This window comes from Diplotaxodon limnothrissa, linkage group LG16 (assembly GCF_057381915.1).
Source record: "Diplotaxodon limnothrissa isolate DT_005_m linkage group LG16, D_limnothrissa_male_GT1.1, whole genome shotgun sequence".
Classification (NCBI taxonomy): domain Eukaryota; kingdom Metazoa; phylum Chordata; class Actinopteri; order Cichliformes; family Cichlidae; genus Diplotaxodon; species Diplotaxodon limnothrissa.
In genome coordinates this window covers 9,373,524-9,445,612 of record NC_140611.1, presented here as the reverse complement: position 1 = coordinate 9,445,612, position 72,089 = coordinate 9,373,524, and the positions used below count along the sequence as shown (strand labels likewise).

The following is a 72,089-nucleotide window of genomic DNA, read 5'->3' as shown; positions in this document are numbered from 1 at the left end:
CAGCATCAAATGACAGCCCCTTCCCAGTTACCAGAGTTGACCTCCCTGTATAAATGTTAAAATCCACTGTGTAGCCTGTGTTGTCAGATAGCACAAAAAGTTTTATCCCCCACTTTGTTGGCTTGCTTTTTATGTATTGCTTCAGGGCAACTCTGGCTTTAGTGGAAACCATGCGCTCATCCACAGAGAGGTTTTGCTGTGGGTGGTATACAGCTTTGCAGGATACACGTAAACTGTCATACAGGGGACGTAGTCTGTGCAGGCAGTCATAATCTGTAGTTCCTTTTTTTCTGTCATTGAGAGTGTCTTCCGCAGGGTCACTCATATGAATATTCCAAGTGATGGTGAGGAACCGGTCTCTGGTCATGACCTCAGAGGAATATTGCACATGAAAAATCGAATTCACGCGCCAAAAATCTCTCATTTTAGGCAGCTTTAGAACCCCCATGTAGAGTGTTATGCCAATGTAATGGTACAGTTCAGCCTCTGTGAGATCAGTCCATGTGAATTTTTTGCCTGCAGCAATATTTTTAGCTGCATTTTTGTTTGTGTTGACACACAGTGTTCTTATAGCAGCATGGTCAAAGTATATCTTGAATAGTTCAGATTGTCATGGTCCTGGGTCGGTGACCCAGCGCTTTTAGTTTGTTATCATTTTCTAGATGATGATTGTTTAAGTTCTGTGTTATTTTCGATCTGCCTCTAAGTCTGCGTCTGTACCTGTCTGTCTATGGTGTCTCCCCATCTGTTTGTGAATCTGTCTGTTTAGTTCAATGTCTTGTCTGGTTCCATGTATCTGAGTTTCCTGTTTTATTGTGAAGGTCCGTGTCGTATGTGAGTGTGATCAGTTTACGTTTCCCCTGTCCCGTCAGCCCAGATTCCTCCCAGCTGTGTTGCCCTCCTGTCTCTCATCCCCTGATTACTGGTGTGTGTATTTAAGCCCTGTGTGTTCTCCTGCCTGTTGCCGGTTCATCTGTATTACTCAGTGTCAGTCTGTGTATCCACCGTGTCTTCTCCCTGCTGTTCATCGCCATCCTCCTCTGCTCGTTTTCATTCAGGTTTGTGCTCTGTAGTTTAGTTGTTTCCCAGTTTAGTTTAGTTCGAGCCCCGTTTGCTGTTTGTCCACATTCTTTTGTGTTCAATAAATCACCTTCACTCCTCTACGACTGCCTGCGCTTGGATCCTCATTTATTCCACACGGCTCGCCTCGGCACCCGTGACAGTACGAACCGGCCACTATGGACCCAGCAGCAGTCAACCCGCCCGAGGAGCTCCGGGAGGACATTATTTACTCGGTGGACAGATTAATTAACTTATGGCTCGAGCATGAGGGGAGAGAATTCCGCCAAGGCATAGCTGTTCGGCTACAGCGCTTAGTTTCTGGTCTCCCCTGGTTGCTCAGCTCACTTCACCCGCTCACACAGAATTTCGTTCTGAACGAGCTTCATCTTCTCCCCCCTGCTACCACCCACTCTGCAACTCATGCTTCACTCCCTGACCCGACGGAGAGTGTCCTGCCCGGCCCGTCGGTCCAGCCTTCAAATGGGAAACGGCACTCACGCCGTCGACGCCCCTCGCCACAGTCGGACCCCAGGATATCAGAGCGGCCGACTGTGGTGAGTAAAAAGGATAACGGCTCCAATCTGAACTGTAAGACTTTTTCTTCTGGGGTTGTTCGGGGTGTGTCAGTGGGAGCTAATTCACAAAGCTTACCTACCTTCGTGATAACTGATCTCTCCCAGGTTGGCATTTTTAAGACTTCAGCGAAAGCAAAGGGCTGTTGTTCTTCTGAACCTGTTAAACCCATGTCAGCTAACCCAGGGTCTGCTAAAACTGTGGCATATATCCCAGAGACAATTAACACCAGCTCTGATAATACCAGGACTGTTTATTCTTTTGAACTGCAACCGGATGCTCAGTTAGCCGCCCGGCCTCAAGCTCAGTTAGCCGCCCGGCCTCAAGCTCAGTTAGCCGCCCGGCCTCAAGCTCAGTTAGCCGCCCGGCCTCAAGCTCAGTTAGCCGCCCGGCCTCAAGCTCAGTCTCCAATTCCACCACCGCCGTCATCCCAACCATTGTTTCAGTCACCCTCAGTTCAGCCTCCTGTTCAGCAGCCACTAGCCCTGCACCCTGTGTCACTTGCTACTCCGGTACAACAAGCCCAGTCAAATCAATCTAAAAGGAACTGGGTTTCATCCGTTTGTTCTAAGCAGAGCGTCAAACCTAATGATAATGTCAACATTCCTCAAAGGCTGGCCAGTTCTGAGACTGAGATGCACTCCAGGGCCTCCCCAGAGGCTGGGTTTCAGCCCCCATCAGACTCTGGACCCCTGGAGTTTAAGAAGCCAGCTGAGGACTGCACCCGGCTGTCGCTGCCTGAGCAGGGTCAATGCTCTGCGCAGCTGCAGGCCGCTATGTGTTTGCCAGAGGCCCGTGTGCCTGCTGGTCCTTTTGCGTTCCTGCCAGAGGCCCGTGTGCCTGCTGGTTCTGTTGCGTTCCTGCCAGAGGTCTCCACACCTGCTGGTTCTGTTCTGTGTGTGCCAGGGGCTCCAGTGCCCACTGGTTCTGTGACTGTTTTTGCTGGGGGGCCGGAGGAGCCCGTCCAGCCTTCTGCCTCGTCAGCTGGGGGGCCCGAGGAGCCCGTCCAGCGTCCTGCCTCGTCAGCCGGGGGGCCCGAGGAGCCCGTCCGGCCTTCTGCCTCGTCAGCCGGAGGGCCCGAGGAGCCCGTCCAGCGCCCTGCCTCGTCAGCCGGAGGGCCCGAGGAGCCCGTCCAGCCATCAGCTGCAGTCTCATCACCAGCTGCAGTCTCATCACCGCCTGCAGTCTCATCACCGCCGTCTGGTCCGGCTCCAGCATCCTCGTCTTCATCCGCCTCGTCTGGTCCGGCTCCAGCATCCTCGTCTTCATCCGCCTCGTCTGGTCCGGCTCCAGCATCCTCGTCTTCATCCTCCTCATCTGGTCCGGCTCCAGCATCACCTGCAGTGGCCTCCTCTTCAGCCTCAGCTTCCGCCTCGCCTGGTCCAGCCTCAGCTTCCGCCTCGCCTGGTCCAGCCTCAGCTTCCGCCTCGCCTGGGGCTGCAGGGGCCACGCAGCCTTCAGGTCCCCTACTACCACCTCCACATCGTCGGTCATCTGCCAGGCCGCTTGTTGGGCATCTCCGCCACCGTGGACGCCCTCCTGGACGCCGCCACTGCCTTCCGCACGGCCGGCCTCCGGACTTGTTTCCACGCCGCCGTTGCCGCCCGCACGGTCGGCCCCCGGACTTGTTTCCACGCCGCCGTTGCCGTCCGCACGGTCGGCCCCCGGACTTGTTTCCACGCCGCCGTTGCCGTCCGCACGGTCGGCCCCCAGAACTGTTTCCACGCCGCCGTTGCCGTCCGCACGGTTGGCCCCCAGAACTGTTTCCACGCCACTGCCTACTGCGCGGCCGGCATCCGGACCTGCCCCGTTGCCATTCGCATGGTCGGCCTCCTGAACTTGACCATCTGGGCCTTTTTTGGACTCTGTCCCTCCGTCCTGGGCCCCCTCCGCCCGCCCTGGTCGGGTTGTTTTCTGTTTTGTTTTGGTCCGTTTTTTCGTTTCTGCTGGGCTGTCTGGTGCCAGCCCTTGAGGGGGGGGGGGGGGTACTGTCATGGTCCTGGGTCGGTGACCCAGCGCTTTTAGTTTGTTATCATTTTCTAGATGATGATTGTTTAAGTTCTGTGTTATTTTCGATCTGCCTCTAAGTCTGCGTCTGTACCTGTCTGTCTATGGTGTCTCCCCATCTGTTTGTGAATCTGTCTGTTTAGTTCAATGTCTTGTCTGGTTCCATGTATCTGAGTTTCCTGTTTTATTGTGAAGGTCCGTGTCGTATGTGAGTGTGATCAGTTTACGTTTCCCCTGTCCCGTCAGCCCAGATTCCTCCCAGCTGTGTTGCCCTCCTGTCTCTTATCCCCTGATTACTGGTGTGTGTATTTAAGCCCTGTGTGTTCTCCTGCCTGTTGCCGGTTCGTCTGTATTACTCAGTGTCAGTCTGTGTATCCACCGTGTCTTCTCCCTGCTGTTCATCGTCATCCTCCTCTGCTTGTTTTCATTCAGGTTTGTGCTCTGTAGTTTAGTTGTTTCCCAGTTTAGTTTAGTTCGAGCCCCGTTTGCTGTTTGTCCACATTCTTTTGTGTTCAATAAATCACCTTCACTCCTCTACGACTGCCTGCGCTTGGATCCTCATTTATTCCACACGGCTCGCCTCGGCAGCCGTGACACAGATGGCGATGGACGGTCCACACATTCTGAAAATGGCAGCTGCACACCTGGCTTTCTTTTTGGACAGAAATTCGGTAGAGAATGAGGCAAGCTGTCAGGGTCCTTTTCACTCATCCAGGCAGCTGCATCACCGGAAAGTGACCTGGAGCGCTTGCCTCTTTTTGCTGGAGGACAAGTCATCCGACTCCTTCCCCTCCCTCTGCTTCCCTCCAGAGTAGGGGCTGCTTCAGTTGAGCAGGAGACTTCAGTTCCCTCCTCTTCAACATTATCAACACTATACACAAAAGAAATTATACCATCTGTTCAATTTGTATAGCACGAGAGTTATATAATGGTGCGTAATTTGGGCAAAATTGTGTCGCGGTGCGAAATTCCTCTTTTGCACTGCAAACGTAATTTTTCCTACGTTTCTCTTCCATAAAAAACATTATTTTATTTCAAACAATATACATACTTGTCTTGGCAAGGGTCAATCCCTTCAACGAAGTCGGCCTCATCCTCTTCTGTTCAAACAAGCCTTTTGTTGATCTACATATTTTATTTTATTTTTTTTTACATTATTTACATTTGATCTTTTACATTGTATATAATGTCTATTGATTTTATTGTTTATTTTAATATTTTAATATTTGTGTACAGCGCTTTGTGATTGCCTGTCTGCGAAAAGCGCTTAATAAATAAAGTTTACTTACTTACTTACTTACTTACTGTCGGCAGAATCAGGATCCGACAAATGGCCAGAAGCTCCGTATTCAGGAGGGGCGGTAATCAGATCCAAAGCTTCGCGCAATGTGAAGTATTTGGTGTGTCTGGATTGTTGCTGCATAATAATGTAATGGGTGGATGTGTTTGAGTGTGTAAAAAGTGTGTTCTGTGTTTTGTACGAGTGTATGTTTCTAGAAAAAGCGACAATATACACGAGCGAGAGAAAAAACTAAATTTCCCAGGGAAAATGACGTCACTTCCTGTTGTTGTTGTACAGGTCCACGTGATAGGTCATGGTGACAACGTGACGAGACATAATCAAAGTAGGAAGTGATGTGAACAGCTGATCAGATCGATAAAGAGTCTGGTTGAGGATTATGGTTTTTTTTATTTGTTCGCTTTTTACATGATTTCTGCAAACATATTAGAGGAAGGAAACATCTCTCTGGGAAAATCTGCATGTGTAATATGTAAGTACAACTTCTCCAGTTTCATATGCAAAAAAATTTATTGCGCTAGCTTACGTGGTTGCAGTTCTACTGGGATTTAAAAATAGTTAGGCAAATCGGAGCGGGGCCGCTCTGCTCGGTTCTAAAGGGTTAACAATGGCTAACACTGAGCAGTGCTGATTTTCTAACACTGGAATATTTCTAACATTTTGAGTTATTTTCCAGTGTTAGAAAATCAGCACTGCTCAGTGTTAGCCATTGTTAATCTTCAAAACTGACTAGGTTACTTTTAAATATATAACACTGTCAAAAGTGTTAATTTAACACTCAACAGTGTTGTATTTAACACTCAGAGGTGTGGACCCATATAGACACTCTCTAGTGTTAATTTAACACTGGAGATTTTGCTGTGTAGCTGTATACTATGCTGGCCACTTGGTTATTGCGCTCCATGTATGCCCTGCCTGCCAGCCTCTTACACCCTGCTGTTATGTGCTGGATTGTTTCAGGGCATCTTTACACAGCCTGCACATGGGGTCTTGCCTGGTGTGATAGACCCAAGCCTCTATCAATCTTGTGCACAGAGCTTGTTCCTGTGATGCCATGATTCATGCCTCTTTGCTGTCTCTCATTCTAGCTTTGTCCAGCAACTGGTAGGATTTTTGGATGTCACCCACTTCCTCTATCTGCCGGTGGTACATACTGTAGAGGGGCCTATCCTTCCATGATGGTTCTTCTTCCTCCTCTTTCTTGGGTTTCTGCCACCTGAAGTATTCCCTGAGAAGGTGATTTGTCATGGCCATCTTTCTGATGTATTTGTGGATGTTTGTTGTCTCATCCTGGACTGTAGTACTGAAACTCACTAGTCTCTGCCTCCTTCCTTCCGCTTAGCATACAGCCTCAGGGTGCTGGACTTGGGGTGAAACCCTCCATGCATGGTAAGGAGCTTCCTCGTCTTGATGTTAGTGGCTTCTATCGTCTCCTTTGGCCAGCTTCTTATCTCAGCAGGGTATCTGATCACGGTGTAGGTGTTGATAGATCTTGTTCTTAACTGTCAGATGACTCCTCAGAACTTGCCTGACCCTCTGTAGATACTTGTTGGCTGCAGCTTTCCTAGCGGGCTCTTCATGGTTCGCATTTGCCTGTGGGATTTGGCAGTTACTTTTAGCTCTCCTCAATGTTTGCAATGTTGCCTTCTAATAGTGCGATTCCCTTGCTTCTGGCTACCTTCCCTCCCTTTGTTAGAATAGAATAGAATAGAATAGAATTCAACTTTATTGTCATTGCACATGCACAGGTACAGGGCAACGAAATGCAGTTTGCATCCATCCAGAAGTGCTTTAGTGATATAGATATATTACAATATATATTAGCAATAATATAGATATGTGAGTATATTACAGAAATGGGTCTATTATGGTATGTTATAATGTACACGGTATGAAGTATGTTGTGAATATTCTATAACTATAAGTATGTACAGGCTGTAGTGAGTACAAGCTATGTACAGGCTATGAACAGGATATAAATATGAAAAACTATACAGAATATGAAATAAATAACTTTACAGAATCTGAGATATACAGAAATGGGAACTATGCAAGTTGTAAAAAGTTGTAGGATTAAAGATTATCGAATGTACAGAATGATTATTTACACAGAGCTATACAGTAGTGCAGTTAAGATAAGTGAGTGTCATGGTCGGCTGGCAGATGACCGACGATGTGGAGGCGGTAGTAGGGGACCTGAAGGCTGCGTGGCCCCTGCAGCCCCAGGCGAAGCGGAGGCTGGACCAGACGAGGCGGAAGCGGAGGCTGGACCAGACGGGGATGATGAGGATGCGGAGGCTGGACCAGACGAGGATGATGAGGATGCGGAGGCTGGACCAGACGAGGATGATGAGGATGCAGAGGCTGGACCAGACGAGGATGATGAGGATGCAGAGGCTGGACCAGACGAGGATGATGAGGATGCAGAGGCTGGACCGGATGAAGCCAAAGCAGACGCTGGACCAGGCGACGAGGATGAAGCCAAAGCAGACGCTGAAACCGGACCAGGCGAGGCCGAAGACTCTGAGGCCGCAGCAGGCGAGGGTGATGAGACTGCAGCTGGTGATGAGACTGCAGCTGGTGATGAGACTGCAGCTGATGGCTGGACGGGCTCCTCGGGCCCCCCAGCTGACGAGGCAGAAGGCTGGACGGGCTCCTCGGGCCCCCCAGCAAAAACAGTCTCAGACCCAGTGGGCACTGGAGCCCCTGGCACACACAGAACAGAACCAGCAGGCACACGGGCCTCTGGCAGGAACGCAACAGAACCAGCAGGCACACGGGCCTCTGGCAGGGACAGAACAGGACCAGCAGGCACACGGGCCTCTGGCAGGGACAGAACAGGACCAGCAGGCACACGGGCCTCTGGCAGCGTTGATGCTGACTGGGGCTGAGCAACACATAGGTTAGGCTCAGGAGGCAACAGTTGGGTGCAGTCATCGGCTGACTCCTTAGCCCCCAGGGGTCCAGAGTCAACTGCGGGTTGAAACTCGGACTCTGGGGAGGCCCTGGAGGTAGTAAATGTCTCTAATCGGGCCAGCTTTCGAGGAACGAAAACAGTCCTGTTGAGCATGTTTTCCTGCTTAATACGAGTGAGAAAAGATGGCTGCTCAGCAGGAGACTGGGTTGAGAAAGACTGAAGTGACCGTTGTGGGGAGAATGAAACTAGTGAAGGAGCAGATGATTGAGCTGCGGGTAACGGAGTGGCTAACTGGGCAGCTGACTGAGCTGAGGGCAGCTGAACAGCTAGCTGGGCTGCTGAACGGGCTAACGGTTGAGGAGGTGTTTGTAGTGAGCGTGATGCAGGGGGTGGTATAGGCTCCCCTGAGCCTCTAGGGCTCGGTTTAACTAGCTGAACGAGTTCAGAAGAAACAGTTCTGCTTAGGCTTCTCTGCTCTAAGAGAACAGGGCAGAAACAGCCCGTTAAGTCCCCCTCCCCATTCTTGGGTTGCGAACCCACAGCGCCATTCATAGATTCAGCAGTAAATGTCAAAACTGAATTCAAACTGTCCGGGGTTAACTCTGTATCGACAGAAAAGTTCTTAGCAGGCTCCAACAGAGGGTGCACAATCAGAGTTTTGCCCATACATTCTGATTCTTCAGTGGAAAAAGCATCAACATAATGAGTCAGGGAGTCTTTTCTTTCTACTGGGCCGGGGTGAACGTCCATGGAACAAACCGCCTTCACCTCACTACTCTTAGCCGTGAGAAGAAAACAGTTCCCATTACTATTTGCAGGTGAAGCAATAGGGGTACAGTCAACATCACTCACCATTGCCTGCTGTTCTGACGAGTGATTGGGCTCCGGTTGTAGTGAGGAATGACGGCGGTGGCGCCGCTTCCTCCTGGCGGCAGGGGCTGAGGCGACAGGAGAAACTGGTGACGATGGAGAAAAGACGTCCTCGTCCTCGTCCTGCGACCACATCGCCGCCAAGCAGGAGGCAGGTGAATTAAGCCCTGAGCGGCAAGAAGTGGAGCTCTGTGGCCGCGGTGCGGAAACGCCTTTCCCCTGTTGCAATTGCTGCTGTACGGCGGCCGACTCCGCGGAGAGCTCCTTGTGTTGCGGCTGCTGCCGATGCGACGGCTTCGGCGAAGAATACTGGGCGCGGACAAAGGCTGCAAGCTCCCGAGCCTGTAGCACCTCCTGGGCTTCATGCAGCTGGTCTATGAAGCCCATAAATCCCTTTAGTGTGCGCAAATGAGGATTCCCCTCCAGGATCGCTTCTATAGCGTTAATCCCAACTGCCATAGTCTTAGCGTCCTTAGTGTGGGAGACCCGCTCGATCAGGCGGTGGATGCGGGAGAGGTCATGTTCCCGGGATGAATCCGCTGGGTCCAGGAAATGGTCGCATCGTTCTGTCATGGTCGGCTGTGTGGCAGGCAGGCAGGAGTGGTGGACCCAAAATGCAGGATTCTCAGGACACGAGGTTTAGACAGAAAATGCAGCTTTATTGCTGGAGCAGAACATCAAGATAAAATAAAACTCACAAAAGCAAACAAAACTCTAAACAGAGATGCAGGAGGACTGGAAATCCTAAACACGCAGCAAGTGAGGGTGAACAGACGTTAACGATGCGACACCGAGTAGGGGAAGACACAGACACTAAATACAAGAGGTGAACGGAGCAAAGAGGAAACAGCTGGGAGACACGGCTGACGTTGATTACACTGACGAGACAGGGAGAGCACAAAGCTGAACGCACTGACAAAGGACACAGACCTACAAAATAAGACAGGAAGCACACGCCAGACAGAGACAGACTCGTAAACAGGCATAATGACGTCATGGACAAACAGAGGGACATACGGGCAGAGAAGACCAAGCACAGGCAACCTAAACCAAACATAAGGGCAAGATAACAAAACCTAAACCAGACATAATCATCATCGTCATCAACATCATCATCAGATAACTAAAGAATCAGAATATAATTGTAATCAAAACAGTATCACCAGAGAATAACCAATCCATAATGCAAAAATAAACCAAAACATAAGAAACTCAAAATGCTGGGTCGACCCGACCCAGGACCGTGACAGTGAGGGTGTAGATAGTTTCTACAGAGGCTATATAAAGTGCTAGTGGTTGTGAGTGGTGGTTCAGTCCATGTTATTATTGTGTGTTTGAGGGTACAGTTGTCCATTGTGGGTGTGTGTATGTTCAGTCCATGAGTTTAACGTGGGTCAGATGTCAGGAAGCAGAGTTCAGGAGTCTGACAGCTGTGGAGAAGAAGCTGTTCCGGTACCTGGTGGTCTTAGTCCGGAGGCTCCTGTGGCGCCTCCCAGAGGGCAGGAGGGTGAAGAGTCCATGTGATGGGTGACTGGGGTCTTTGATGATTTTCCCAGCCCTTTTCAGACACCGCTTCCTGTAGATGTCTTTTATGGCAGGAAGTGGTGCTCCGGCGATGCGCTGGGCAGTTTTCACGACCCTCTGCAACGCCTTCCGGTCCGAGGCAGAGCAGTTCCCATACCAGACTGTTATACAGTTGGTCAGGATGCTCTCGATGGTGCAACGATAGAAGTTCACCAGGATTTTTTTTTTTTTTTTTTTTTTAACTTAAAAAAAAAAAAAAAAAAGTTCACCAGGATGTCTGAGGACAGGTGGTTCTTCCTCAGAGTCCTCAAGAAGAAGAGGCGCTGGTGAGCCTTCTTGACCAGCTTGGAGCAGTTGGTCGTCCAGGTGAGATCCTCGGAGATGTGGACTCCCAGGAACTTGAAGCTGCTCACACGCTCCACAGCCGTCCCCTTAATGTGGATGGTGGATGTGGGTCAGCATTCCTCCTGTAGTCCACGATGAGCTCCTTGGTCTTCTCGGTGTTAAGCAGCAGGTTGTTTCTGTCGCACCACTCAGCCAGACGATCCACCTCCTCCCTGTAGGCGGCCTCATCGTTGTCACTGATGAGGCCAATCACCGTGGTGTCATCTGCAAACTTAATGATGGTGTTGGAACCATCAGCAGGTCTGCAGTCGTGGGTGAAGAGGGAGTAGAGGAAAGGGCTCATCACACAGCCTTGTGGTACACCAGTGTTCATCGTGATTGTAGATGAGCATCGGTTATCCAGCCGGACATGTTGGGGGCGGTTGGTCAGGAAGTCCAGTAACCATTTGCAGATGAGGGAACTGATGCCCAGGTCTGTCAGTTTCCTGATGAGTTGTGAGGGGTGGATTGTATTGAATGCTGAACTGAAGTCTATAAACAGCATTCTGGCGTAGGTGTTGTTGTTGTCCAGGTGTGAGAGGAGAGAGTGCAGTGCGATGGAGACTGCATCCTCTGTGCTCCTGTTCTGGCGGTATGCGAATTGGTGGGGGTCCAGGGTGGGGGGGAGACAGGATTTGAAGTGTGCTAGGACCAGCTGCTCTAAGCACTTAGTGATGATGGGGGTGAGTGCTACTGGGCGGTAATCATTGAGGCAAGATGGGTTGGAGTTTTTGGGTATCGGGACGATGGAGGTGGATTTGAAGCAGGGCGGTACCACAGCGTGGGCCAAGGACAGATTGAATATGTCTGTGAGCACTCCTGCAAGCTCCCCAGAACACGCTCTGAGAACACGCCCGGGGATGCCATCAGGGCCTGCAGCCTTGTGGACATTGATCCTGCTCAGCACCGCTCCTACATCAGTGGGGGAGAGAGTCAGAGGTTGGTGGTCTGGCGTCATGTCTGCTTTGGTTGCGGTTGTGGGGTTCCCTCGCTCAAAACGAGCATAAAAGTTGTTGAGCTCGTTGAGGAAGGAGACATCAGAGGATGCGGGGGAGGGTTTGGTGGTCCTGTAGTCTGTGATGGTCTGGAGTCCTTGCCACATGCGTCGGGGGTTGGAGTTGGAGAAGTGTTCTTCTACCTTCTTTTTGTAATGGTGTTTGGCTTTTTTGATGCCCTTCTTTAGATTAGCCCTGGCTGTGCTGTAGGCGTGTGCATCTCCTGACCTAAAGGCGGTGTTGCGGGCCTTCAGGAGGAGATGAACATCCTGGTTCATCCAAGGCTTCTGGTTGGGGTACATGGTAATCCGTTTCTGGGTGGTGACACTGTCTGTGGTTTTGGAGATGTAATCCAGTACAGATGAGGCGTACTGGTCCAGGTCTGTGTGGGTGAACATATTCCAGTCTGTGTTTTTAAATCTGTCCTGGAGCACTGCGTCTGTCCCCTCTGGCCACACTTTAATTGTCCTCACAGCAGGTTTCACACGTTGGATGAGTGGTGAATACCTAGGTGTGAGGAACAGGGAGAGATGGTCCGATTGTCCAATGTGGGGGAGGGGTGTGGCTTTGTAGGCTCCAGCCAGGTTGGAATACACATGGTCTAAAGTCTTGTCTCCTCTGGTGTGGCAGGAGACATGTTGGTGGAATCTGGGGAGGACTGTCTTTAAGTTGGTGTGGTTGAAGTCGCCAGCAACAATAAAAGCAGCCTCGGGGTGTTTATTCTGGTGTTTGTTAATGGCTGCAGAAAGTTCTTTCATGGCCAACCTAGCATTAGCGTCGGGGGGTATATACACGGCAGTGAGTATGATCGAAGTGAGTTCTCTGGGGAGATAATAAGGTCTGCATTTGACCATTAAAAACTCCGCATTAGGTGAGCAGTGACTCTCAGTAGTAGTGGAGTTCATGCACCAAGCATTGTTAATATAAATGCACAAACCTCCACCTCTGGTCTTGCCGGAGTCATCTGCTAGCCTGTCGGCTCGGTGTGTGTGGCGTCCTGCTAACTCGATAGCATTGTCCGGGCAGCTGTTGTTCAACCATGTTTTGGTGAAAAACATGACATTTGAGTCCATAATCCGTCTGTTGTTAGTGATGGAGAGCCGTATCTCATCCATTTTGCTTGCCAGAGAACGGACATTAGCAAGAAAAATACTGGGTAAACCATCCGACTACACTTCTCTAGTCTGAACAACATTCCAATGTATATCCTGATGGTGTGGATTAGTGAATCAATGACTCTTGGAATACAAGGGGTGGCTGTGGTTCGGATGGTAGAGCAGATCAGCTACTGATTGGAAGGTTGGTGGTTCGATCCTTGGCTTCCCCAGTCTGCATGTCAAATATCCTTGGGCAAGATACTAACCCCAAGTTGCCCTCTGATGCGTTTATTGGGAGTGTGAATGTAGGTTAGTTTGCACTTGTGTTTAGAAGAGCTTGTACGAGTGGGTGTGAATGAGGCATGTTGTATACGGTGCTTTGAGTACTCCGAGGGAGTAGAAAAGTGCTATATAAGAATCAGTCCATTTACAGCTTGATGTCATCTTGTAGAGGAGATGGCTGATTATTGCTTGAAGTTGGCCTCAAGTGTTGTACGCCACATCCCCATTGAGTTTGAGTTCTTGATGAAGGCTCTTAGCATCCAGTTGATCTGCATATGGGCATCGAGTCATGGGCCTTCTTGTATTAATCCAAGCGGTGCACAGATTAACCAATCTGGCCTTGCAGTCTGGGGTGACTACACGGTCTACCAGGAGATAGTGTTTTGTGCTTCTGGTATTCTTGCCAATTCTTTTCTGTGCCCCGCGCATGTGCCTGTTCATCTTTGCGGATATGATGCTTGATATTAAGTGGTTATTACTTCGGTAATTGCATAGAAAGTGCTACCATAATTTGAATTTGAAAAAAAAAGAATTTTTTTCTCCCTTTCATTGACATTGATATGTCAGTGACAATACTAAAGAGGGCGTTCTGCATCACTGAGAGACTGGTAGAATTTGATTTATTTTAATAAACTGTTTTTGAGCATTTACAACCAACAATAGTAAATAATAATCTCTAACCAAAAAAAAGGAAAATGTGAAATGCAGGCAAATAAGCTGTTTAGACATCAAATTTTACCAGCAACAGTTTAAGAAAATGTTTATCTTTAGTTTATGACCATCACTTATGTCATCGCTAGAATAGCAGGCATTAACATTTATATAAATGCCATGGCATAATTATCCATTATCTAACTTGCATTACAATTGCCGATGAAATCTCATACATTTGATAATAGGGCAGCAATACCAGTGTTATTTAACATGACAAAACAATATCTTGAGGTTTTTAAAAATTTCATTCATTTTGAGTCCATATATAATTGGATTTAAAAGAGGATGGAATAAAATTGACTGAAAAGTCAGTATTAAGCGAAGAGTTTTTGATAGATCAGATTCCAGTCGAACTATAATTACATCAAAAACAATAAAACAGGAAAAGTTGATTAACACCAGCAAGTGGGGTAAACATGTCTTTACAGCTTTTTTCCTCACTTCTCTGCAACTTTGGTAAGATACTCTAACAATCCTGATGTATGTAAAAAGTATGAAAAGCAAAGGTAGAAGGGCAATATTTATCAACATGACCACACCATATACAGATATTGCCACTGAGGTCACACACTGAAGCTTGTATCCTGAATTGTTACAAAAAATTCCTGTCAGAGTAAAGCTACAGAGTTTTACTTCAGAATACAACACAACTGACACTGCTGTCTCAAAAGCAGGTATAAGCCAAGCTAAAACTAGAGAGACATATATAGTTATTCTATTCATTATAACTGGATATTGCAGGGGTTTGCATATAGACACATACCTGTCATATGCCATTGCTGCCAACAGTAAAAACTCTGACCCAGCTGAGGTGTAATATAAAAATCCTTGGAAAAGACAAAGCGTATACGATATAATCTGTTTTTCAGACAAAACATCAGATAAAAGCTTCGGATAGATAATCATGCTGTAAAGAACAGAGTTGATTAACAAAGCTGCAATAAAAATGTACATTGGCTCGTGAAGGTTTTTGCAAGTCCAAATAAGGCACACTATAGTCGAATTAAAGCAGAGTATCAGAATATAAAGTGTGAATATAACCACAAAATAGAGATACCTGTATTTGTGCAATTCTGCAAACCCACCAAGAGTTAACAATGTTACATTTAATTCAACATCCATTGAATGACCAAAAATGTTATTGACCATGGAACTAGATTACATAAACTGTATTCATGAATAACAAATGAAAAGACAAGTGTTGGAGTAATATATTTCTAACATTAAACTAAGAAGGTAAGTGACTATGTGGCTTTGTTTTATCAGAAAACCTTCCATCCTCTGTGGGACTCATTAAGTTCTCCACTAACATGTAAACGACTTCAGGAAATCTAACCAGTTGTCATGATTGGTTGTGTGGCAGGCAGGCAAGCAGGAGTGGTGGACCCAAAATGCAGGACTCAGACACGGAAGTGAAAATTAAAGCACAGCTTTATTGCTGGGAAAAACCTTGTACTAACTAAACTCACCAAAAGACCAACAAAAGTCTGAACAGAGGAACTGAGGACGGAAACACTGGAAAAGAAATACTAAACTGGAGCAGATGACTAAACACTAGAAATACTAGAAACACGGAAGCAGAACACACAGCTAGTTGAGGGTACGATGCGACAGGGAACACAGGAAAACACAGGGCTTATATACACAGGGGAGTAATCAGGGAATGGAAAACAGGAGGGAGACACAGCTGGGAGGGTTCGTGCTAATAATACATGGGGAGCAAAGCTAGACACACTGAGATGAGGCAAAACCTTTCACAATAAAATGGGAAACAAGAAATGTCTGTGAAGGTTCTCAGTCATCCAGGTCATCGTAGTCAAAGGAGCTTGCAAAGAAAAGTGTCTTGACTTCTTTAAGTTACTTGAAGACGTTTCACCTCTCATCCAAGAAGCTTCTTCAGTTCTAAGGTCACCTTCACATGATAAGGTGGGGCCAGGTTTCACAATGAACTCACCCGAAACTCTGACTGATTGGGACCCACACCCAGTTTCACACCTTGGCTCAGGCGATTAGAGGATCATCAGGGGGTCCTTTTGTCCCTCTGTAGGGGGATACTCCCACTAGGTTTATATCTGGGACTCCCCACCATTTGACCTTAGAACTGAAGAAGCTTCTTGGATGAGAGAAACAAAACAAAACACAAGGAGCCCAAGAACAGAGATACAGGAATAACTCAAAACAAATCCCACTGGGTCAATCATGAGTCCACTAATCAAAAAGTTCAGGAAGCCGACCCGGAGGCCGACAGCACAAAAGTCAAACACAGGGTACTCAGGGGGCCGGCCACGTGAAAGGCAGTGGCAGCGGCGACGCAGACGATGGAGGTCCAGAGGCCGGCCGCGCGGAAGGCAGCGGCGGCGACGACAGAGCTGGTCCGGAGGCCGGCCGTGCGGAAGGCAGTGGCGGCGACAACAGAGCTGGACCGGAGGCCGCCCACGACGGCGGTGACACCCAGCCAGTGGCCTGGAAGGTGGCCGGCGATGTTGAGGGGCTGGACGTACATTGGATGGTGGCGTAGCAACCGCAGGCCCAGGCGAGGCAGGACCAGGCAAGGCAGGGCCAGGCGAGGAGGGACCAGGCGAAGCTGAAGCTGAAGCTGGACCAGGCGAAGCTGAAGCTGGACCAGGTCCTGGTCAAAATGACCCAGGACCATGACACCAGTTGACATTTATAGTCCTATGTCCTTCATTGTGTTTTCTCACACATTTTTTTTTCAATCTATGGGACTAGTAAAGGCTTAGTAGCATAGGCAAAAGGTCGGCATTATGACAAAAAGGCTAAAGAAACACCTTGAATAAGAAGGTCTTTTTTTTTCTTGTTTCGATATGTGAATGAGGATGATCAAAGTCTTATAGCTGCGGGTTGGACCTCTAACTCTATTCAACCTGCGAGTCCCCTCAAGCTGAGACCTGGGAACTTAAGGGTACCATGCAGTATTTCTGATCATCACAGAAACAACTGTGGCTTTCAACCGCTACATCTTCTCAAGTTACTTTCTCAGTTTTTTACTCTCAAGCTTATCATGTTTCTTCTTCCTGATATTGTTATCACTTTGTATAGAGAAATCTATCACTACAGCTGTTCATGTATATTATGTCTGCCATCTGGTTATGGCATTCCATGTATGCCCTGCCTGCTAGCATCTTGCACCAAGCTGTTATGTGCTGAATTGTCTCAGGGGCATCTTTGCACAGTCTGCACATGGGGTCTCTCCTGGGTTGGTAGACCCAAGCCTCTATGAATTTTGTGCTCAGAGCTTGTTCCTGTGATGCCATGATTCATGACTCAGTGCTGTCTCTCAGTCCAGCTTTGTCCAGCTACTGGTTGGATTGTTTTGAATGTTAGCCAAGTCTATCTGCTACTGGTACATACCATGCAGGGGCCTATCCTTCCATGATGGTTCTTCTCCTTGCTCCTCTTCTTTCTTGGGTTTCTGCTGCCTGAAATACTCACTAAGGAATTAACAACCCTAGTCTGTAACAAAGTCAGCAAAGAAGGACGTAAAGCTATAAAACTCCACTGTATTATTCACCAACAAGCACTCTGTGCTAAACATTTAAAATATGGCCATGTTATGTAACCGGTGATAAAGGCTATTAATTATATTCTCTCCAAAGCCTTGTGCCACCGCCAGTTTGAACAGCTTCTACTCAACATCCAGAATACGGAGATGTTGTGTAATACAATGATGTAAGATGGCTCAGTTGGAGGTCTGCACTGCAGCGGTTCTACTCTCTTATGCAGGAAATCAGACAATTATTTTTTTGAATTTCACCTGTCGTATCCCCTGATGTAAAATGTTCTGTTCTTATTTAAACAGCTGACTTTGAATTAAGTATAATATTAAAAAATAGTTAAATTCAGGAGGAAACATTTTCATAATCTAACAGGTGAAATTCAAAATATACTGACAGCTCTCCAAGTAAGACTTCAGTATTAAATAAAACGGTCTAGTTATGAAGTTTTACTCAGGAACAAATCAAACACTGAAATAAACCAAACATTGACATTTAGAAGTTATCTAAGTGACTTATATATCATGTTTAACCCGAGTAGCAAAAGACTGCAAAGGGGTTGGGGGGGGGGTCAAAAACGATGTGCCTTGAGTCTGCACCTTGACCACCTGGTCAGCTGGAGTGGGAGAAAAAAGTCAGTCTGGGCATTTTGACTAGAGACAAGCCCACCAGGTATTATAGGAGAAACCATAAAGCCTTTGGATGATAACAAACGCTGTTGTGACAGTGATGTACACTGTCTTGTTGGTATATATGCATAAGTTCTAAACAGTTTACATCATATGACCACTTAAGGACATCTCTTGATTTCACCTTCGTGTTTCCCTCTCACCAGATATCCAAACCGACATCATGACAAACAGCTTTTACGGCTGTGGCTCCAGTAAACATCAGCTGATACTAGAAAGTAATATTAAATTAATTCTAACAACAGCTTGTCAAGTAGTACGGTCCCTGGTGGTGGAGATGAAGAGTGCTTGAATGGAAAAGTGGGAGTGATAAAAACTAGATTTAGCTGGCAGCACCTGGGAATGCACAGATATGAATATTCACCTATATCTTGTCGTGGAATTTAAAAAAAAAAAATACAAACACTTGATGAGTGTTTTTAAAGTGAGTTTTATTTACGCTCCAGTCAGGCACACAGACACACAACTCTCATAACTTGTAGCACAACTTCTCATTTCCATATAAGGTGTTGGTGGTTTATACCTCAGTTCTTCCCTGGAACACACACAGCCTCTACTCCCTGAAAGCAGTAAAGCAGTAACAGTTATAGCTAAAGAGGGATATGTTTTGCAGATTATCATGTCTTATTAGTGCTATATATTTCATCCTGTGCAACAAATAAACCCAAGGATGTTTGTATCTTGCTGAAGAGGAAATTTGACTTGGCCATCAGGTATAGCACAAATGATGAAAATGGCTGGCTGGCACTTATCACTGGCAGTATTTTAAATCACAAACTAGCATTTGTATCCGAATACTTTCCAAATGAGCCAGACAGAGACTTTTTTATCTATATTGCTAAGACACTATTAGACATAGCTGGACTGGCCATCGGGCATACCGGGCATTTGCCCCGTGGGCCGATACTGATTTCTCTTTTTTTTATGGGTGGAGGCCAATTTCTTTTTTTCTTTTTTTTTTGGGGGGGGGGGGGGGGGGGGGGGGTGTAACGGTATGAACGATGAAAGGTGGTGGCCAGATGCTGGCCAATGTGTACAAATAACTCAGTTGTTTGATGGTGGCTATGGCAGAGCTTCCATAAAGGCCAGCAGGTGGATGAGGGAAAGGGGAGACAGGAGGAGGAGAGACCAGAGGCGGTCGCTGGTCCGAGTGTCAGGTGAACTTCAGGTAAGAAGGAAGGATTCAGGCCTGTTGAGGCCTGAAGTTTGAAGGCGCTCGTGCATCGAAAAGTTTTGGAAGCTTGGTTTTGCCTTTGCTGGATACTGATCTGAAACTCTTTTCTTGCTGCGTCACGACTGACTTTTTAGCTAACGTAAGCTAAAGTGGCAGTTTCTATTTTTGTTTTTGACGCTGTCGCCGGTACGAGATTCCGGAATGGCACCACTTACCTCAACATCCAGCTGTGAAAGCTGCATCAACCTGAGCCAAAAAGTGATCGAGCTGGAACAAAGGATATCCACGCTATACCAAATCCAGGGGGCTGAATGCGAACTTGACACGATCCTCCTTGGCAAAGCTCAAACCACCGCTACTAGCGCTGACACAGTGCACCATCCAGCTGCTGTGTCCCAAGATCCCGCCAACAGTCAACACAGGCTCTCAACTTGCGTCGCTGGTGCTTCTGCCAAGGACGAGAACTCCTGGTTTCAGCTAGGGGCCAGACACAAGACTCTGGTCAGCTCCACTCCACTCCAACCAGCGCCATGGACCGTGGTTGAGACGCGTGGTGGCTGCAGAGGGGGCAGGAGGATCCGTCTCTCGCACCCTCACCCCTCTGGAGAATAAATTCAATGTCCTGGATCCTGTGGACTTTCCTCCTCTGACCGCTAGCCCTCGCCATCCCGCTGTGTCGCTGAGGTCTGCGCCATCTCCACCACTACGCCCCCGGAGCCGCGGCGGGCAACCCGACGCTGTGGTGCAAACTCACCACGGAGAGCTGTGCTTTACCCCGGCTCCTCGGAGAAGAGGACCCACGGCGCGGCTACCTGGGAGTCACTCACGCAGTCCGGCTGGCGCATCTCCATCTGAACACCCCCAGTGTCGCGGCGCGGGCGTCTCAGATGGCCAACAGCCCCCGGTGGCACCTCCTCTCTCCACGCTGGTCCTCGGGGATTCCATCGTCAGGAACGTGCGGATGAGGGGGGCGCTCACGCTGTCGTTCCCGGGAGCCACTGTTGTTGACATAGTGGACAGAATTCCCAACATTCTGGCACCCCACCCACAGGTTAACCGGCTCATCATCCACATCGGCACCAATGACATCCCCAAACAGCAATCTGAGCTGCTGAAGAGTTGGACTTCCTCCAACTCTTCAGCCTCCTTGGTCAGTTGCAGGTGAGTGCTTTTATCTCTGGGCCCACCCCCACCTGTGGCAGAGGGATAGGCCGTTTCAGCCGGCTGCTCAGCCTTAACACCTGGCTTTCCTCCGCCTGTGTCTCCCACGGCTTGGGTTTTATTAACAACTTTGATGCCTTCTGGGAGAGGAGGCATCTTTTTGGGGCAGACGGGCTCCACCTCAACGCCTGGGGACGCCGTTTGCTGTCCGCCAATTTGGCATTTGGCGTACAGCACTCCCGCACATCGCCCTGTCACTACCCCAAACTGACATTACCTGCTGATCTGTCTGCCACTGACTGATGTTCCCATGGTCCCAGCTCCTATATTCTACTTTTAACAGTAATACACAAAACTCTGGACTAGGACCTCTCTCTCCCACAGTCAACACAATACCCGTCATAATCACAAACAGAGAGCAACAGAATTATCATAAATCCAGTAACTCCAAAAACATTAATAACCTCCGGCCTCTTCAAAAATATCAACATCCATTCAACTCTATTGTCAAAAATCCACCAGTCTCAATCAGTATGGCACTTTTAAATGTACGCTCTCTGTCGAACAAGTCTTTTATTATTAATGATTTAATTTTAGATAATAAACTTGACTGTTTATATTTAACTGAAACATGGCTGGGTTCGGATGCACCAGTTGTTCTCACTGAGGCCTCCCCACCAAATTTTAATTTCTCTTTTTCTATTAGAAGTGGTAAGAGAGGTGGTGGGACTGAATCTTTAGCCAACAACACAATCACCACCAAACAAATTTTATTTGATCATTTTACCACTTTTGAATTCCATGCTATTGTTTTCAGCAGCCCTCCAGTTTTATCTGTCACAATTTATAGACCACCTAAAGACAGCGCTGCTTTTATCAAGGAATTCTCAGAATTTTTAACAAACATACATTCAAACTATAATATGATAATTTTAACCGGTGATTTTAACCTGCACATAGATAATCCTTCTGATCCTGCAGCAAAAGAATTCTTAAACATTCTTCACTGTTTGGATTTTATCCAGCACGTCACGCAGCCGACTCACAACAGAGGACACATTCTGGACCTGGTCATCACCCATGGGCTGTCCACCAGCGTGTCCTCTGTTGTTGACTTGGCTGTCTCTGACCACTACTGTGTGTTTTTTAACATCACCGGTTTTATTCAGCGGGAGACCTCGGTGCGAACTGTGAGGAGGCGCTATCTAACCTCTGAAGTGGCTGCAAATTTTACCAGGGTTTTAGACGAATGCCCCCCTGTGATTTTACCTGCACCCTGCGATTTGATTTTTAATCATTTCAACAGCAAACTGAAGAAAAGCCTTGACTCCGTTGCTCCACTCACCACCAAAAAGATTAACGTAAAACATGCATCACCCTGGAGAAACGAAGAAGTCAAAAAACTCAAAAGAAATTGCAGGGCAGCAGAAAGGAGATGGAGGAAAAATAAAAATACTATCAACCATCAAATATTTAGCGAGCAACTTAAAATGTACAACAATACATTAAGGAACTCAAGAAATTCATACTTCGCCAAAATAATCAGTATTAACAAAAATAATCCCAAGGTCCTCTTTTCCACCATAGATCATTTATTTAACCCTGATTTTAACAGCTCCCAAAGAACCCCCACAGACTCACTCTGTGAGCAGTTTGCAGACCACTTCAGGGGAAAAATCAGCGCCATCAGATCTGATATTTTATCTAATCGCGATATGTTTGTAAACACATCTGAGGGCTCGATTGTACCTGAGGAGACACTGGACAGCTTTGTCCTGGTAAATGCTGAGAACCTTCAGAAAGTTTTCTCCACAGTGAGACCCACCACATGTCTTTTAGATCCAATCCCTTCTTCACTCTTTAAAACACTTTATGGATTTTTTGAGGCTGAGCTTTTATACATGATGAATTGCTCTCTTCAGTTGGGTGTCTTCCCTGCTGCCTTTAAAACGGCGGTGGTGAGGCCCCTTCTGAAGAAGAGCAATTTGGATTGTAATGATTTTAATAACTACAGACCTGTATCCAACTTACCATTTTTAAGTAAAATCTTAGAAAAACTTGTTTTTACTCAGATTACTGATTTTCTCAATGATAGACAGATCCTGGAGATATTCCAGTCTGGATTTAGGGTGAACCACAGCACAGAGACGGCTCTCCTAAAGGTTTTAAATGATCTTAGATGTAACTGGGACTCCCAAAAGCTCTCAGTCCTGGTGCTACTGGATCTAAGCGCAGCCTTTGATACAGTAGACCATGCTATTCTTTTAAACAGACTGAAACACATGGTGGGCCTCTCTGGTGCTGTACATAACTGGTTCACTTCCTATCTCTCTGACAGAACTTTTATGGTGAGTATGGATACATGCTCCTCTAAGATCCATAAAATGACATGTGGTGTGCCTCAAGGGTCGGTTCTAGGCCCTGTACTTTTTAATTTGTATATGCTCCCTCTCGGCAGTATCATCAGCAGGCATGGAGTGAACTTCCACAGTTACGCTGATGACACGCAGCTGTACATCTCCGTGTCTCCTGATGACACCAGACCAATGGATGCCCTTTTTAACTGTATCTTAGATATACGATCTTGGATGGCAGAAAACTTTTTACAGCTTAACCAGGACAAGACTGAAGTTTTAATCTTCGGTCCTGAGGCTCAGAGAGAGAAACTCTTGTCTAAATTAGAGGCATTTACACTATGTCCTTCGCTACAAGTGAAAAACCTGGGTGTTATTTTTGACTCTGAGCTTGGTTTTATCCCACATGTTAAACATGTAACCAAAATTGGATTTTATCATCTAAAAAATATAGCCAGAGTTCGCCCTATTCTCTCTCGGGCCAACACAGAGATGCTGATGCATGCTTTTATTACCAGTCGCATTGATTACTGTAATGCCCTGCTCTCTGGTCTTCCTAAGAAGAATATTTCAACTTTACAACTCTTGCAAAACTCGGCAGCTCGTGTGCTGACGAAGACCAGAGGGCGGGCCCACATTACACCGGTTTTAGAATCGCTGCACTGGCTCCCCATGTGTTTCAGGATCTTTTATTGGTTTTTAAATGTCTTAATGGTCTTGGGCCTTCTTATCTCTCAGATCTGCTTTTACCATACGAACCCTCGCGGACCCTGAGGTCCTCTGGTACTGGCCTTTTGAATTTCCCTAAAGTCAGGACACATACTCACGGAGAGGCAGCTTTTCAGTGGTATGGTCCTCGTCTGTGGAACAGCCTGCCGGAGGAGCTCAGGGCCGCAGAGAACGTACATGTTTTTAAGAACAGGCTCAAGACCCACCTTTTTAATTTAGCTTTCACCTAACGTTTATTTATTTTATGCTTATTTATTCTATCCTGTTATTCTATTATTAATTTAGACTTTACCTAATATTTATTGATTTTATTCTTATTCATTTTTTAATCTTCTTACTCTATTTATATTTATATTTATATTGTATCCCGTTCTTATTTATTTTATCATTTTACCCTGTATATATCCTATTGTGTCATATCTCCAGTGTTTCCTCAGAGGGCGCTCTCTGCACCGGGGCTGTGATCGACTGTGGCTGCTGGGTTTCTGGGGGTCCTCTCAGCCTGGCTGGGGGGCTCCTTGGCCTCCCTCCTCCTGCTCCTGCCCAGCCTGGAGGCTGCGGTCTGTGACCGGCTCCCGGTGCAGACGGCTCCCTGTTATAGTGTTTCCTCACTTGGCTCATGCGAGCCCAGCCCAATTTTTACTCTTTAAGTGTGCGCATGTGCGTATGTGTGTGTGTGTGTGTGGGGGGGGGGCGCGATATGTGTGTATTCACATCATTTATGTTAATGAGAGTGTGGGGAGTGATTTGGAGGGTGGGGTGGGCTGCTTTTAACTATGTAAAGCACTTTGTGCTACATTTTTTTTGTATGAAAAGTGCTTTATAAATAAAGATTGATTGATTGATTGATTGAAGAAGTTATGACCTGCAGTCTATCAGGGGCAGGTATAAACCAAGTTTAGGTGTAGTTTATTTTCATTGTGGTGAATTTTTACCGTCAGTTACTATAACTCAAACCTCACAAAATTTCAACAACCACCAAACAGTTAAGACAGTAAATGAGAACAGAAACACAGATTCTGCACAAAGACGTAAACACACAGCGCAGAATCAGTGAGATGTCGCCTTTCTCACCCGACGGCACGGACACGGTCGGGGCTGAAAGCCGACAGCTCGCTGATTCTGATCTGTCGGCGGGTCCGCACTTTGTGTTCACACCCCTTTTGCGCTGATTCTAAAGCTGTTAGTTTCATCTCTCTCCAAACAATATTGACCGAACCAGCAGCAAAAGAAGATCCAAACTGTGCTTCAAATTAACATCGTCATGAATTTCCTCTGACTTTTCCTGTTTTGCTTCCACCTCGATAAAAATCACACTTCATACACAGCTCTCTCTCTCTCTCTCTCTCTCTCTGTACTTCAAGAACAGTTTCCCGTCTAAAAATCTGTTTTCTGCATTATTCGCTTGCTTGTTACGCACAAGTCTACCGTTGTTTACAGCCTGTCGGACGCTGTTTGTTTCCTTTCACTTACTTCCGAAAAGAAAGCCTCATTTCTGCTGTTCAATACTGAACAAATTTAAACTTTTTAAAATTATGCAAAATGCAAAACGCTTAGCCGTGTCTCTAATAAAACCTCTGTAACTTCAGAGGTGATTTTCATATGTTGATTAATGGTTTTCTTTCGTTTTTGATGTACTGCAGAATATTTTTATAAAATCCCCGGCCAGGAAAAATCACCTTCATGTTTTTCTGTGTTTTAGTTTCAGCTACTTTGACACAAAGGCATCTCCTGTGATGCTCACACCTTTGATAAAGTCTTGCGTGTGTCAGCTTCCTTTTTATAGATACAAAAATATGTAAATGTACTGATCTGAATTATAATATTTCTGACTATCAAAATTTCCCAGATTCAAATCGAATCGAATCGAATCGTGGATCGAATCGATTCGGGACCATGGGAATCGGAATTGAATCGATTCTAGAAATCAGTGACGATACCCAGCCCTAGTTTCAGGCAGGCCTGGTGGGTGTGTCCCGTCTAGAGGCTGGCCACACCTGAGGAAATGATCACACCTGCAGCTGATCAAGCCTAGTCAGAGGAGCTACTTAGGAGTATGGTGGAGCTCTCTCTGAAGCTGGATCATTGCATAAGACTTCCCATCATTTCTCCAGCTTGTCAGTTTGTGAGTGTGAGCTTACCAGTGAAATTAATGGTACTAACGGCTGCCTCTGTTTTCCCAGGAGGGCTGCAGGAATGAGAGAGCGGCAGGCACGGAGTACACAGGCATGAGGGAGCGGTTTGCCAGCGCGAACTGTGATAGGCATGTCCCACTAGGAGGAGGAGGCCCTGTGGTAGACCCAGGACATGCTGGAGTGATTTTGTCTCTTGGCTGTCCAGGGAACGCCTTGTGGTTTCTCTGGACAAGCTGGAGGACGTGGCCGGGTAGAAGGAGCTCTGGGCTTCTTTGCTTAGGCTGCTTTCCCCATGACCCAGCTAATTGGAAGAAGATGAATGAATGAATGGATGGATTGAAAAGCAAACTGTATCAGCATATAACATAACTTTTTACCTAAGTGTTCCTTTAAGATGTAAATATACCAATAAATAACTGGAAATAGTGACGCACATTTTTCAGAAAGCTTCTTTGTTTTAACATCAAGGTTTTAGCATTGTAGTAATGCAGGCTAGAAAATTACTTTACATTTATGTTCAGTGTTGAGAAGGTTACTTTTAAAATGTATTCCACTACGTATTACAGAATACATGCCCCAAAATGTAGTTTGTAACTGTTACGATCCGGCTCAAGGCCGCAACATAAAAAAGGAGACGAATACCAGAGTGTAAATAGTAAGAGGTTTTAATCTTACAATGGCATCACAGGCCGGCCAAAATGGCTGGTGCCACCCAGGCAAAGACAAGTTAGCTTCTTGGAAGCTTGCTTTCAGGTCCTTTTATCCACACCTGACTAGGTGTGGCCAATTAGCACCAGCTGAACACATTGAGATGATTAGGGGCTGCAGAGGGACGTAACACCTCCTCCCTCAAAAGGGTTCCTCTAGGACCCCTAAATTTATTAAAAGCCTCTCTGAAACCTTCAGGTCCTTGACCCACAAACCTGAAAAAAAAAGTAAAAGCCAACAGAAGCACGGTGTTCACATTATAGTTGGCATCTTTAAGCATGGATGCCCCTACATGAGGATTTTGAAGTTGCCACACTGAACACACAAAAAGTAACATGTGACCAACACTGTACAACAGTACAACTCAAAATGATTACTTGACCTGCTACAACACAAAACCAAAAATAGTAGCAAATAACCACAACCAAGTGATCTGTTGTCTCCACCACACAAATGGTCACATACAAGTGGCCTCATACCACAACAAGTTACTTTAAACTCCAAAGTTCAGTAAAGCAAGCATGCTAGTGACCAACCACAAACGGAGAGCTATGGCCACACAATGATCACAACAAGGGTGGCTCATCACTAGGGATGGGTATCGTTAGGTTTTATCCAATACCCGTGCCAAACCGGTACTTTTGAAACGGTGCCGGTGCTTAAACGGTGCTCAAACCGGTGCTTAAAGAATGGAGAACACCAACTTTGTCCAAAAACCTCTCATGTTCAGCTGGTTTCTTTGTAAAAAGATAACAATGTTAGCCTTTTCTGCAGCTATGGGGCATATATGGTATCACTCTTGGCTGGAAGCAGTGCTTAAACAATGGAAAAAACACAAACTTTGTCCAAGGGAGTATCTGCCATCAAACAAGAAGACAGCCGCATGTAACTACGACGGTGTTTGCTAGTTCACCTTACATGCATTAGTGTAATAGTGTGGTTAGCCTACTCAACGTAAATTACACACGAATAACATTAAGCTACTCACACAGAGAAGAACGGCTGCTGCTGCCATCATCAGCCGTCATCATTTCTGCTAAACTGGCAGGGCTAGGGGCCAGGACTCTCCTCTTCAGGTTTTTGGGGGATGTTGCTAACTCCGGGTCCAATAACAGGCACCATACCCGCAGTAGATGTGCACGGTGTGAGGTGTTGCAGCATCAAATACGGCGCATTTCTCAGCTTTTAAAAAAACGCTATGCGTCGCCAGGTGTTTCATCGGATTTGAGGTGTTACCTCCTTTGCACAGTATCACAGTATCAGCTTAAAGCACTTGTTGCAGGCTGCTGAGTTTGCATCTTTTGCTGTGAAGTACAGCCAGACTTTTGACCGCTTCGCCTTGGGCATTTTTAATCTGTAGCTCTGCTCTAAAAGAACGTATGTACCTGGACCCGCCTACTATCCTCGGAAATGTAAAATGATTGGCTAGAATCTAAAGTGTATCACAGCACAGGACAGGAAAAAAAGCACTGAAATAAAGCACCGAAATAAAGCACCGAAATGTGCGTTGCTTTTCGGTCTGGTTACTACCGTTTATGTCAGAACCGGTGCCATGATGGCACCGGATACCGGTACCCATCCCTACTCATCACCTCACAGTGTTATTGCCATCACCTGGCCAACAACACTCACAAGTGATCCAACAAAAGTAGCCATATTCCCCACAACACTAAAGGTCACAGCACAAAACACTCACCAGACAATGATCTCAAGGCAACTTTAAACGCAATCTCAAGGGTAGGCAGCAGACCAGGGATATAATCTCCTACCAAACTCTGAAGCGTACCCCCACCCAGGATAACCACCAAACACAATAAACTAAAACAATAAAGCAAAACAACAACCAAGTGCTTCGATGGAGGGGCAGCACAGCCACCCAGCTGAAACACACTTACTAAAGGGACGTTGCTCAATCACAGTGAACACCTTCACTCACCCACTTAAAAGTAAAACAAACTAATATTCAGTTTCCACTAAAATGTCCAAAGATCCTGGACTATAGTGATGTGACGTTCTGTATCGAGGCTTCGAAGCTTGTGTCGAGTAATTGAGGGGCGTTTCCGCGATGCGCGTATCGAGGCTTGCTTCATTTATGGGAGGAGCTGAAAATGATGACGTCCGAAGCCTCGCTGCCCGGCTCTGCCACGTGACTGGTTCATGAAGTGGTTCGAACTTTGCCGCGAGCTATGACAGCAATATAAACCCCTCAGACTTCATTCAAAAATGTGGGTGTTTGATGGAGAGTTGCAGTTAGTGAGAGTTTGGAGACAGTTTGGAGACAGTTTGGAGGTTTATGAGAGTGAGGAGAGAAAGTCAGGAGAGAATGGAGCCAGCTAAGAAGAGGAGTATGTCCTCCCCTGTGTGTGAACATTTTGATTTTATTCCTCCCAACAAGGTATGTAAATTTCTACAGAAGATGTATTTTCATAATACTGATGATGCAATACAATTTATGTTAAGCTGTCTTTACTTTTGTACAAGGCGAAGTGTTTGCTATGTGCCAGGGAGCTGGGATATAACAACAACACCTCATCCATGCTTAGGCACTACAGAGCTTTGCATGAGAATAGGGGGAACACCGATTGTGGAGCAAGACCAGGTGAGCCATCAAATGCCATGATAATATAGCATGCAGTAATGTTACTATATGATATAACAATATTATACAGCTGTTATAAGTTACGTGTGTGATATTTATATTTGTGCTTTGTTTTTGTTGTCTTTCCTCAGGAGAATAATCTCAAATAGATGAAGACCTGGTTAGCATGGTGATTGAGGACTCTTTAGCATTGTGGAGGACAAAGGATTTAAAAGATTTGTTAAATCGTTAAATCCTAGCTATGTTCTCCCCACTACAAAGGTCATAAAAGCAGTCAAAATTTAATTTTTACAGAATACAATGTGGGCAGGACTGAGGCTCAAAGCCTCAGTGTGTAGCTGTCCATACCTCAACGTTAGTCATCAGAAAACTTCTGAAGATGGCAGGTCTCTGTGCAGTGGCTGAAGTCTGTGGTGTAGAGGGTGAAGAGGAAGGGGGAGAGGACAGTCCTCTGTGGTGCCCCTGTGTTGCTGATTACTTTGTCAGACACACACTGTCGGAGACGTACATATTGTGGTCTTCCTGTCAGGTAATTAACAATCCAGGACACCAGAGAAGCATCCACCTGCATCGCTGCTAACTTATCACCCAGGAGGGTCGGCCTGATGGTATTGAAAGCACTAGAAAAGTCAAAAAACATGACCCTCACAGTGCTCGCCGGCTGGTCCAGATGGGTGTAGACACGATTGAGCAGGTAGATGATGGCGTCCTCAGTTCCGAGACGAGGCTGATAAGTGAACTGAAGGGGATCCAGATGTGGTCTTACTATGGGTCGCAGCTGGTCCAGGATGAGCCTTTCCAGGGTCTTCATGATGTGGGAGGTCAGTGCCACGGGCCTGTAATCCTGGGGGCCACTGGGACGTGGCATCTTTGGTACAGGGACGAAGCATGATGTCTTCCACATCACTGGTACCCTCTGCAGACTCAGACTCAGCATAAACAGTTTATGAAAGTCTCCACACAGCTGGGGGGCACAGGTCTTGAGGATGAGGGGACTCACTCCGTCTGGTCCAGCAGACTTGCTTGAGTGAAGTCTCCTCATTTGCATCTCAATCTGGTATTGAGTGAAGGTGATGGGTGGGGGAGGGGTGTCAGGAAAAATACAGGAGGCAACAGCGCCATGTGAAGAGAGAGGCTGGCACAGTGGTGTGGCTCTGGATTCCAGGCTGACTACAGGTGAGGTTGTGGGGGTGGGAGCAGACACTGTAGTGTCGAATCTATTGAAAAACAGATTCAACTCGTTAGCTCTATCCTCACCTCCCTCAGCTCCACTGCTGTTGGTTGGCCTGAATCCAGTGATGGTCTTCATGCCCCTCCACACCTCTCATGTGTGGAGGGGTGTTCTGCTGGAGTTTCCACTCCAGCTTCCTCCTGTAATTGTCCTTAGCCTCTCTGATTTTGTCATTTAGTAACACCTGGACCTTCCTCACCTCCTCTTCATTGCCCCCTCTGAAAGCCCTCTTCTTGTTGTTGAGGAGGGCTTTGATGTCCTTTGATGTTCTTCCTCTACACCCCCCCCCCCCAATTTTTGCACATGTCGAGGAGCGTGTCAGGCTACATTTCACTGTGTGTTATACTTGTATAACTATGCATGTGACAAATAATAAAGAACCTTGAAAGAACCTAGAACCTTGAACCTTGAACCTTGAACCTTGATGACCCATGGCTTGTTATTTGGGTAACAATGAACAGTCTGAGCTGGAACAATGGAGTCGGTGCAGAAAGTTATGTAGTCTGTGATACACTCAGTAAGCCCATTGATGTCCTCGGCGTGAGGCTCACGGAGTGTTTCTCAGTTGGTCACCTCAAAAAAGCCCTGTAGTTCCGCTAAGGCCTCCTCTGACCACCTCCTAATGCTCCTCGTGGTCACAGGTTCCCTCCTCACAATTGGCACATAGCGGGGGGTGAGGTGAATCAGGTTATGATCTGACCTACCAAGTGGGGGGAGGGAGGAGGAGCTGTATGCATCCTTGACATTAGCATACAGTAGGTCTAGAATTTTTTCTCTCCTGGTCGGACAGTCCACATATTGTCTGAATGTTGGTAGCGTATTGTCCAGTGATACATGGTTGAAGTCACCCGAAATTACAATAAAGGCACTCGGGTGCTGAGTCTCTAACCGGGCTATGACAGAGTGGATAGTGTCACATGCAGCTGTGGGGTTAGCAGAAGGAGGAACATAAACAGCCACCATGATGACATGAGAGAATTCCCTGGGTAAATAATACGGCCTGAGTCCAACAGCACACAGTTCAATGTCGCAGGAGCGACTGTAACAGGCTGCACGCTGGTTGGCGCATGCGCACTGAAGCTTCATCTGCCCAGCTTCATCTGCCCATCACTACTGGACGAGCCCCCACTTATGTTACAACCAGGCTCAAAAGCCACAACATAAAATAAAAGATGAATACCAGAGTGTTAGTGAGAAGAGGTTTTGTCTTAAAATGGAATACCAGGTTGGCTAAAATGGCTGGTGCCACCAAGGCAAAGACAAGTGAGCTCCCCGGGAAGCTCGCCTCAGGTATGCTTTTATCCACACCTGACTAGGTGTGGCCAATTAGCACCAGCTGAAAACATTGAGATGATTAGGGGCTGCAGAGGGACGTAACAGTAGCGTATTCCATTAACCCTTTAAGACCTACCATAGAACCAAGTCCGCCAGAGCTTATATTATATTTTTACATGCTGTGGAGCCATTTTTGGGAGCATTTCAAGTTGCTATACATCAATACAACCATTATAGCCCAGATTTTAATAATATGTATTCATTAAGTGCATAGTAATTACATAAATTGCAAAAAAGTGCAATAAACTACAAAAAAATTGAAAATCGTTTTTGATTTTTTAACATATATTTGTAGTTAGAGAAATTTAAGAGGCTTATCCCTCAAAACTGTAAATACAAAAAAGTTGCACAAAATAGTTTCCCACCACAGGAAATTTATTTTGAGTGTCTTCATAGTTTTATTTTTGAAATACACCAATTTTTATACACTGCAGGAAAAACGAAAATAAATATTATACTGCAAATTTGCAAAAAAGCAGCATATGCATCAAAATAAACTATTTCCAGCAGTGCAATATGAGTCCTAAGCATCCCAGAAACGACACAGAAAGTCATAAAGTCAAAGATAACTTTTAAAAAGAGCAGTATAGGCCCTGAGGCCCTGATCGCAAAAAAGACTACATTTCCGCGAAAATGACGTCACTTCCGGTTTCGGCCAGGTGATGGCGGAAATGCAAAAGTTCGCGCTGACGTCTATTCCAACGTAGGAAGTGTTTTGAACAGCTGATCGGACCGGCAAAGCGTGTTTCTGGAATATTATGTTTTTGTTCCTGCAAGCGCTTTTTATGCAGTTTTTGCAAAGCTTTATGTGGAAGGAAACCGTGACCTAGGACAAGCTGATGGCACAATATGTAAGTACAACTCCTCCGGTTTCATATGCAAAAAAATTTTTTGCGCTAGCTTACGTGGTTGCAGTGCTACCGGGATTTAAAAATAGTTACGCATAACAGAGCGTTCCCGCTCCGATCGGCTCTAAAGGGTTAAGTTACACAATGTGTGTGCATTCTGAATACTTTGGATTACTTAATATATTGTCATGCTTTTTACAACTACATACTATTGTTGTGTGATTTATTACTATTACTGAAGACTGCTCACCACTGAGCTAACATTGTTAGCTGGTGTTAGCTGAGGTTAGTCCTTACAGAACTGCAAATAATTATTTGCAGCTAGCAGGTTGTTCATGCTATAACAACTAAAACAAAGTAACTGTAGTAGGCTAACTTTAGTTTTTAAAAATGAACTTACTTCCTGATATTTCTTTAGGTTGGAGGTGGAGTCTTTTGATGCTGAGAGCAGCTTGGTTGCTGGCAAACAGAGTTTGTGTTAAACAATCAGATTTCGCCCATCCCTTTCTTCTTTAAATATCAAGAGGTGTCTGAATTTCTAAGTAAGAAATGAATTCCTGCCCGTGCACTGCTGGCTCTGTTATGTTGGCTATGGGTCCATCGTGTAACTGACGCCATGAACATTAACAGTACACTTACATCTACACCAGAGACTGCACCCCCTGACATCCCTGCAACATCACCATCAAATTTGCAGATTATACCACTCTGATGGGGCTCATCACCGACGATGACGACACTGCCTACAGAGATGAGGTCCACTGTCTGAAAGAATGGTGTAACTACAATACCCTTCTTCAAAAACACAACAGTGATATGTTTTAAACTTTACATTTTCATGCATTTCTTGTTCATACATAAAATATATAAACATGATAGTTTGGATGATTTCATGTTGTCATATGAAAAGTGTTTTAAGTAACTGCAGCCAAAAAATAACAGCAATGTTGTACTAGGCATTTACTTTTAATACAAGGATTGATTGTGGCCTGGAAAAGAACCTTTTCAGGTGTTTTGAAATTTTTTTCATTTTGAGTCCATAGATGAATGGATTAAAAATAGGATGATACAGAACTACTTGTAATGTCATTACTATCCGTACAGTTTTTGGAAAATTTGTTTCCACCCGAGCTATGCTTACATCATACACAAAAAACACAGAAGCACTGATTAAAACTAAAAGATGGGGTAAACAAGTCTCTGCAGCTTTCTTCTGAATTTCTTTACATCTTTGATAAGAGACTATAAATATTTTTGTATAAGTGAAAACTATAAAGAGCATAGGAAGTACTGCAAGATCTAGTAAAGCAACCACACCAAAGATGGTAATTAATCTTGATCTTTCACACAGAAGAGTGTAAACTGCATTGTTACAAAATATTCCCTTTATATTAAAGTCACACAGTTTAATGTTAGCACTCCCTATTGCTTGGACTGCAATATGACAAGCAGGTACAAGCCAAGCTATGATCAGAAAAATACTCACAGTGGTTTTTCTCATGATAATATGATATTGCAGAGGTTTACATATTGCCACATATCTGTCATAGGCCATGGCAGCCAAGAGAAAGAACTCTGAACCACCTAGAGTGTAAAACATAAAAAACTGAAAGAGACAGGCTGAATATGTTGTGACTTGTTTTTCAGATAAAAAGTCAATCAGGAGTTTTGGGTAAATAGTTGTACTGTAAAGAACAGAGTTCAGTAATAAAGCTGCAATGAAAATGTACATAGGCTCATGAAGGTTTTTATGAATGCAGATTATGTACATAATAGTAGAATTAGTGCAGATTATTAGACTATATAATGCAAACATAATAAAAAAGAAAACATATCTGTACTTGTTAATGTCCACATACCAGTCCAGAGTTACATATGTAAAATTTAACTCTTGATCCATTATTGTCTTCAAAAACTATTTAATAAAAAAAATAAACTGAATAACCAGACTACATAAAACAATTTAAAAAACCAAACCAAACTAAACAAAATTACAGTAACATAAACCCTGTGTTGTGTGTCCTGTTCATAAAGATATCTGAACTTGAATTATATCTTTATCATTCATGAACCACATATACATAATGAATCATGTGAGTCTTGAGAAGGTTTTTATCAGGTTGATTCATTCTCCAGAGAGGAGGAGGTCTAAAATGGCATTGCTCAGCCTCTTATAGTTGACTGTACACGGTGTGTACAATTAATGTGTCCAGCCAATGAGTTCACTGTGGGCATTTAGGATTATCTGCTCTACCTTGTGTTTTATTTCAGTGCTGTACTGACCACACATACCTTGGAAATGCATCAGCTACTTTTATGTTTTTTGTCACAGTGAAGAGTTCCATACTCAGCACTTTTGCTTGTACTGGCTGCATCTGACTCTGGTCCACAAATGTCCAATGTGTGTTGCTTTTACACGGGTAAACCCACATTTTGTTAAGTTAATGGCCAGTCAGTCTACAAAGAGATGTTCAATAAAAGAATGATTGTGCAAGTACATTGTCCACCTAAACAGCATGACGTTCCAGATCACTAACTACAATTTTCAAAATCTTTTACAAAGTTTTGAATTCACTGTGGAGGACTATTCTCTTGCGTGCCTAAGTTACTGATCAATGCAATTAGTCCACTATTAGTCTTGTACATTGCCAAGCATTCCAGTATCCAGTATGTTTGGGAAATTGAGCCATAGGCTTTCTTGTAGCCTGTCTCTGCTTTGCTGGAGTTTCTCTTCACCCTAGCAGAACGAGCTGTGAACCATTATTTGGTGGTTTCAAGAGACTCAGTTATGAACATCTTGTTGTACCTCTTTTTGATCCCGGATCTGTCTCTCATGACCTGCTTTCTGCACCTGAGTTAACTAGTGAACATCCATCTAGGATTCCCTGATTTTAGCTTACAGCCTTCTTCTCCATGGGGGGCTTACTCTACGTGCATGCTTGACCCGAGTGCTTCTAGGGGCGATCGTGGCTCAAGAGTTGGGAGTTCGCCTCGTAATCGGAAGGTTGCCGGTTCGAGCCCCGGCTTGGACAGTCTCGGTCGTTGTGTCCTTGGGCAAGACACTTCACCCGTTGCCTACTGGTGGTGGTCAGAGGGCCCGGTGGCGCCAGTGTCCGGCAGCCTCGCCTCTGTCAGTGCGCCCCAGGGTGGCTGTGGCTACAATGTAGCTTGCCATCACCAGTGTGTGAATGTGTGTGTGAATGGGTGGATGACTGGATATGTAAAGCGCTTTGGGGTCCTTAGGGACTAGTAAAGCGCTATATAAATACAGGCCATTTACCATTCTAGGATTACTGTGAAAGTGACGAATATGAGCTCATTGGTTTAGTGACACTGGCAGTAGAGATGATACATAGAGCACTTTTCACATCTGCAAAGGTGGGAAAATAGCATCTTGGTTTATCGTTATCTTGAGTCTAGGCACAGTCTTCATCCTCAGCTCAGAAAGTGCACTTGCTATTATAGGTCACTAGGCGTAATCTATTTCAGTTTCACTGCTCTTTTCTGCCAGGGTTGGCTCATTGTTTAAAATGCTGCTTACTACTGTTCCCATTGCACTCTAGCCTGTGGAGCTCCAGCTTTTATAATAGCTGCTTTCACTCTCCCTATCTTTTCCAGCTCTGCCTTTAGTATTTCTCAAGCTTTAGTCTTCCTTTTTCCTGATGTTGATATCACTTGGTATAGCTACATCTGTCACTAAAGGCTTTTTACTTTGCCTTTCCAACCTCCGGTCATGTTCACCTCCTGCCCCTTACTTTAGTGTTCCCGGTCAAAATCGACTGGTCCGTTTTAGCTGCTCTTAAATTAACACAAAAAACATTTTTAACCACCAAATTCAGTTCAGTGGGTCGCTCACTGGGTTGTTCAGTGGGTTCCTTAGTAGTCGTTCAGTGGTTGTTTAGTGGGTAATTCAGTGGGTTGTTCAGTGGGTTGTTCAGTGGGTCTTTCATTTGGTTGTTCGGTGGGTCACTCAGTGGGTCGTTCAGTCAGTGAGTGAGTGAATGCATGCATTCCCATTCATATTCTATGGTGGTCACGTTTGACTGGGAACACCACAGGTGTAACAAGGTTGAATAAAACACTCAAAATTCAGTGAAAGAGGTATTCATCACTTTTATATGTTCAAGTGCATAGTGTGGAAGATATCATAAAGCTTTGAGACAATAAGGCCTTGAGACAATATTTATGAGTGTGTTAAGTCTTAAATCGGTCAGGTTTGACCCGAACACGACGAGAAGATTACTATGTCCGTTGGTTAAAAGCCAATAGTTTGTCTGTTTCTATTTGCAGTTCCTTCAGGATCTTAGCTTGGACATTCTCAATAACCTCTGGGGATGTACAGCGTGGGCCATTTATATGGATACACCGTAATAACATGGGTTATATGGTTGGTGATATTAAAGTTCTGTTTGTGGCACATTAGTATATGTGAGGGGGCAAACTCCTCAAGATGGATGGTGACGATGGTGGCCGTTTAGAAGCCGGCCATCTTGAATACAACTTTTGTTTTTTTTCAATAGGAAGAGGGCCATGTGACACATCAAACTTATTGGTAATGTCACAAGAAAAACAACGGTGTGCTTGGTTTCAACGTAACTTTATTCTTTCATGAGTTATTTACAAGTTTCTGACCACTTATAAAATGTGTTCAATGTGCTGCCTATTGTGTTGGATTGTCAATGCAAACCTCTTCTCCCACTCTTCACATACTTATAGCAACACCGCAGGAGAAATGCCAGCACAGGCATCCAGTATCCGTAGTTTCAGGTGCTGCACATTTCGTATCTTCACACCATAGACAATTGCCTTCAGATGACCCCAAAGACAAAAGTCTAAGGGGGTCAGATCGGGAGACCTTGGGGGCCATTCAACTGGCCTATGACGACCAATCTACTTTCCAGGAAACTGTTCATCTAGGAATGCTCGGACCTGGCACCCATAATGTGGTGGTGCGCCATCTTGCTGGAAAAACTCAGGGAACGTGCCAGCTTCAGTGCATAAAGAGGGAAACACATCATCATGTAGCAATTTCAAATATCCAGTGGCCTTGAGGTTACCATTGATGAAGAATGGACCCACTATCGTTGTATTCCATATACCACACCAAACCATCTCTTTTGTTGGTCCAACAGTCTTGGAGGGATCCATCCAATGTGGGTTAGTGTCAGACCAATAGCGGTGGTTTTGTTTGTTAACTTCACCATTCACATAAAAGTTTGCCTCATCACTGAACAAACTCTTCTGCGTGAACTGAGGTTCCTGTTCCAATTTTTGCTTTGCCCATTCTGCAAATTCTGTGCGCCGATCTGGGTCATCCTCGTTGAGATGCTGCAGTAGCTGGAGTTTGTAAGGGTGCCATTTGTGAGTAGCTAATATCCACCGAAGGGATGTTCGACTAATGCCACTCTCCAGTGACATGCGGCGAGTGCTACGCTGTGGGCTCTTGCTAAATGAAGCTAGGACAGCCACTGATGAAATGGCCACCATGGTCACCACCCACCTTGCCGAGTTTCCCCCCTCACATATACTAATGTGCCACAAACAGGACTTTAATATCACCAACCATTCCCATGTTATTATGGTGTATCCATATAAATGGCCCACCCTGTACAATGCCAATTCCAATGAAGTTGGGATGTTGTGTAAAACTTAAATAAAAACAGAATATAATGATTTGCAAATCCTTTTCAACCTCGAGTATATTCAGATGAATACACTACAAAGACTAATTATCTGATGTTCAACCTGATACACTTTATTGTTGTTTTGAAAATCTTCACTCATTTTGAATTTGATGCCTTCAACACATTCCAAAAAAGCTGCGACAGGGGCATGTTTACCACTGTATTATGTTACCTTTCCTTTTAACAACACCAATAAGCGTTTGGGAACAGAGGACACTAATTGTTGAAGCTGCATAGGTGGAATTTTTTCCCATTCTTGCTTGATGTACAATTTCAGTTGCTCAACAGTCCGGGGTCTCAGTTATCGTATTGTAACACATGCAGAATGTCCTTCTGAAGTAAGCAAGGACGTCCCTGAAATAGACCTTACTTGGATGGGAGCATATGTTGGGGAATTAGGGGTTGGGCAGAGTGGCAACCAGTGGCAACCATAGATAATCCTTCTGACCCTGCAACAAAATAATTCTTAAACATTCTTCACTGTTTGGATTTTATCCAGCACGTCACGCAGCCGACTCACAACAGAGGACACACTCTGGACCTGGTCATCACCCATGGGCTGTCCACCAGCGTGTGTCCTCTGTTGTTGACTTGGCTGTCTCTGACCACTACTGTGTGTTTTTTAACATCACCGGTTTTATTCAGTGGAAGACCTCGGTGCGAACTGTGAGGAGGCGCTATCTAACCTCTGTAGTGGCTGCAAATTTTACCAGGGTTTTAGACGAATGCCCCCCTGTGATTTTACCTGCACCCTGCAATTTGATTTTTAGTTATTTTAACAGCAAACTGAAGAAAAGCCTTGACTCCGTTGCTCCACTCACCACCAAAAAGATTAACGTAAAACATGCATCACCCTGGAGAAACGAAGAAGTCAAAAAACTCAAAAGAAATTGCAGGGCAGCAGAAAGGAGATGGAGGAAAAATAAAAATAATATCAACCATCAAATATTTTCCGAGCAACTTAAAATGTACAATAATACATTAAGGAAGTCAAGAAATTCATACTTCGCCAAAATAATCAGTATTAACAAAAATAATCGCAAGGTCCTCTTTTCCACCATAGATCATTTATTTAACCCTGATTTTAAAAGCTCCAAAAGAACCCCCACAGACTCGCTCTGTGAGCAGTTTGCAGACCACTTCAGGGGAAAGATCAGCGCCATCAGATCTGATATTTTATCTAATCGCAATATGATTGTAAACACATCTGAGGGCTCGATTGTACCTGAGGAGACACTGGACAGCTTTGTCCTGGTTAATGCTGAGAACTTTCAGAAGGTTTTCTCCACAGTGAGACCCACCACATGTCTTTTAGATCCAATTCCTTCTTCACTCTTTAAAACACTTTATGGATTTTTTGAGGCTGAGCTTTTATACATGATGAATTGCTCTCTTCAGTTGGGTGTCTTCCCTGCTGCCTTTAAAACGGCGGTGGTGAGGCCCCTTCTGAAGAAGAGCAATTTGGATTGTAATGATTTTAATAACTACAGACCTGTATCCAACTTACCATTTTTAAATAAAGTCTTAGAAAAACTTGTTTTTACTCAGATTACTGATTTTCTCAATGATAGACAGATCCTGGAGATATTCCAGTCTGGATTTAGGGTGAACCACAGCACAGAGACTGCTCTCCTAAAGGTTCTAAATGATCTTAGATGTAACTGGGACTCCCAAAAGCTCTCAGTCCTGGTGCTACTGGATCTAAGCGCAGCCTTTGATACAGTAGACCACGCTATTCTTTTAAACAGACTGAAACACATGGTGGGCCTCTCTGGTGCTGTACATAACTGGTTCACTTCCTATCTCTCTGACAGAACTTTTATGGTGAATATGGATACATGCTCCTCTAAGATCCATAAAATGACATGTGGTGTGCCTCAAGGGTCGGTTCTAGGCCCTGTACTTTTTAATTTGTATATGTTGCCTCTCGGCAGTGTCATCAGGAGGCATGGAGTGAACTTCCACAGTTACGCTGATGACACGCAGCTGTACATCTCCGTGTCTCCTGATGACACCAGACCAATGGATGCCCTTTTTAACTGTATCTTGGATATAAGATCTTGGATGGCAGAAAACTTTTTACAGCTTAACCAGGACAAAACTGAAGTTTTAATTGTCGGTCCTGAGGCTCAGAGAGAGAAACTCTTGTCTAAATTAGAGGCATTTTCACTATGTCCTTCGCTACAAGTGAAAAACCTGTGTGTTATTTTTGACTCTGAGCTTGGTTTTATCCCACATGTTAAACATGTAACCAAAATTGGATTTTATCATCTAAAAAATATAGCCAGAGTCCGCCCTATTCTCTCTCGGGCCAACACGGAGATGCTGATGCATGCTTTTATTACCAGTCGCATTGATTACTGTAATGCCCTGCTCTCTGGTCTTCCTAAGAAGAATATTTCAACTTTACAACTCTTGCAAAACTCGGCAGCTCGTGTGCTGACGAAGACCAGAGGGCGGGCCCACATTACACCGGTTTTAGAATCGCTGCACTGGCTCCCCGTGTGTTTCGGGATCGATTTTAAAGTTCTTTTTTTGGTTTTTAAATGTCTTAATGGTCTTGGGCCTTCTTATCTCTCAGATCTGCTTTTACCATACGAACCCTCGCGGACCCTGAGGTCCTCTGGTACTGGCCTTTTGATTGTCCCTAAAGTCAGGACACATACTCACGGAGAGGCAGCTTTTCAGTGGTATGGTCCTCGTCTGTGGAACAGCCTGCCGGAGGAGCTCAGGGCCGCAGAGAACGTACATGTTTTTAAGAACAGGCTCAAGACCCACCTTTTTAATTTAGCTTTTACTTAGCGTTTATTTATTTTTTATGCTTATTTATTCTATCCTGTTATTCTATTATTAATTTAGGATTTACCTAATATTTCTTGATTTTATTCTTATTCATTTTTTAATCTTCTTACTCTATTTATATTTATATTTATATTGTATCCTGTTCTTATTTATTTTATCATTTTACCCTGTATACATCGTATTGCGTCATATCTCCAGTGTTTCCTCGGAGGGCGCTCTCTGCACCGGGGCTGTTATTGACCGTGGCTGCTGGGTTTCTGGGGGTCCTCTCAGCCTGGTTGGGGGGCTCCTTTGCCTCCCTCCGGCTGTGTGCCCAGCCCGGAGGCTGCGGTCTGTGACCGGCTCCCGGTGCAGACGGCTCTCTGTTATAATGTTTCCTCACTTGGCTCATGCGAGCCCAGCCCAATTTTTACTCTTTAAGTGTGCGCGTGTGTGTATGTGTGTGTGGGTGGGGGTGGGGGGATATATGTGTATTGAGAGTGTGGGGAGTGAGTTGGAGGGTGGGGTGGGCTGCTTTTAACTATGTAAAGCACTCTGTGCTACATTTTTTCTGTATGAAAAGTGCTTTATAAATAAAGATTGATTGATTGATTGATTGTGTATTGTGGTGTGATGTATATGCAAATGCCAGCCGAGAGCTGCAGCCGCGGAATGAATAAGGATGGCTCTGAATAACAACCTGTGGACCTGTCGTGTCTCAACCACACCACAGTGGTGCCAAAATCCCGGGACGCGGTACGATGGGGAACAAACCAGAGCCAGGAAAGGGGGGAGCTGGCCCAAATGGTGGCCGAAATGGCAGCCACCCAGCTGGAGCAGGTGACGGAGGCACGGCGCCAGCAGGAATAGTTGCGGGACCAGGCTGACCGCCATCTGGGGCAAATCGCAGAGCTGCAATGATGCTCCAGGCGTGGTCCACACTGCTGCCGCTAACCCCACAGGTGGAACCTGGTGGTGGGGAAGCGGTGGAGGAGCCGTGTGGGGCACTTCGGCAGCCAGAGGTGGTGGATGAGGCGCATGGGGGTGCACGCTAGCCAGAGGAGGGGGAACAGCCGGCTGAAGGGCTACTTCTGTCGGGAGCAGTGGAGTGGTGGAGGAGAAGCTCCAACCAGAAGTGAACGAGGGGCAAGAGGGCCCGTACCTGTTGGAGGGGGATGAGCCGCCGTATGAAAGGCTGCTCCAGCCGGGAGCAGTGGAGGAACCGTGTGGGGAGACAGAGGTCCCTGTGCCAGGGGAGCCTGCTCGACCTGGGTCCAAGGTCAAGGCGCGAGCTGCTCCAGAGCGACGGATGACGGCCCCAGCCGGCCATGAGCAGGGTTGTGCCGGCTATATTATAAAGACTCTGGTGTTTCCATGTGCATTGTGTTTAGTTTCACGTCCCCTGTGGTGTTATTATGTTCATTTGTATCAGCTGTTTTCCACGTGTTTCCACTTCCCCTCATCTCCTCCTATGTGTATTTTGTCTGTGCGTTTTCATTCATTCCTTATCTGTTTTTCTGGTTTGTATCCATGTCTTGCCATATTTCCAGGTTTATAAATTCATGGCAGGTTTTCGTGTTTCAAGTTTCTCATGTCAGGTTTCTATGTTCACGTTCACATTGCAGGGGTTTTTTATGTTTAGACTTAGCTCTCCTAGTTTAGGTTATGGTTTAGTTTGGCATTTGCCTTTTTAAAACTGTTTTATCACCCTAGAATAATGTTTACTCTTTCTGTGTCAGCACTTGGGTCCTCCTTCTCACTTCTACACAGTCATCTTCTCCACTAACTGTGAAAGAAGATTTGCAAAACTACAATGAAGTTTATCAGTTTTAACATTAGATATCATGTCTTTGTAGTGTATTCAATCAAATCAGTGCACCTTAGTATTCAGTATTAGGTCATGAAATCATTTTGGCCTTACTACTGGAGGCCTTGGCCTTACTAAGGGAGATTACTCTTTAATTTCTGCATTCCCCTTATTCTACTAGTGTACTTCTAGTGCATTGTTAACACTGTCAAAGCATCAAGATTTTGGTTTCAAACCTACATGAGGCCTGTGTGGCCTGTAAGTCCAAAATACAGTACAAGTTAGGCTAAGTTAAAGGTTAATTCTTAATTGGCTGAAGATGAAGAGGTGGGAGTGAAATGCCAAACTTAGTTTGGCTTATTCACATGGGCCTCTATGGCTAATGCTCTTTACTCTTAAGGAATCTTAAATCAAAATTAACCTGCAACAAAATGTTTGTGCTCTACGGATGCTGAAACTATTGATTACTAAATAGCAGGTAAAAACACTGAAAGTATCATGAAGAAATAACTTTTGTTATTTGTAAATAAAACATAAATAAACATAAAACAGTTCTTATTTAGTGGTAGTATATTTCCTCCACAAAAACATCTTGAAACTCTACACAATGCTTATTTAGTTTGAGTTACAGTAAGAATATTGCTGTATACAGTTAACTGATAAAGAAAATTCTCTTGGAGGTTTAACATAATACCTGTCACTTTAATTTATACTACTGGAGTTAGTAGATTTTTTACTCTTGAGTTCTTGTAATTCAAAATATAAAGCATAACATATTTATGTTACAATAAACATGTACCAGAGAAATCGTGATCAAAAAACAGGGAAAAACAGGTTTAAATTCTGCAGATTAAATTTATAACAATGATGCAAAAAACGCAGAATAAATCAATTTCAAGACTTTAATATTTAACAAAACTATTTTTAAAATAGCTTAAGAATCTTAACAATTCAGAATTAATGCATCAAATTTTTTCTTTTTTTTGGCAGGGGGTGGAGAAAGCAAGCTTTTCAGGTGTTTAAAAATTTCCTTCATTTTAAGCCCATATACAAATGGATTGAACAAAGGATGATACAAAGCTAGTTGTAATGTCATTATTAAGCGTACAGTTTTTGGAAAATCTGATTCCACTCGGGCTATAACGACATCATAGCAACCTAAACAGGAAAAGGTAATTAAAACTGTAAGGTGGGGTAAACAGGTCTCTGCAGCTTTCTTCCTAATTTCTTTACAACTTCGATAAGACATTAAGAATATTTTTGTGTATGTGTAAAGTATGAATAACAGAGGGAGTATTCCAAGATCTAGCAAACAAACCAAAGCAGAGGCAGCAAATAATTCTGATCTTACACACTGAAAAGTATAAATTCTGTTGTTACAAAATGTTTCATTTAAATAAAAGGAACACAATTTAGCTTTAGCACTCCCTATTGCTTGGATTGTCATATAAAAGCAGGCACAAGCAAAGCTATGAACAGGAAAATACTCACAGTCTTTTTTTCTCATGATGGTTGGATATTGAAGAGATTTGCATATAGCCACATATCTGTCATAGGCCATGGCTGCCAAGAGAAAAAACTCTGAGCAAGCTAGACTGTAAAACAGAAAATACTGAAAAAGACATGCCGAATAGGATATGACCTGTTTTTCAGATAAAAAGTCATTGAGATATTTAGGGTAAACAGCTGTAGAGTAAAGAGCACCTTTTTTTGCACCATTTGCGTCTGTTACGCAACCATTACAATCTCTGGAAAAATAGGCCTAAATTCCATCAGTTTATGACTTTCCCCATCAGGGGAAATAAAACATTGGATGACTGCTACAGCAACATCAGAAATCGCTTTTCAGCTGAACCAAAATCCCACTTTGGAAAGTCTGATCACAGTAATCCGGGTCAAACCAGTTTACAACAAAAGGCTAAAGACAAAGCCCTACCTGAACTGAAAGTGTGAAAGCTAGCCTGCAGGGACGCTTAGAGGCCACAGACTGGAGCACTTTCAAAGAGGCCCCACAGGCAAAAACTATGAATACACAGAGACTGTGAGTGACTACATTAGCTGGTGCATGTCCATAGACGCCCCTCCCAGGACAGTGCATATGTTCCGCAACCGAAAACCCAGGTTTAATTGTGACGTAAAACAGAAAAATCAGGAAGCGAGAAGACAGAATGAAACCCCAACTTTGAGGCAGCAAGCCAAAGGGAAACAAGGATACCGACCCCAGCCTGCCGCCTCTCACCCATGGCAACTGCAGCCTGTGACAGAGTCCACACTGTAAAAACGATAACTAGTAATTGTTGATTTGATTAAAGTTTTCAAATTAAACTGACTTAGAAATAAAACTTTCCATTTACAACCTAAAAAAGCTTGTCTGCCCAACAAATTTCTTCCATTGTTGTCCTAACTAAGATTTTCTAGAGAGCATAACAAAGATTATCAACTTTTGAGTAGATTTTTTGAGTCAAGTTGGGAACCAGTGGGAAACCCCGTAGATGACTTGCACACGTGGTGAACAAGTTTGAACTAGACCACACGAGCCTGAGCAGACCTGAGCTGTGTGATAGATAGTGGTTTGTCAATGTGTTCTGGACTGAAAACCTGCTAAGAAAATTTGAAGAAACGTGGCCAAAGTTGGATGGAAATTACAATTTTTCGACCATTACGGATTTTACCTGGTCTGAAGTTGGAGTGTATTTTTTGACCATTTTTTGGACAGGACAAGCTGACTATTTGCCCTAGCAGGTAAGCTAACGAGATCTATTATTAGGATTTTCTACAAGCGCCTAGTTTGCATCCTCCTCAGGACCCAGGAGGGTGGATTGAGTCAAACACTGGAAAAAAGGCAAACAATAACATATTTAAGTTATCTAAGTGACTTATATATCATGTTTAAGCTAGCGAAGGACCGCGCGGGAGGGGGGGGGTGAAAATGATATGCCAGCTAGCTATCGAAGCCGGTGGTAACAGACGTCTCCGAAAACGTAGAAGCATTTTTGCAAATATGTGTTGTCTTAATAAACTGAGCAGATATTTGAAATTTACACAGCTACATTCTCACCTGAAAATATCTTAAAAGTTTACTTTGTGACCCAGAAAGGGTAATAAGAGTAATATTAAAACTAAGTGGCTGCCGCCATTGTTGGAAACTAGAATCGGCTGGGCCGCGCTATGAATTCTGGCATGGGGTGGGCCACGAAGGATACACCTGACCATCCTTCAAAGCTGTGGAAAGTATTGTATTGTTTTGAGAGCCTTTTTGTTGGTGGAGTATTGATTTTATGTACAATTCCACAGGTAGACGCGATCTGTACTGTCCGACTTTGCACATGCGCAGTAAGGATCAGGAAGTCCGATCTGTAACTCGTTTTTTTTTCCTGTTTTTTTTTCTACGTTATATTGAAATGTTTCATTATTGCAAACATTTTTTCTCAGGCGGAGAGAGGTCGTGGAGTGTCAGCCTGTGGTGTCCAGTGTGTGTGTCCAGGAGAGATGACCTGCGCTGTTTTACTCTGAGGAGGTAAGACTGTCCTAATTTATTTATAATTTAATTATTATTCAAATTGGGCATGATTTATACTAGATTGATTATATTGAAGTAGTACAGTATTTGCTGGGGTAATATTGTGCTACTATTCCAGTCAAGACCCTTGCCAGTGTTACATTGAAATCCTTACCCTGAACCTTTCTTTACACCGAAAATGTGTAAGGAAATTTCTTTCAAGAAAAGATTCCCCATGCTAAATCGAAATTGTGAAACAGAAAGGCAATCTCATAATTTTGACTTGGCGTGGTTTTTTTTTGTTTGTTTTGTTTGTTTTAGTGCTAGAAATAGGACTTCTATAGACTGAGATGGTTAGGGAAAGAATACTAAGGCAGGTCACAGAATCTGATTGGTCACAGATTTTGGTGCAACTTAGAACATAATATGTATTTGCATATTGATACTGGGTTTTGTGGAGGGTATTTCTATTCCTGTGCAAAATACGTATTCATGAGAGATTTTTGAAGTAGGTTTTGCTGTTGATAACGCAGTCAGGCATATAACATGGTGCAGACTGTCCAAGACCGCTACCCAGGGATTTTCTGTGCTGAATAAATGACAATATTTTGGTGAATGTCTTGTTTAGATATCTGAAAAATTTCATCGGATCACAAGCAAAGACCTCCTGGGGACCTTCAATGCATCCCTTGACAAATTTGTGCCTGGCCTGCTGAATCTGTACTGGTCTAAGAAGGGAGCTCTTTGTGAGGAGATGGAAGACCTCCTGGATAAACTTGACGAACAGGTGAGTGAAGTGCTTCTTTATCTGACATTTTTAGAAGTGAGTATACTTTTCTCTTAACAGAAACTGAAAAAGATGTTGGCTTCAAACAAAACACATGTACATGATAGCACACAATCTTTAGAAATTTGTTTTGTCTTTAGTTTTTCTTAGCTTTCAATAATTCATATTTTACTTTTCTTCAGGACACTGACATTTTGGAACCAGTGTTGAACAGTGCATCAGTTGCCATCCTCACCATCCTACAAGATGACGATGCCGATACGTCTGTGCGAGAACATGCAGTTGTGTTGGAAGGAGACATCGTGCTGCATAACATTCCAGATCGCTCTACTGCTTTGGCATACCTCTTTGGCCTTCTGTATGCCCTCAACATTGATTATCCAAAGCAGATGAGTTACACCTTTAAAGCAATTGAGGCCATCTTATTTTGACCTGGTCGGACAATATGATGGTGAAGTGGATAAATCATTATTCGAAATGTAAATTTAAGTCAGATGAATCTGTATTGTTGAGAGTATATGGTGAAAATTTGTCTTGTAGTATTTTAAAAGATTTGTTATAGTGTTTTCCACTTCACATGAAGCATAGAACTGGTGTTTTACCTGTTAGTTTCCTCTTCATTGATGGTAACATTTGTAATAACTTTTAACTTCCATAGTTCATCATAGTAAGCCCATGTAACATGTTAATGTCTGGGTTCATAGGCAATCGTTTGTGGAATTACCCTATTTAAGGTGCAATAGTTATGTTCAGCTTTTACAAGATGGTCAGGGTGTGTGCGTGAATTATTAAGTTGCTGGACATTTTTCTTTTTTGGTTCTGGACTCTGGAATTTTAACGTCTCTGCTGGGGTGCTCAAAGCACCCAAAATAAACTGGCAACACATTTTTGTTTATTTCTTTTTCTTTCTTTTTTTTTTTTTTAACAGAAATTCACCCTACTGCCCATGACATTCTGAAATGTACTGAAAGCACTGTTGAACAAAATAAATAAGCTTTTAGATAACATTGAATTGTGCTTTGTTTTATTCTATATCTATTTATTGAGTGTTCTCTCAAGTATAATCACAGCATACATTTTCCTTTGTTTATATAGGTACATTTTCAACTCACGGAGTAAGAATTGTATGATTACTCAACAAGAATATCCTTGTTTGGTGAAGGCAGAAAAACATGGCATTGAAACCAGAATTTCTTTGTTAGACTTCCAGGATTATCCTAATTAGGTGAACAAGAAGAACCAAGTTGGCAGAACTTGGAAATCTTAGTTAAGTCAACAACAGTTGCAAAAGTTGAGAAAACTCAAAAATCTCTTGCATCATGTTGCCTTGAAATTTTACGTTTTCTCAACTTTTTCTTTTTTACAGTGCAGGTCCTCTTCAGGGGACTGGTTCCAGAGCACAAGCCATGCGTTGAGGTGACCCACACTATATCTAGCCAGTACCTCTCAAACTCATGCACTAAGTCAGGCTCTTTCCCCACCAGAGAGGTGACAGTCCATGTCCCAATTGCTAGTCTAGGTAGCCGGGAATCGGTCCGCAAGGCCCTCTGCTCCTGGCTGCCATCAGGCAGACATTGCACACAACCCCTACAGTGCCTCCTGCCAGTGGTGGGCCTACAGAAGGATGGGCCCATGTCCCTTTTTTGGGCTGTGCCCGGCCGGTCCCCATGGACTAAGGCCCAGCCACGAGATGCTTGCCCTCAGGCATGGGCCAGACATGGCTCCAGAGCAGGGCCCCGGTAACTCTGTCCCGGGCAGGATGAACTGTTGCCTTAATTTTCTACTCATAGGGGTCCTTTGAATTGCTAGTTGTCTGGTCCCTCATCCAGGACCGATTTGCCATGGGAGACCCTACCAGGGGCCAAAAGCCCCCCAACAACATAGCCCCTGGGATCCCTGGGACACACAAACCCCTCCACCAAGATAACGTCTGTAGCCAATTCACGGAAGGGTAGCCCCAGTGTTCAACAGCTAAATTCAGCTGGCTCCAAGTCTTAAAAAAAACCTGTTAAAATATTTAACTGCACTGTCTGAATTTAGTTTTTAGGAACACCATAAATAGGGCTAAAACAAACCAATTTATGTGCAGTGCATAGTGCTGAAAAATCTCACTTTGGTCATTTTACTGACAAGTTATAAAACATGATATAACTACAATGTTGAATATTGAGGAGACAAACAGGACAAAAAAAGAACAAGACTACAGAGAAGATTAATTTATTTAGTGAAACATGATTTCCTGTGACAACCCCACAGCTGCAATGTATCCAGTGTCACCCTGAAGTTATTGAGGTTAAAGCAGTACTTATGATACAGTTACAATGTCTCCAGTGTAACTCAGCTGTTAACCCATGAGGTCTATTTTAAAGCTTCTTATGCATGATATTATTCTAATATTAAATGTACAGAGTGTGTCTTTCACAAATCCAAACTGGAAGCTGGATCCATACAAGATGGGCCATAGAACTGAAGACTTGGCCTCCTATTCTACTTTTAAAGACTCCAGGAACCACATGTAAGCCTGCAGTCTGAAAGGGAAGTGCTCAGAGTTTGTATGTGAAGGAAATTATTTTAAATTAAATTCTGGATTTGACTGGGAGCCAGTTAAGAAGAACTAATAGCAGAGAAATATGGTCTGCGAACTGGACAGTACGCACTACCAGACTGGATGGTCCCGGATTGATATGTTCACACTATTAACAAAAGCTCTTATCTCTGCTAAATTCTACACACACAGGTTATTGAATTTACAGCATTTACTCACAAGGAATTTAATTGCTCCAGTAAAATTAAATTATTTGCTTGGATTAAGTTTTTTCTAGTGTGTGACTTATAATAGAAAAATAATTCCATAATCCTGTTCCTTCTAGTACAATGGAGCAGATACCAGTCCTGCTGGAGGTATTGAACTACATGTGCAACTAGTTTCCAGGTATTGTCTAATGCTACCAGTAGTGATACTGCCTGTAGGCAAAATCAAAACTAGTGAAAAAATCACCACCTTGTCGTGGTGGAGGTGTTTGTGTGTCCCAGAGATCCCAGGGGCTATGTTGTCTGGAGGCTTTTGTCCCCTGGTACGGTATCCCATGGCAAATTGGTCCTGGATGAGGGACCAGACATAGAGCAATTTAGAAAACCCCTATAACAAGACCATCAAGGGAACAGTTCACCCTGCCCAGGAAAGGGTTACCGGGGCCCCACCCTGGAGCCAGGCCTGGTGAGGGTGCCCGAGGGCGAGCATCTGGTGGCCGGGCCTTAGTCGGGCACCGTGGACTAAAAAAGGGACATGGGCCCATCTTCCTGCAGGCCCACCATCCGCAGGAGGCACCGTAGGGGTCGGGTTCAATGTGAGTCGGGCGGTGGCCAGTAGCGGAGGACCTGGTGGACCGATCCCCGGCTACCAAGACTGGCAATTGGGACATGGAATGTCACCTCTCTGGTGAGGAAGGAGCCTGAGTTAGTGGGTGAGGTTGAGAGGTACCAGCTAGATATAGTCGGGCTCATGTCAAAGCATGGCTTGGGCTCTGGAACAGCCTCCTGGAGAGGGGCTGGACTCTGTCTCAGTCTGGAGTTGCCCCCGGTGAGAGGTGGCAGACTGGGGTGGGTATCTTGGTATCCCCTCAGCTTGATGCTGGTATGTTGGGGTTTCTCCCAGTGGACGAGAGGGTTTGTTCCCTTCGCCTTCGGGTCAGGGAACGGGTTCTGACCGTTGTCTGCGCTGATGTGCCGAGTGGCAATTCAGAGTACCCAGCCTTCTTGGAGTCCCTGGGTGGGGTACTGGAGGGTGCTCATCCTGGGGACTCTGTTGTCCTACTGGGAGACTTCAGTGCTCACGTGGGCAATGACAGCAAGACCTGGAGGGGCGTGAATGGGAGGAACGGCCTCCCGGATCTGAACCCAAGTGGTGTTTTGTTATTGGACTTCTGTGCAAACCACAGTTTGGCCATAACAAACACCATGTTCAAACACAAGAGTGTCCATAAGTGCACGTGGCACCAGGACACTCTAGGCCACGGGTCGATGATCGATTTTGTAAACCCTGAGGCCATTTGTTTTAGACACTCGGGTAAAGATAGGGACTGAGCTGTCAACTGATCACCACCTGGTGGTGAGTTGGATCAGGTGGCGTGGGAGGCGCCTAAAAGTACAGTGAGGGTGTGCTGGGAATGCCTAGCAGAGGCCCCGGTCCGGAAATTCTTCAAATCACACCTCCGGCAGAGCTTCAACAGCATTCCGAGGGAGACTGGGAACATTGAGTCCCAATGGACCATGTTCAGCACCTCCATTGCCGAAGTCGCTGCAGTGAGCTGCGGCCGCAAGCTAGTTGGTGCCTTTTGTGGTGGTAATCCCTGAACCAAATGGTGGACACCAGAGGTGAGGGGAGCCAACAAGCTGAAGGAGTCCTACTGGGCTTGTTTAGCCTGTGGGACTCCGGAGGCAGCTGATAGGTACCGACAGGCCAATGCGGAATGTGGCGCGGGTGGTGGCTGAAGCAAAAACTTGGGTGTTTGAGGAGTTCGGAGAGGCCATGGAAAAAAACTTTTGAACTGCCTCGAAGAGATTCTGGCAAACCGTCAGGCGGCTCAGGAGGGGAAAGCTGTGTTCTACCTGCACTGTGTATAGTGCGGGTGAAGTGCTGCTGACTTCGACTGAGAAAATTGTCGGGCGGTGAAAAGAATACTTCAATGACCTCCTCAATCCCACTGGCACGTCTTCTGTGGCGGAGGCAGAGTCTGGGGACGAAGGGGATGACCCGCCAATCTCTGGGGGCGAGGTCACTGAGGCAGTTCAACAACTCCTTGGTGATAGAGCCCCTGGGGTGGACGAGGTCCGCCCCGAGTTCCTGAAGGCTCTGGATGTTGTAGGGCTGTCTTGGTTGACATGTCTCTACAATGATGTGTGGAGATCAGGGCCAGTACCCCTGGACTGGCAGACCGGGGTGGTGGTCCCCATCTTTAAGAAAGAGGAATGGAGGGTGTGTTCCAACTACAGGGGAATCACACTCTTCAGCCTCCCTGGGAAAGTCTATGCCAGGGTACTGGAGAGGAGAGGCCATCCATTAGTTGAACCTCGGATACAGGAGGAACAATGCGGTTTTCGTCTGGTTGTGGAACACTGGATCAGCTCTTTATCCTCTCAAGGATACTTGTGGGGTGTATGGGTGTTTGCTCAATCAGTCTACAGTACATGTGTCTTGTGGTCTTGGAGAAAGCATTCAACCGTGTCCCTCAAGGGTCCAGTGGGGTGGGGGGTGCTCCGGGAGCATGGGGTATCTGGCTCATTGCTACGGGCGGCCATTCAGTCCATTAAACAACCGTTGCAAGAGCTTGGGCCGCATAGCCAGCAATAAGTCGGACTCGATCCTGGTAGGTGATGGGCTCCGCCAGTGCTGCCCTTTGTCACCGATTCTGTTCATAATTTTTATCGACAGAATTTCTAGGCATAGCCAAGTGGCGGAAGGCTTTCACTTGGGTGGTCCCAGGATCGCATTTATGCTTTTTGCTGATGATGTGGTTCTGTTGGCTTCATCGGGTGATGGCCTCCAGCTCCCCTTGGAACGGTTTGTAGCCGAGTGTGAAGCCGTGGGAATGAGAATCAGCACCTCCAAATCAGAGGCCATGGTCCTCAGCCGGGAAAGGGTGGAGTGCCCACTCCGGGTCAGGGACGAGTTCCTGCCCCAAGTGGAGGAGTGTAGCGAGTGTAACGATAGCAACGGGTCTTGTTCACGAGTGACGGGAGAAGGGGACGGGAGATCGACAGACAGACGGTGCAGCTGCCGCAGTGATGCGGCCCCTGTGATGAAGCGAGAGCTAAGTGTAAAAGCAAAGCTCTCAATTTACCGGTCGATCTACGTCCCTACCTCACTTATGGTCACGAGCTGTGGGTAGTGACCAAAAGAATGAGATCGCAGACACAAGCGGCGGAAATGGGATTCCTCCAAAGGGTGGCTTGCCTCTCCCTTAGAGATAGGGTGAGAAGTTGGGCTATTCAGGAGGGGCTCAGAGTAGACAAGGTGCTTCTCCACATCTAAAGGGGACAGTTGAGGTGGTTCGGGCATCTGACAAGGATGCCTCCTGGGTAAGGATTTCCGGGCATGTCTCACCGAGAGGAGGCTGCGGGGCAGACCCAGGACACACTGGAGAGATTATATCTCTTTCTGGCGTGGGAACACCTTGGTGTTCCCCCGGACAAGCTGAAGGAGGTGGCTGGGGAGAGGGATCTCTGCTTGGGTTGCTGCCCCCGTGAATTTCTGGCTCGTATATACATTGGCAAACCAGACCTCTGCAGATTACAACGCTTCAGAGAATAAACATAGTAAATAGTTACATCCACCTACAACTACAATGCTTGACAGTAAGTCGTATATGGAATGAAATATGGGCTGAACACAAGGCTGCCTGCAGTAGGCCAAAAAAACGCATCTTAGCGATAGCAACGGGACTAGCTTCTTACGTAGCAAAATACACAGATAAAGTCAAACAAGCATCACTCTCATCTTACAATACTCACATGGTAAGTACGCACACAGTATTAACTCACACAGGAATGCAAGTAAATACGTTACTCCTCCGACACACCTCTCATCTGTGCAGAACTGCGCTGAACACGTTCCCAACCGGAAGTACGGATACCGAGGTGCATCATGGGTAACGTAGTATAAAACAGCTACAGTGAACAAGCGGACTTTTAACACCCTCCTTTATACTTGTCTGCAGGGAGACAGAAAGACATCACAGAAATAAAACATATATATCAGAGGAACCTTCAGTCAAAAAGTAGCACAGACCTTCTCTCTCTCTCTCTCTTTTATAAATGTAGAAGGCGCTCTTTGATTTATCTACAGGAAACTGATTAGATAAAATGTGCCTACTGTCTATGATCGTGTGTGCATGTGTGTGAATGTGAACAGCAATTTTATGCATGGGAGACAAGGAATAGGACAAAAGTAGAGAAGAAAGGAAACCTATTGCACACACACCACTCCTCATTTCTCTAAAGAGCTATAAACACACATCAGTCACTAAGCCTTGGGCCCAGAGGAAACAAAGAAGTAAAAGGAAAGAAAGATTAAAGGGAAAAGAAAGAAGGAAAGATAGAAATAACAGTAACCCACTGACTGCTTAAGTGTGGCCAGCTTGATAGCAGTTTATTTTATTTTGTCTAACATCCATCCATCCATCCATCTTCATCCGCTTTATCCGAGGCCGGGTCGCGGGGGCAGCAGCCTAAGCAAAGAGGCCCAGACCTCCCTCTCCCCAGCCACCTCCTCCAGCTTATCCGGGGGAACACCAAGGCGTTCCCAGGCCAGCCGAGAGATATAATCTCTCCAGCGTGTCCTGGGTCTGCCCCGGGGCCTCCTCCCGGTGGGACATGCCTGGAACACCTCACCCAGGAGGTGCCCAGGGGGCATCCTTGTCAGATGCCCGAACCACCTCAGCTGGCTCCTTTCGATGTGGAGCAGCAGCGGCTCTACTCTGAGCCCCTCCTGGATGGCCGAACTTCTCACCCTATCTCTAAGGGAGAGGCCAGCCACCCTTCGGAGGAAGCTCGTTTCTGCCGCTTGTATCCGCGATCTCGTTCTTTCGGTCACTACCCACAGCTCGTGGCCATAGGTGAGGGTAGGGATTTTGCGCATTTTGTCTAACAGTGTATTCTTGTATTGTTACCATTTTGTGATACTCCCTTTTCAGAACAAAGGGGAGTTTTCTTTTTCTCCACCTTTAGACTTTCTCACAGTTCAGACCATATTGCTTCATAAAACAGTAATTCCAATGTAATCTCTCTAGTTTGTAAGATATTCAGATAAGAATTCATACAATAAGGTCTGATTTAACAGACCTCAAGAACAGTTACATATTCATCGATTTAGTCTTCATCACCTCTCGTACACATATTTGAGAAAAAAAGGAATATTTTTATGAAATGCAATCAGGTCGCCCTCTTCTTTTACACTCCCCTGCATTACTAGTGTACTACTGGTGTAATGTTATCACTGTCACAGCATCAAGGTTCTAGTTTCAAACAGGCCTCAGGCAGGCTTGTTTGATTTGTTTGATTTCTTCACAAAGCTATGTATGTTTAACAATAAAACGGTTTATTTTGTTATTTGTAAATTGTGTCATAGACCACACAACATTTGTCCCTACTCAGTATACAATTTCTAAAAATAAAAGCTCAGAGAGGAAAGATTTAATTTTGTTTTCACAGAAGTACAGCTGTAAATGTTATACATTTTGCAAATTTATTTAAAGAAAAGTAAAAATTAACACTGTATAAAATTAACGGATGAAGAAAACTCTCTGAACATAGTATATGTCAGCATTAGTTTAATTCATTTTGCTGGAATTTGTAAATGTTTTACTCTTGAGTTCTTGTGCTGTGCAGCAGTCTAAAAACCAGTATTTTAACTGTAACTATAACATTTAAACTATAACATTTATGTTACAATAGACATGCACCCTGAGCAATCATAAACAGTAAAAACATTTTAAATTCACTGATTAATTTATTCAAAAAAAGGTGTAAAATATGTGGACCAAATCAATTTCATGAGTTTATAATATTTAATAAGTACATTTTCTGAAATGAGGAATTTATTGACGCATCAAATAATTTTTGTTGGACAAAACAACCTTTTTAGATGTTTAGAAATTTCCTTCATTTTAAGCCCGTATATTAATGGATTAAATAAAGGTTGATACAAAGCTAGCTGTAATGACACTATAAAGCGTGCAGTTTTAGGGAAATCTGATTCCACTCGAGATATGGTTACATCATAGACACCTAAACAGGAAAAGCTCACTAAAACCAGTATGTGGGGTAAACAGGTCTCTGCAGCTTTTTTCTTGATTACTTTACGACTGTTTTAAGAGACCATAAAGATTTTTGTGTATGTGAAAACTATAAAAAGAAGAGGAAGTATCACAAAATCAAAATAACAAATTATACCAAATACAGTAACTAACCTTGATCTTACACACTGAAGAGTGTAAATTGCATTGTTACAAAATATTGATTTTAAATGAAAGGAACACAGTTTACTTTTAGCCATTCCTATTGCTTGGACTGCAATACTGTCAGGGTCCTGGGTCTGAGCAACCCAGGATCCCTGAGCAGTTATGTATTATATTATTATTATTGTATGTATATTTGGTGTTGCTGTCTTTCTCCCTGTTTGCGTGTGTGTATATGTGTTTCGGCGGGCGCCTTCAGGCCTGGTGGGTGTGGCCCTGCTGACGGTCTGGCCACACCTGAAGCCACACACCTGCTGCTGATCAGGCCTCGTCGGGGGAGCTACTTAGGAGAGTCTTGGAGCTCCCACCGACGCGGGATCATTCCGTGAGACTTCATGTTAGTCATCCTGTTGAGCTAGGTTAGTGTGTGTATGCCCGCGGTTATACAGTGGGGCAAAAAAGTATTTAGTCAGCCACCGATTGTGCAAGTTCCCCCACTTAAAATGATGACAGAGGTCAGTAATTTGCACCAGAGGTACACTTCAACTGTGAGAGACAGAATGTGAAAAAAAAATCCATGAATTCACATGGTAGGATTTGTAAAGAATTTATTCGTAAATCAGGGTGGAAAATAAGTATTTGGTCACCTCAAACATGGAAAATCTCTGGCCCTCACAGACCTGTAACGTCTTCTGTAAGAAGCTTTTCTGTCCCCCACTCGTTACCTGTATGAATGGCACCTGTTTGAACTCATCATCTGTATAAAAGACACCTGTCCACAGCCTCAAACAGTCAGACTCCAAACTCCGCCATGGCCAAGACCAAAGAGCTTTCGAAGGACACCAGGAAAAGTATTGTAGACCTGCACCAGACTGGGAAGAGTGAATCTACAATAGGCAAGCAGCTTGGTGTGAAAAAATCAACTGTGGGAGCAATCATCAGAAAATGGAAGACATACAAGACCACTGATAATCTCCCTCGATCTGGGGCTCCACGCAAGATCTCATCCCGTGGGGTCAAAATGATCATGAGAACGGTGAGCAAAGATCCCAGAACCACACGGGGGGACCTGGTGAATGACCTGCAGAGAGCTGGGACCAAAGTAACAAAGGTCACCATCAGTAACACACTACAACGGCAGGGAATCAAATCCCGCAGTGCCAGACGTGTTCCGCTGCTGAAGCCAGTGCATGTCCAGGCCCGTCTGAAGTTTGCCAGAGAGCACATGGATGATACAGCAGAGGATTGGGAGAATGTCATGTGGTCAGATGAAACCAAAGTAGAACTTTTTGGTATAAACTCAACTCGTCGTGTTTGGAGGAAGAAGAATACTGAGTTGCATCCCAAGAACACCATACCTACTGTGAAGCATGGGGGTGGAAACATCATGTTATGGGGCTGTTTTTCTGCCAAGGGGACAGGACGACTGATCCGTGTTAAGGACAGAATGAATGGGGCCATGTATCGTGAGATTTTGAGCCAAAACCTCCTTCCATCAGTGAGAACTTTGAAGATGAAACGAGGCTGGGTCTTCCAACATGACAATGATCCAAAACACACCGCCCGGGCAACAAAGGAGTGGCTCCGTAAGAATCATTTGAAGGTCCTGGAGTGGCCTAGCCAGTCTCCAGACCTCAACCCCATAGAAAATCTGTGGCGGGAGTTGAAAGTCCGTGTTGCTCGGCGACAGCCCCATAACATCACTGCTCTCGAGAAGATCTGCATGGAGGAATGGGCCAAAATACCAGCTACTGTGTGTGCAAACCTGGTAAAGACCTATAGTAAACGTTTGACCTCTGTTATTGCCAACAAAGGTTATGTTACAAAGTATTGAGTTGTATTTTTGTTATTGACCAAATACTTATTTTCCACCCTGATTTACGAATAAATTCTTTACAAATCCTACCATGTGGATTCATGGATTTTTTTTTCACATTCTGTCTCTCACAGTTGAAGTGTACCTCTGGTGCAAATTACTGACCTCTGTCATCATTTTAAGTGGGGGAACTTGCACAATCGGTGGCTGACTAAATACTTTTTTGCCCCACTGTATGTGTCCTGACAGCTGCGTCTATTGTGTCCCCAGGAGAAGTGTGGAGCGCCAGACGGCAGCCAGCACGAGGAATGCTGAGACACGGGAGCGGAGAGCACTGAGGCACGAACTATTCACGGAGAGACACGACACTGGAGTCAGGGAAAGCACGGGGATTTATTGTTGTTTTGTTCCACCACTGTAAATAAACGCACTGCTTGTACATAGAGCACCGCGCCTGGGTCCTCCTTCCCCACACCCCCCACGGTTTGCCATGCCGAACCGTGACAAATACAGGTACAAGCCAAGCTATGACCAGGAAAATACTCACAGTGCTTTTTCTCATGATGGTTGGATATTGTAGAGGTTTGCATATAGCCATATATCTGTCATAGGCAATGGCTGCCAAGACAACAAACTCTGAAGAACCCAGAGAATAAATTATGGAAAACTGAAAGAGACATGCTGAATATGATATGATTTGTTTTTTAGATAAAAAGTCAATCAGGAGTTTTGGGTAAATAGTTGTGGCGTAAATAACAACGTTCAGTAGCAATGCTGCAATAAAAGTGTACATAGGTTTGTGGAGATTTTTGTGGATCAAAATGAGGTATATAATAATAGAGTTACTGCAAGTTATTAGAATATATAATGTGAACATAATAAAAAAATAAAAATATCTGTATTAATTTCCACATGTCTATCAAAACTTATATAGGTAACATTTAATTCTTCATCCATTAATGTTTTAAAAAACTACAAAATGTTTCATTAAACAAATTGCGCAAGGTGAATAAATGGAAAATATTGAAAAATGCACCATCATGCAAACAGTGAGCAGTTACAGTCTGTGGAAGGTTTTTATCAGACAAATTAAGCCTCAAGGAGCTGAACACTGGAGGTTCATCTCACCCTTTTCATTCTCTTTTGCTTAGCACTGCACAACTTCAACACAAATTTTTTTTAGCTGAGATATGAAATCTTACACAATGGACTAGATTGAACTGGTTTAACTTGAGAAATGGAATTTAGGATGGATGCAAAGAGTGGCAGGTAACTTAAGTGCTGAAGCGCTAATCACAGAGTTGATTTCATAAGATCTGATGTAGGAGCAAGCTTGCAAGACAAGGACTTTACAGGAATTTCTTTATCTGACCGGGGTGTATTCTGTTCAGTGCCCTTGAGCAAGGCCTCATCGCCAATCAAAATTGATGGGTGATATTACAGAAGCCTCAAACAGAGATAAACCTGAGCTTATCTCAGGCTTATCTCTGCTCTGGCTTCTCCAGTCTGCATGTCAAATATCCTTGGGCAAGATACTAACTATGGGCAGAACTTTGTGTCATCAGAAACTGAATTTAAATAAATTAAATTCAAATTGTAGTTTAGTGTCAGGTGCTCCTTAGGCTTGCTAAAGGCTACTGGTGCTTCTGCGGACCAGACAAAGGGGACTCTACTGGAAGTGAGTGGTGTAAAGGGTGCAGTTACCTGGCTATAGTTGTAAATGAACCTATAGTAGAAACTAAGGAAGCCAAGGATGTACTGCAACAGTTGTCGACTAGGCTGGGAGTAGGCCACTGGGTCATAACCCGCACATTCACTGGATCAGTCTTCACTTGCCGTCTTTGCCAGTCCGAGAAAGTGACAGAGGAAGAATGTAATTCACATTTTTCAGCCTTTAAACCCAACCTGTTCTCCAGAAGCTATTGCAGGATACTGCAGACATGGATGACATGCTATTCAGGGAACTTGAAAAAAATATGTCATGCAGGTAAGCAAAATATTGATAAAAAAAATATAAATTTTTAAGTCTCTTAATACATTATTAATTAGAGCCTTCAAGACATTCGGAGCATTAGGGTGTCACTAATACCTGAAGTGACCTAGGGGTAGTGTTGGGCAAGTTACTTTGAAAAAACAACTAGTTATAGTAACTAGTTACTTCTTGAATAAAGTAATTGAGTTAGTAACTGCATGTCTTGGGACTGTGGGAGAAAGCCGGAGTACCCGGAGGGAACCCACGCAGACACGGGGAGAACATGCAAACTCCACACAGAAAGACCCCGCCTGATGGTGGAATTGAACTCAGAACCATCTTGCTGTGAGGCCACAGTGCTAACCACAGCAGTTTGTGGGGTTAGGGTAATTGATTAATCCAAATTGCCCATAGGTGTGAATGCGGGAGTGAATGTGAGTGCGAATGGTTGTCTGTCTCTGTGTGTTAGCCGTGCGACAGACTGGCGACCTCTCCAGGGTGTACCCCGCCTCTCGCCCTATGACAGCTGGGATAGGCTCCAGCGCCCCCCGCGACCCTGAAAAGGATAAGCATAAGCGAATGGATGGATGGAGTTAGTAACTGAGGTATAATTGGCCATTATTGACTACTTTTGGTTTTACCTCTACATTTCGCCTTGAAAAAACTATTTACCTTGCCTTGTTTGGTATCATTCTTTACAACCTCACATGTTTGAATTGACTTTATTTTTTATTTTAACATACTATATTAAGATAAAATCAAAAATCAGACAAAAAACATAAATCCAGAGTAGAAAAACCCAAGATGGCGACACGTAAACTCTCGGCGTAGCGTCTCCCTCTGGACTGAAATAGGGCTTTGGACAAAGCGGGCCGGTCTAAATACTGACTCTGGGTAGGCAAACCTGAGTCTACCATGTCCGCCTCCACCTGGACTTTGGATTGACGGGCCGGAGCCTGCCGGTGCCTACTGCGTCTACTAGATTCCCGGGAGGGCAGGCTGGGCCCTGCCCTGTCCTCCTTGTCCTCCCCCGCTCGGACTTGGAGCTAGCAGGCCGGGGCCTGTTGCGTCCCCCAGACTCGGAGCTAATCAGGCCGGAGCCCGCTGCATTCCCCGGACTCGGAGCTGGCAGGCCGGAGCCGGCTACATTGTCCGTATTTCGAAGCTAACGAAGCCAGAGTCTGCTACACCGCCCGGACTCGGAGCTAACAGGACGGAGCCTGCTATACTGCCTGGACGCAGAGTTAACAGGCCGGAGACTGCTACACCGTCCGGACACGCAGCTAACAGGCCGGGCTGGAGCCTGCTACGACGCACCTCCATCTGATCCCCGGATTGCTTAGTCCACCTCCGCTCGGATTCGGAGCTAATAGGTTGGAGCCTTTTGTATTCACCCCCATTTTGGACCCTGGGCTATCATTATGAAGACAAGGACACTTATCGAAGCTTTATTGTGTGTATTCGTGGTTTGGGACTTGGGACATTGCGGTGCTCCTTGGGTGAGAACTGCAAAATATGAGCTGAGTATGGGTGAAACTTATTTTAGTGGCACTAGGTCAACTGTAGCAGTGCACCTGGAGTCACCAACGATTCATTTGGCTCTGGTTGTTAGCTTAAATCGATATGAAGTATTACCCAAATTACAAGGTTCCCTTGTTCTGTATAATCTTTCATGTTCACTTAAGAAAAAGCAGTATTTGTCGTTAACATCTGCAAAGTACGAAAATGCTTTTAAATGTAATATGAAACGAAGGTTAATGATGATTGTTTTACTTTTACTTATATCCGGAGATGTGCAACCAAATCCTGGACCTGAGTTGAAAAGTGTCCAGACCCCTGCCGATTTTAAATCTCAGCCAGGGTTAAAATGTGTTCATCTAAACGTACGCAGTTTATTACACAAGATGGACTTGGTCAGAATTTGGGCGAAATCGACAAACGCGGATATTGTGATTATCTCCGAAACTTGGTTGTCCAAACCTATTACAGATGATGACATCAACATAACGGGATACAATCTTTATTGTACAGATAGGCCTAGGAAAGGTGGAGGCGTAGCAATTTATGTTAAATCAAGATATGAAGTATCCATTGTTTTATCTGAATCTATTCCTAAACAAATGGAATTCTTGGCTTTGAATATTAAAATAGTAAAGTCTCTCTCTATAACAGTTGTTGGGTGCTATAGGCCTCCATCTGCTGTAAAGGAAACTTTATTATCTCTAAAGTATCTTCTGTCCAAATTAAATTATAACGAACTTCTATTGGCCGGAGACTTGAACTGGGACTGGCTGAATATAGCTTCTGATGAATTTAAATCCTTCTGTGACTCTGTTAATCTTAGCCAGTTGGTCAACCTACCTACAAGGCCAAATATAAAGAGTCCTGACAAATTTACTTTGATTGACCTAATTCTAACAAATGTCCCTCATAAGTTCCTGTCTCTAGGCGTGTTCTGTAATGATTTAAGCGATCATTGTGTAGTTGCTACCTGTAGGAACACTAAAATCCCTAAATGTAAACCGTGTATCATCTGTAAAAGAAATTTTAAAATATTTAATGAGCAAGCGTTTCATTATGATTTGTCCATGGTAAATTGAGAAAATTTGAGTCTGATACCAGACATCCATCTGGCTTGGGCTTATTTTAAAGAAATTTTTATGAAGATTTTAAATAAGCATGCACCTGCCAGAAAATTTAGGGTCAAGGGACGGGAGAACCCTTGGTTTTCATCGGAATTATCAGAGTCCATCCATCAGCGCAATGTGGCATGGGCAAAAGGTAGGAAAAACGATTCCCTGACTGACTGGTTAGATTTCAGGAAATTAAGAAACAAATGCACGACACTTATCAAGAAGGCTAAGTCAGAATATTATTTATCTGTTACTACAGAAAACCTCAATAACCCTCAGAAATTTTGGAAAGTAATTAAGTCCTTATCTATAAATAAAATATCACAGGCTCTTCCAAAATTCATTTTAAAAGATTCTGTCCCAGTTTATGACCAGTGTTGGTCAAGTTACTTGAAAAAAGTAATCAGTAACTAATTACTGATTACTTCCCCCAAAAAGTAATCCAGTTACTTTACTGATTACTTATTTTCAAAAGTAATTAATTACTTAGTTACTTTTTAAAAACACGATTTACAACCTGAATAGGTGATAAAGCGATAGATCTTTCAGCCCAATTCTACTTTTTCTGCATAATCCATCACACAAAATGTAATCAAATGGAAAAGTCCCTTTTTAAAACTTGTTTTATTAGTTTTAATCTTTTAACTTTATGCATCAAGCAAAAATTTTATTATATGCAACATTCTTTGACTGGAAGAAATTTGTTTAATATTTAAACCTATTTTCTGCACATTCCAGCACATAAAATAATTTTTACACTCACTCTTTCAAATAGATGCAAGTAAAACACAACAGAAAATAAATAAAGTCAAAGACTAGCGGTCCTTTTGCTCTATTTTCACCTGTAAAGCAGGAGCGGGGTAGGCGGAGGTTTATCCTGGTGCAGGTGTGCCGCAGCAGTCAGTTAAAGAATCCGCGAGTTTCCCTGTGAGTTTCCCATTACGTCGTAGCGTACTCGGTGCTTGCTTGGACGTTTAGGGGGGTTTTTTTCGCAGTAGAAAGAAGTTTTCTTCCCACGCACAATGCTAATGGACGCTAATGTTTTTGTCACTTTTTATGGAATCAAACTCAAAGTAAGGTCAGTACTTCCACGCTTTCATACTCTCTCCCACGCTCGATATATGATCCACTGTTGATCTGCACACAGCTGTTGTCACGAACGTGGCACTTGCTTATGCTGGGCAGACACTGTGCGATTTTTTTTCAGTCGCGCGATTCAGCTCCTGCTCAAACTGTACGATTGACTCGCAGGAGTTAGAAGTTCATAGGTCACGATGCAGGGTCTCACACTATACGGCCCGATGCTCTGATGCGACCTGAGTGCTCACACTGTGCGTCCATAAAATGAAGGTTATAACAGAAATTCTGTCGCTCGCTCTCCCTCTCTGTCTTTCACTCACACAGACACACCACCACCATCAACTTTGCTAAATTGCTAATGAAAAACATTGAGCAGCAGTGTAGATCCAACTATTTTCAAGGTTGTTGTGTCGTGATAATTTTGTGAGGCCACATCGAAAAGGCTCGGATGAGCTTTCCAAAGTTCTACAAGTTGTACCTCCATCGCTTGTGTCCAGATCACACGCTGCACTGCCGTGCTGCGCCGACTTTTTCACTGACATTTGTGTTTGCGCGTGCGCAGTGTGACAAACTGCGGTGACAAACTGCGGTGACACCCTCACGACCGTCGCGAGGATTTCAAACCTGTTTGAAATCCTCGCGACCGTCGTGAGCGATTGATGATCGGGAGCTCGTCGTGAGGTGTTAATCGCGTCTCGTTACCCCACGTATACTACACGATGCACGACGAAGGCCAAAATTGGGCCGATCGCCAAAACGGTCGCACGACTCAAAAATCGGCTCAAAATGGGCCAAAAATCGCACAGTGTAAGCCCAGCATTACATCACTGTCATGAGACATTCTCGCAAAAAAATCACGGTTTTAGTAACGCAGTAACGCAGCGTGCCTACGGCAAAGTAACGGTAATCTAATTACCGTTACTGCCCATCTCTGTTTATGACAGAACTGAGGTCTTAAATAGCTTTAACAAGCACTTCGTAGCTACTGGTTTTTTATTTAACTCTGTTGGAGCAGCCCCCATGATTCCCTGCACAGAACCCCAAACATATTTTGGGGAGCTTTTTGATTTTTCTCCTTTTTCTGTCCAGGAAGTGCATAAAGCTCTTAAAGCCTTAGATCACAGGAAACCCCCAGGGCCAGACTTAATAGAGCCCTATTTTCTGAAAATAGCAGCTGATTACATTGCACAACCTCTTACGATCGTTTTTAATCTTTCAATCCAAAATAAAGAAATTCCACTTGTTTGGAAGTCTGCTTTTGTTACGCCAATATTAAAAGGAGGCGACCCAGCCATTCTGACTAATTACAGGCCAATATCAAACTTGTGTGTCTTGGCAAAAGTCCTCGAGTCTCTCGTCAGTGAGCAATTAAAAGAGTTCTTGTACTCTAATGAAGTTCTCTCAAAACTGCAATCTGGGTTCAGAAAACAGCATAGTGCTGTTACGGCTGCCACAAAAGTGATAAATGACATACTTGTTGCTCTTGATAAAAAACAGCACTGTGCTTCTCTCTTTATCGACCTGTCAAAAGCTTTCGACACTGTGGATCACGCCATTTTAAAGCACAGGCTTCTTTCTTTGGGGCTGTCTAGACATGTCGTCTCCTGGTTCACTAACTATTTGAGTGACAGGACTCAATGCATTAAATGTGAAAATCTGTGCTCAGAACTTTTGAATATTCATACTGAGGTGCCACAGGGTTCAATTTTAGGACCTCTGTTGTTCATCATGTATATAAATGATTTGGGACAAAATGTGTCCAATGCTAGTATGCATTTTTATGCTGATGACACAGTTATTTATTCCTTTGGCTCAAACCTTGAAAAGGCAATAGAATCTTTGCAGAAAGCTTTTGACGTGGTTCAGCACACACTTCTAGAGCTGAAATTGGTTCTCAATGCTGAAAAGACAAAGCTAATGTTGTTTTCAAACATGAAGAGATTTCCTCAAACTGTCCCTTTGGTGTCCACTCTTGAGGGAAACCTCATAGAAGTGGTGCATACGTATAAATATCTTGGCTTTTTAATTGATGATTCTCTGACCTTTAAATCTCACATAGACAATCTTGTGAAAAAACTCAAACTAAAATTGGGATTTTTCTTTCGAAACAAATTTTGCTTTTCTTTTGAGACAAAAAAGCGTCTTGTAAATGCCACATTTTTTATCTGTTTTAGATTATGGTGATCTGCTGTACATGAATGCTTCCGCCCAGTGTCTTCATAAGATTGACTCAGTATATCATGCCTCTTTACGGTTTATTACAAACTGTAGGGCCTTGACCCATTGTTGTGATCTGTACGCTCGAGTGGGATGGCCTTCGTTGTCCTCCAGGAGGTTTGTTCACTGGTGCATCTTTATTTATAAGGCCCTGCTTGGACAAATGCCCACCTACATTTGCGATCTGCTCACACAGAGAAGTACTGTTTCTTACAGCCTGCGTTCAAGTGATCTTTTTTTGCTCAATGTTCCATTTGTCAGAACTGAACTGGGAAAGAGGGCTTTTACTTATGCTGCCCCTTTCACATGGAACATGATGCAAAAAGACTGGAAGATAGCAGATCTTATTTCATTAAATGCTTTTAAGTCCAGATTGAGAGAGCCAGAGAAAAATGTTTTTAAAATGTAATTGTTACTTATAATATGTATGTAACTTTGTAATTTCAACATGTTGTCGCCTCTTGGCCAGGACTCCCTTGAAAAAGAGGTTTTTAATCTCAATGGGACTTTTCCTGGTTAAATAAAGGTTAATAAATAAAGAAAAAAGAAAAAAGTTATATTTTTCACTGTAACAAACACAAACATTAACAAAACATTTTCATAACCTGAAATGCAAATATAAATGGTAAATTTTTAAAACGTATGCACAAGTCTTGCAAACCACAAAGTTATTTGTAGCTATGTACCTAAAAATGCAGCCAAGGCATTTTTTTAAATCACCATTTCAAACTATTTACAGAACAGTCAGACATTCTGCATCAAATAAGATGCCACACAAATTATTTGTTTCACTCCAAAAAATTATTTCTGTTCACTATAAGATAAAGGAGCCATCACTAGCCTAATACCTGTAGATGGTGTATCACTGCAGTCTGTCTTTGGTGGCTTTTTGGCAGCAAGTGCGACATTCAGCAGTTGCCTCATTGTTCTAACATACAAAAAAACAAAACAAAACTATTGGTTACACTACACACTAACTATACAACACACTAGCTACACACTCCAAACAAGCTAAAAGTCACAAATCTCTCACATCTCCATCTCTCATTACTCCAAAAACTTCCCCCTCTTCAATGAAATGCCACATGTTGCCATACCATTTTTTGATTGTTTGGCATTGTAAATCTTTACACCAATAGGAACTGGTGGGTTTTTTTGTGTTTTTCTTGCAAGCAGAGAGTGGTTTAAAGTGCTTTCCTTAGAAAATGCTGTTTTCACAGTTTCTTCCTGCAGTAGACATAGCGATAGTATTCAGGAAAAAACATTGTGTATAATTTTTTAATCATAACTCTGGTTTTACGTGGCCTATCAACGTAATTTAAAAACAGGTATATACAGGGAGTGCAGAATTATTAGGCAACTTAGTATTTTGTCCACATCATCCTCTTCATCCATGTTGTCTTACTCCAAGCTGTATAGGCTCGAAAGCCTACTACCAATTAAGCATATTAGGTGATGTGCATCTCTGTAATGAGAAGGGGTGTGGTCTAATGACATCAACACCCTATATCAGGTGTGCATAATTATTAGGCAACGTCCTTTCCTTTGGCAAAATGGGTCAAAAGAAGGAATTGACAGGCTCAGAAAAGTCAAAAATAGTGAGATATCTTGCAGAGGGATGCAGCAGTCTCAAAATTGCAAAGCTTCTGAAGCGTGATCATCGAACAATCAAGCGTTTCATTCAAAATAGTCAACAGGGTCACAAGAAGCGTGTGGAAAAACCAAGGCGCAAAATAACTGCCCATGAACTGAGAAAAGTCAAGCGTGCAGCTGCCAAGATGCCACTTGCCACCAGTTTGGCCATATTTCAGAGCTGCAACATCACTGGAGTGCCCAAAAGCACAAGGTGTGCAATACTCAGAGACATGGCCAAGGTAAGAAAGGCTGAAAGACGACCACCACTGAACAAGACACACAAGCTGAAACGTCAAGACTGGGCCAAGAAATATCCCAAGACTGATTTTTCTAAGGTTTTATGGACTGATGAAATGAGAGTGAGTCTTGATGGGCCAGATGGATGGGCCCGTGGCTGGACTGGTAAAGGGCAGAGAGCTCCAGTCCGACTCAGACGCCAGCAAGGTGGAGGTGGAGTACTGGTTTGGGCTGGTATCATCAAAGATGAGCTTGTGGGGCCTTTTCGGGTTGAGGATGGAGTCAAGCTCAACTCCCAGTCCTACTGCCAGTTTCTGGAAGACACCTTCTTCAAGCAGTGGTACAGGAAGAAGTCTGCATCCTTCAAGGAAAAACATGATTTTCATGCAGGACAATGCTCCATCACACGCGTCCAAGTACTCCACAGCGTGGCTGGCAAGAAAGGGTATAAAAGAAGAAAAACTAATGACATGGCCACCTCATTCACCTGATCTGAACCCCATTGAGAACCTGTGGTCCATCATCAAATGTGAGATTTACAAGGAGGGAAAACAGTACACCTCTCTGAACAGTGTCTGGGAGGCTGTGGTTGCTGCTGCACGCAATGTTGATGGTGAACAGATCAAAACACTGACAGAATCCATGGATGGCAGGCTTTTGAGAGTCCTTGCAAAGAAAGGTGGCTATATTGGTCGCTGATTTGTTTTTGTTTTGTTTTTGAATGTCAGAAATGTATATTTGTGAATGTGGAGATGTTATATTGGTTTCACTGGTAAAAAAAAATAATTGAAATGGGTATATATTTGTTTTTTGTTAAGTTGCCTAATAATTATGCACAGTAATAGTCACCTGCACACACAGATCAATCAATCAGTCTTTATTCATAAAGCACTTTTCATACAAAAAATGTAGCACAAAGTGCTTTACATAGTTAAAAACAGCCCACCCCACCCTCCAACTCACTCCCCACACTCTCATTAACATAAATGATGTGAATACACACATATCCCCCCCCCCACACACACACACACGTGCGCACACTTAAAGAGTAAAAATTGGGCTGGGCTCGCATGAGCCAAGTGAGGAAACACTATAACAGGGAGCCGTCTGCACTGGGAGCCGGTCACAGACCACAGCCTCCAGGCTGGGCACACAGCAGGAGGGAGGCAAAGGAGCCCCCCAGCCAGGCTGAGAGGACCCCCAGAGACCCAGCAGCCACGGTCGATCACAGTCCCGGTGCAGAAAGCCCCCTCCGAGGAAACACTGGAGATATGACACAATACGATGTATACAGGGTAAAATGATAAAATAAATAAGAACGGGATACAATATAAATATAAATATAAATAGAGTAAGAAGATTAAAAAATGAATAACAATAAAATCAATAAATATTAGGTAAAGCCTAAATTAATAATAGAATAACAGGATAGAATAAATAAGCATAAAATAAATAAACGCTAAGTAAAAGCTAAATTAAAAAGGTGGGTCTTGAGCCTGTTCTTAAAAACATGTACGTTCTCTGCGGCCCTGAGCTCCTCCGGCAGGCTGTTCCACAGACGAGGACCATACCACTGAAAAGCTGCCTCTCCGTGAGTATGTGTTCTTTAGGGACAATCAAAAGGCCAGTACCAGAGGACCTCAGGGTCCGCGAGGGTTCGTATGGTAAAAGCAGATCTGAGAGATAAGAAGGCCCAAGACCATTAAGACATTTAAAAACCAATAAAAGATCCTGAAACACACGGGGAGCCAATGCAGCGATTCTAAAACCGGTGTAATGTGGGCCCGCCCTCTGGTCTTCGTCAGCACACGAGCTGCCGAGTTTTGCAAAAGTTGTAAAGTTGAAATATTCTTCTTAGGAAGACCAGAGAGCAGGGCATTACAGTAATCAATGCGACTGGTAATAAAAGCATGCATCAGCATCTCTGTGTTGGCCCAAGAGAGAATAGGGCGGACTCTGGCTATATTTTTTAGATGATAAAATCCAATTTTGGTTACATGTTTAATATGTGGGATAAAACCAAGCTCAGAGTCAAAAATAACACCCAGGTTTTTCACTTGTAGCGAAGGACATAGTGAAAATGCCTCTAATTTAGACAACAGTTTCTCTCTCTGAGCCTCGGGACCGACGATTAAAACTTCAGTCTTGTCCTGGTTAAGCTGTAAAAAGTTTTCTGCCATCCAAGATCTTATATCTAAAATACAGTTAAAAAGGGCATCCATTGGTCTGGTGTCATCAGGAGACATAGAGATGTACAGCTGCGTGTCATCAGCGTAACTGTGAAAGTTCACTCCATGCCTCCTGATGACACTGCCGAGAGGGAGCATATATAAATTAAAAAGTACAGGGCCTAAAACCGACCCTTGAGGCACACCACATGTCATTTTATGGATCTTAGAGGAGCATGTGATTATGCGAACGTGCACCCGGTCAAATCTTTCTGCTCACCGGACCTGGAGTACCTGATGGTTAAGTGCCGGCCATTCTGGCTACCGAGGGAATTTACAGCAGTGATTATTACGGCTGTTTACATTCCCCCACAAGCCGACACTGACCGAGCACTCAGGGAACTGTACAGCGCGATCAGCAGCGAGGAAACCGCACACCCAGAGGCAGCGTTTATCACGACCGGGGACTTTAATAAGGGAAACCTGAAGAAAGTCTCACCAAAACTCCACCAACACATCCACTTCAACACTCGTGGAGACCGGCTACTTGACCACTGCTACACCTCTTTCCGGGATGCGTACAAAGCCCTCCCCCGCGCCCCATTCGGCCAATCAGATCACCGCTCCATCCTGCTCCTGCCCGCCTACAGGCAGAAGCTGAAACAGGAAGCTCCAACCCGGAGGGCGGTGCACTGTTGGACGGACCAATCGGAGTCTGCGCTGCGGAACTGTTTTGATCACGCGGACTGGGAAATGTTTCACGTGGCTGCTAGGGACATTGATGAGTACACAGACTCAGTCTGCGGATTTATCAGGAAATTCGTGGAAGATGTCGTCCCATCCAGAACAGTTAAATCCTTCCCAAATCAAAAACCCTGGATTAACGGAGATGTTCGCGCGGCACGGAGCACCGCCTTTGCCTCCGCGAACACATCGGACTACAAACACGCACATTACCAACTCCGGAAGACGATCAAAGCAGCCAAACGTGAGTACAGGGACAGGGTGGAGCAACAGTTTGACAACCCTCGGAGTATGTGGCAGGGACTAAACACGATCACAGACTTTAGAGGGAAACCCAGCACACCGCAGACCACGGCCTCTCTGTGTGAGGATCTAAACGTATTCTACGCTAGATTCGACACAGCGAACACCATGAGACCGGACAGTGTGCGCACCGCGGATGACGTCAGTGCGCACACTGTGTCTGAGGAGGATGTGCGGAAGTGCTTCAGGAAGGTGAACGCACGCAAAGCTACTGGTCTGGACGGGATTCCCGGCCGCGTCCTCAAGTCATGCGCGGCTCAGCTGGCTGGAGTGTTCACACACATCTTCAACCTTTCCCTCTCTCTGTCTGTAGTCCCAGCCTGCTTCAAAATGGCCACCATCGTCCCTGTACCCAAGTCCTCCACCATCTCCTCATTGAACGACTGGCGACCTGTAGCCCTGACCCCCATCGTGAGCAAATGCTTCGAGAAGCTGGTCAGGGACTTCATCCGCTCTGCACTACCCGACTCACTGGACCCTCTACAGTTCGCATACCGCCACAACAGGTCCACTGATGATGCCATAGCCCTGACACTACATACTGCCCTGTCACACCTGGAGAAGAGAGACACGTATGTGAGAATGCTGTTTGTAGATTACAGCTCAGCATTCAATACCATCGTTCCCTCGAAGCTGGACAGGAAACTGCAGGATCTAGGACTGAGCAGCTTCCTCTGCAGCTGGATCCTTAGCTTCCTGTCTGACAGACGCCAAGTGGTCAGACTGGGCAGCATCACCTCATCCTCCATCACACTGAACACTGGTGCTCCACAGGGGTGTGTACTGAGGCCTCTCCTATACTCACTCTACACCTACAACTGCACAGCCACTAACAACTCCAACATCATTGTGAAGTTTGCGGACGACACTACAGTGGTGGGTCTTATCACCAATGGTGATGAGACGGCTTACAGGGAGGAGGTCAGCGCCCTGACCCACTGGTGTCAAGACAACCATCTCACCCTCAACGTCGCAAAGACAAAGGAGTTGATAGTGGACTTCCGGAGGTGCAGAGAAGTACACACCCTCATCACCATCAACGGCGCTGCTGTGGAGAGAGTGAGCAGCTTCCGGTTCCTTGGTGTACATCTGGCTGAGGATCTTACGTGGTCAGTACACACAAACAAAACAGTGAAGAAGGCGCAGCAGCGCCTCTTCTTTCTCAGGAGACTGAAAAGATTCGGCATGAGCCCCCGCATCCTCAGGACCTTCTATCACTGTGCCATTGAGAGCATCCTCACTGGATGCATCACCACCTGGTATGGCAACAGCACCGCCTACAACTGCAAAGCTCTCCAGCGAGTAGTGCGGTGCTCTGAACGGATAATTGGAGGTGTGCTTCCCTCCCTCCAAGACATCTACAGGAAGCGGTGCCTGAGGAAAGCGGGGAGGATCATCAAGGACTCCAGTCACCCCAGCCATAAACTGTTCAGACTACTTCCATCAGGAAGGAGGTTCTGCAGCATCCGGTCCCGAACCAGCAGACTGAGAGACAGCTTCTTCCACCAGGCCATCAGACTGCTGAACACTTCATAGACACCTCACCTTCACTACTGGAACTTTAACATT

At 44.7% G+C, this 72,089-nt stretch overlaps 3 protein-coding genes and 1 pseudogene across 3 annotated transcripts; all 4 read right to left on the bottom strand.

Moving 5' to 3' along the window:
* Window positions 1-13,926: 13,926 nt before the first annotated feature.
* On the bottom strand, window positions 13,927-14,847 carry LOC146615731 (olfactory receptor 6N2-like). The gene has a single exon (XM_085374029.1). It carries the CDS (start codon window positions 14,845-14,847, stop codon window positions 13,927-13,929), a length of 921 nt encoding a protein of 306 aa, XP_085230155.1.
* An 18,308-nt stretch (window positions 14,848-33,155) lies between these two features.
* On the bottom strand, window positions 33,156-34,103 carry LOC146615730 (olfactory receptor 13C2-like). The gene has a single exon (XM_085373815.1). The coding sequence runs from the start codon at window positions 34,101-34,103 to the stop codon at window positions 33,156-33,158; it is 948 nt and encodes a 315-aa protein (XP_085229941.1).
* Window positions 34,104-41,386: 7,283 nt separating this feature from the next.
* LOC146615729 (olfactory receptor-like protein COR2) lies at window positions 41,387-44,718 on the bottom strand. Its single transcript, XM_085373814.1, has 3 exons — window positions 44,715-44,718; window positions 43,484-44,179; window positions 41,387-41,637 (listed from the first exon to the last, which is right to left on the bottom strand). The coding sequence occupies exons 1-3, from the start codon at window positions 44,716-44,718 to the stop codon at window positions 41,387-41,389; spliced, it is 951 nt and encodes a 316-aa protein (XP_085229940.1).
* A 10,648-nt stretch (window positions 44,719-55,366) lies between these two features.
* On the bottom strand, window positions 55,367-58,488 carry LOC146615728 (olfactory receptor 11A1-like; annotated as a pseudogene).
* Between the last annotated feature and the right edge of the window lie 13,601 nt (window positions 58,489-72,089).

Bases quoted from the DNA above. Each gene is read 5' to 3' on its own strand.
- LOC146615731 (XM_085374029.1), bottom strand. From the start codon at position 14,847: ATGGATGTTGAATTAAATGTAACATTGTTAACTCTTGGTGGGTTTGCA.
- LOC146615730 (XM_085373815.1), bottom strand. From the start codon at position 34,103: ATGGATCAAGAGTTAAATTTTACATATGTAACTCTGGACTGGTATGTG.
- LOC146615729 (XM_085373814.1), bottom strand. The intron at 41,638-43,483 runs GCTTGCTTTCTC...CCCCACCACCAG, and splicing joins AATTTTTAAACACCTGAAAA to GTTCCACCTGTGGGGTTAGC.